Source organism: Mobula birostris, chromosome 1 (assembly GCF_030028105.1).
Source record: "Mobula birostris isolate sMobBir1 chromosome 1, sMobBir1.hap1, whole genome shotgun sequence".
Taxonomy (NCBI): Eukaryota; Metazoa; Chordata; class Chondrichthyes; order Myliobatiformes; family Myliobatidae; genus Mobula; species Mobula birostris.
The window spans coordinates 147,768,422-147,840,510 of record NC_092370.1 but is presented as its reverse complement, the minus strand read 5'-3'; positions in this window follow the sequence as shown (position 1 = coordinate 147,840,510).

Sequence of the window (72,089 nt, the reverse complement as noted above, 5' to 3'; positions counted from 1 at the left end):
GGTCAAAACGAAGAGAAAAAGCCCGTCTAGTGTGGACGTAGCCTCAGTCTCATCATAATTGCTCCTTTTCCTCTTTGAGCAGTCATGGGTCAGTGATTCACAGGAATCAGTGTGAATGTTATATTTCTTCAAAAAGGATTCTCACAAATCTTTGAGTCTTTTCCTCTGGCAATCTCTTTCCATTAGAGTTTGCAACATTGATGGTTTCAGGAGTCCTTTGTCCATATGAATGACCTGTTATAGATAGTTCAGATCTTTAAAGCAAACAGGAGGGGAAAGATCATTACCAGCCAATAGGCAAGGATTTTTGTGTCAGGGATGAGATTTTCATTTTCAAAATGCCTTCCTTCACTGATGATGAAAGATTGCACTGGTGCATTGAAGGCCTAGAGTGTCTGTGCGGAGCATGATGACACATTAAACCAATTCTCTCCTGCCTGTATGTGTCTCATATCCCTTCATTTTCTGCATATTTATGTGTCAATTTCACAGCCTCTTAAATGCCCCTATCATATTTGCTTCCATCACGTCCTCTGGCAGCACATTCTTTGTGAAAAAACAAAATTTCCCTGCACATCTTTAAACTTTATCGCCCTTGCCTTAAATGCATGTTCTCGAATACTTGACATATCAAGTATTGGGTGAATCTGGGTGAATGATTTGGACTGTCTACTCTATCTATGACTTTCATAACGTAATAAACTTCCATCACGGCACCCCTTAATCTCAGACACTCCAAAGAAAACAATCCAGTCCAACCTATCCTTTCATAGCACACAGCCTCTAATTCAGACAACATCCTGGTAAACCTCTTCTGCATCCTTTCCACAGTCTCCTGTACTGTGGCAAGCAGAAATGCGCACATTACCTCAAGTGCAGTCTAACCAAAATTTCCAAAAGCTGCAACATGACTTCCTGACTCTTATGACCTATGTCCCAACCAATGAATATGTCCTCTGTATCACCTTCTCTACTTGTGTGACACTTTCAGTGAGCTATGGACTTTGACATCAAGATTTCTCTGCATATCAGTGCTGTTAAGGGCCTTGCCATTAACAGTATACTTTCCCCTTACATTGGGAACATTCCCCCCCGCCACAAAGTGTAACACCTCACACTTGCTCAGGCAAAGTTGCATCTGCCATTTCTCCACCCACATCTGTAAGTGATCTATGTTGTGTCTGTCCACAACTCCACAGGTCTTTGTGTCATCTGCAATCTTATTAACCCATCCAACCACAATTTCTTCCAGCAGAGGCCTCCACCACCAATACCTGTGGAACACAACCATCACAGACTTCTAGCCAGAATAACATCTTCCACAGCTACCCTCTATCTCCTCTGGGCAAGCTCATTCAGAATCCAAACTACCAAATCACCATACATCCCATGCATCTTCAGCATGTAGATCAGCTGAACAGGAGGGACCTTGTTGTGTACCTTATCACAGTCCATGTTAACAACATCCTTCATCAATCATCTTCGCCATTTCCTCAAAAAGCACTATCAAGTTTGTGAGCCATGACCTACCCTGCTCACTGGTTTGTTGACGAAGGAGATATAGGAGAACCATATCTCCCTCATTAACAAAAAAGGCTCAGCAGGAGATGTACTTCTTGTAGCAGGAAAAAATTTCATCTTCCCCAGAACATCCTGGTGCAATTCTACACTGCCATCATAGGGAGCGTCCTCACATCGGACATTACTGTCTGGATTGGTGCAGCATCCTCTCACAATACACTAGATATACCAGTGAACTGTCAGGTTAATAGGAAAGGTTATTAGCTGCAGTCTACCATCACTGCAGGACTTGCATGTGTCCAGGACAAAGAAGCAGCAGGAGAAAATTGTTGTAGATGCTACCACACAGAAAACTGCATTTTACAAAAGCACCCTTCTAGAAAGCACTATAGGACTATTAAAATAAAAACTTCACACCATCTTACTAGTTTTGTCCCCCAGCTAGAGGAGGAGAAGGAGTGCAAGCTGGCAGGTGATAGTTGAAATCAGGTGAGGGGAGTGAGGGGACCATGGTAGAAAGTGAATGTGGTGACTCCAGAGGGAGGTGATGGGCAGCCGAGGAGAATAGACAACAGGTGCAGGAGTAGGCCATTCAGCCCTTCGAGCCGAATAAAGTCAGTAAGAGGGGAATTGAGGAAGAGAGAAAGAGGAAGGGGAAAAAAATTACCAAAAGTTAGAGGAATCAATATTCATGCCATCAGGTTGGAAGCTACCCAGATGAAATTTGAAGTGTTTCCCCTCCAACCTGAGAATGGCCTCATCATTACTATAATGGAGGCCATGGACCAATGTCAGAATAGGAATGGGAAGTGGAATTAAATTGAGTGGCCACCAGGAAATTCTGCCTTTTGTGGTGAAAGTCTAACGAGGTCGGTTCTAGAGCTATCAAACACTCCTCATACTTTAACTCATTCATCCCCAGAATCATTCTTGTAAGCCTCCTTTGGACCCTTTTCAATGCCAGCACGTTCTTCCTTAGATATGAGATCCAAAGCTGCTCACAATACTCCAAATGTGGTCTTACCAACACCTTATAAAATCTCAGCATTATATCCTTGTTTTTATATTCTAGTTCTCTTGAGCTGAATGCTAACATTGCATTTGCCTTCCTTACCACCAACTTAACCTGCAAGTTAACCTTTAGAGAATTCTGCACTAGGACTACCAAGTTACTTTGCACTTTTGATTTTTGAATTCTCTCCCTATTTAGTCTATATTTTTCTTCTTTATACCAAAATGTATGGCCATACACTTCTTTGCCCATTCTCCTAACCTGTGAAGTCCCTGTACAGACTCTCTACTGCCTCAACACTACCTGCCCCTCCATCTATCTTTGTACCATCCTCAGACTTTGCCTCAAAGCCAGCAATTCCATCATGACATGAAAAGTAGTAGACCCAACACCGACCCCTGTGGAACACCATCAGTCATTGGCAGCCAACCAGAAAAGACCTCCTTTATTCCCACTCTTTGCCTTCTGTCAGTTATCCAATCTCTTATCTATGCCCATGCCTTTCCTTTAATACCATGGGCTCTTATCTTCTTTAACAGCTTCATGAACAGCACCTTGTCAAAGGCTTTCTGAAGACCCAAGTGAGTACCATCCACTCAATCTCCCTTGACTATCCTATTTATTAGTTCCTCAAAGAATTACAAATTTGTCAGGCAAGATTTTCCCTTAAGGAAATCATGCTGACTTTTGCCTATTTTATCATGTGCTACCAAGTACCCCAACACCTCATCCTTAATAATAGACTCTAAACTATTACCAGCTACTGAAGTCAGGTTAAACAGATTATAATTTCCCGCCTTTGCCCCCCTCCCTTCTAAAAGATTGAAGTGACTTTCCAGTCTTCTGGAACCATTCCTCACTCTAGTGATTCTTGAAAAATCATTGCTCATGCCTCCATAATCTCTTCTGCTACCTCTTTCAGAACCCTGAGGTATAGCCCATCTAGTCCAGGTAATGTATCCACCTTCAATCCTTTCAGTTTCCCAAGCACTTTCTCCTTAATAATAACAGCTACACTCACTTCTGCCCTCTGACTCTCTCGAATTTCTGGCGTACTGCTGGTGTATTCCACAGTGAAGAGACTGACTCAACTTACTTATTCTGTTCATTCACCATTTCTTTGTCACTATTACTACCTTCAGTATCTTTTTCCAGTAGGCCAGTGTCCACTCTTGCCTCTCTTTTACTCATTATATATCTGAAAATACTTCTGATATCCTTTCCATATCTTATGTGACGGCTTATCTTGCCTTCACATTTCATCTGTTCTTGCATTATAGTTTTTTCAGTTTTGACTTCTGTTAATTTTAAAAGCTTCCCAATCCTCTAGCTTCTCGCTAGTTTTTGCAATATTGTATTTTATCTCTTTTGCTTTTCTGCTGTCTAAATGTTCTTGTCAGCCTCAGTTACCTCATTCATAGTCATAGTCATAGTCATACTTTATTGATCCCAAGGGAAATTGGTTTTTGTTACAGTTACACCATAAATAATTAAATAGTAATAAAACCATAAATAATTAAATAGTAATATGTAAATTATGCCAGGAAATAAGTCCAGGACCAGCCTATTGGCTCAGGGTGTCTGACCCTCCAAGGGAGGAGTTGTAAAGTTTGATGGCCACAGGCAGGAATGACTTCCTATGACGATCAGTATTGCATCTCGGTGGAATGAGTCTCTGACTGAATATACTCCTGTGCCCAACCAGTCCATTATGTAGTGGATGGGAGACATTGTCTAAGATGGCATACAACTTGGACAGCATCCTCTTTTCAGATGCCACCGTCAGAGAGTCCAGTTCTATCCCCACAACATCACTGGCCTTACGAATGAAGTTGTTGATTCTGTTGGTGTCTGCTACCCTCAGCCTGCTGCCCCAGCACACAACAGCAAACATTATCGCACTGGCCACCACAGACTTGTAGGACATCCACGGCATCGTCCGACAGATGTTAAAGGACCTCAGTATCCTCAGGAAATAGAGACGGCTCTGACCCTTCTTGTAGACAGCCTCAGTGTTCTTTGACCAGTCCAGTTTATTGTCAATTCGTATCCCCAGGTATTTGTAATCCTCCACCATGTCCACACTGACCCCCTGGATGGAAACAGGGGTCACTGGTGCCTTAGCCCTCCTCAGGTCCACCACCAGCTCCTTAGTCTTTTTCACATTAAGCTGGAGATAATTCTGCTCAAACCACGTAACGAAGTTTCCTACCGTAGCCCTGTACTCAGCCTCATCTCCCTTGCTGATGCATCCAACCATGGCAGAGTCATCAGAAAACTTCTCAAGATGACAAGACTCTGTGCAGTAGTTGAAGTCCGAGGTGTAAATGGTGAAGAGAAAGGGAGACAAGACAGTCCCCTGTGGAGCCCCAGTGCTGCTGATCACTCTGTCAGACACACAGTGTTGCAAGCACATGTACTGTGGTCTGCCAGTCAGGTAATCAAGAATCCATGATTCCAGGAAAGCATCCACCTGCATCGCTGTCAGCTTCTCCCCCAGCAGAGCAGGGCGGGTGGTGTTGAATGCACTGGAGAAATCAAAAAACATGACCCTCACAGTGCTCGCTGGCTTGTCCAGGTGGGTGTAGACACTGTTCAGCAGGTAGACGATGGCATCCTCAACTCCTAGTCGGGGCTGGTAGGCGAACTGGAGGGGATCTAAGTGTGGCCTAACCATAGGCCGGAGCAGCTCCAGAACAAGTCTCTCCAGGGTCTTCATGATGTGGGAGGTCAATGCCACCGGTCTGTAGTCATTGAGGCCGCTGGGGCGCGGCATCTTCGGCACAGGGACGAGGCAGGACATCTTCCACAGCACAGGAACCCTCCGGAGCCTCAGGTTCAGGTTGAAGACATGGCGAAGTACTCCACATAGCTGAGAGGCACAGGCTTTGAGCACCCTGGTACTGACACCGTCCGGGCCTGCAGCCTTGCTTGGGTTGAGGCATTTCAGCTATCTTCTCACCTGTTCAGCCGTGAAGCCCACCGTGGTGGTTTTGTGTGGGGAAGGGGTATAGTCATGACAGCAGGCTGGGGGACTGTGAGGAGGGGTAGGAGGGGAGAGTGGAATATGAGTTGGTTGGGGGCTGACAACAGATGACTCATGTGGGGGATGGGCAGGGGCCACAATGTCAAATCTGTTAAAGAACAGGTTAAGTTCGTTGGCCCTGTCCACACTGCCTTGAGCTCCTCTGTTGCTAGTTTGCCGGAACCCAGTGATGGTCCTCATCCCACTCCAGACCTCTCTCATGTTGTTCTGCTGGAGTTTCCACTCAAGTTTCCTCCTATACCTGTCTTTAGCCTCCCTGATCCTGGCTTTCAGGTCCCTCTGTATTGCCCTCAGCTCCTCGCTATTTCCATCTCTAAATGCCCTCTTTTTAGCGTTCAGGATGTCCTTAATGTCCTTTGTTACCCATGGATTGTTATTTGAGTAACAAAGGACAGTTCTTGTCGGAACATTGCAGTCCACACAGAAGTTGATGTAATCAGTGATGCATTCTGTGAGCCCATCAATATCCTCTCCACAGCTCACAGAGTGCCTGCCAGTCTGTCACCTCAAAACAACCCTGCAGCGCCTCATAAGCCTCCTCCAACCATTTCCTTACTGTCCTCGAGGTTGCAGGTTTACTCTTCACCAGAGGCACCAGAAGAATCATTCTTCTTTTAGAATGATTCACCTCCTTTGAGATGAAATGATTTTGCATCTTCCGAATCATTTCCATAAACTTCTGCCATTGCTAATCTAGGTCATCCCTGCTAAGGTCTCTTCCAATTAAATTTGGCCAACTCTCTCTCATGCCTCCTATGATCACAGACTCCTGAGGGTTCCTTTTCCTTAAGCACCCTAATCAAATCTGGTTCATTACACAACACCTATCCAGAATTGCCTTTTACCTACTGGGCCACAATCTGCTCTAAAAGCCATCTTATATATATTCTATATATTCTTTCTCTTGGGATCCAATGCCAACCTGATACTCCCACCCTATCTGCATATTGATGTACTCCATGACTACTGTAACATTGCCTTTCTTACATGCTTTTTCTATATTCTATTATAATTTGTATGCGCCCCCCCCCCCGCAACCTGTTTACTACATATATCTCCCTTCATGGGCTTTTTACCCCTGCATTTTCTAAACTCTACCCACAAGGATATTCTATCTTCTGATCCTAAGTTGTTTCTTGCTATGTATTTGATTTAATTTTCTACCATCAGAGCCACCACACTCTCTCTGAACACTTGCTTGTCTTTTCGATACAATGTGCACCTTTAGATGTTTAGCTCCCAGCTGTGATCTTCTTTCAGCCATGACTCTGTAATGCAGACACCTTCCCAATAATATGGAAAATTGTTCAGATATGTTCTGTTCTGAAAAACGAGGCAATGAAAGGTGCTATTGGCAGTGCCAGTGGTCCTAATGACCTGCTCTCCAGCTTTGGGTTTCAGCAGGACCACTTGCCTTTGAACTTCAATTCATTACTAGACCAAATATGGATCAAAAAGCTGAATTGTCATGTGTTTTCATGATATCATTCTGGAAAAATATTTTTATCATTTCTTTTATCACTTCTTAATGCATGCATTACTAAATGACAATAAAAGGGGACTGCGTGTCCTCATAATCATAATTTCCGAGGTGAAGTAATAGAAACTGACCTAGCCATCAGGGCAGCAGTTGATAGAGTGCATCCTCAAAGAGCTCTAATAAAACTAAAGTCAAGGGCAACATGGGGGAAATGCTCCCGTGGCCGGAGTGATACATTGTTCAAAGGAAGAAAGCTGTGATTGTTAATTGTCAATCATCAACATTTCAGAACATCAAGACAGGAGTTCCTCTGGGCAATATCCTAGGCTTAATCAACTTTAGCTGCTGCCTCATCAGTGGGCTCCTTCGTTATGAAGTCCGAAGAGTGGATGTTTGCTGATGATTGTCTCATGTTCAGTCTTTTTCATAACCCCTCAGAAAATGAGGTAGTCCATACCTTCATACAGCAAGATCCTATATGGTAATGAATTAAGGCTGACAATTGGAAAATAGATTGGCATCATTCAGGTGCCCAATTATGAGCAGTACCAACAAAGGAGAGTTGAACCAGCTATCCCTGACTCTTACTGAGTCCCTGCCATCATTATCCACACACACACAATCACATACAAGCACAGTGGAAACAACCATACAAGCACTATATTAACAAGATCAGATCAGAAGCTACACATCCTTCGGGATGCCCAATCATATTAAGTGTTGTTTTGCTCTTATGGCATGCTTAACTATAGTTTTCCAGCATTTTGTCAACAACTGACAACAGGCCAACTGATTAATAGTTCTCTCCTTTTGTCACTTCCTCCATTTTTAAATAGTAGTACTCCATTTGCTACCTTTCAGTCCATTGGTCTTCTCCAGAACTTCAGGACAGTTGGAAGACCATCGACAATTCACCTTCAACTTCTGAAATCAGCACTTGCAAAGCATTTCCAATTGGATTTTATTAACCTCCAGTACTGGTAATTTCTCTAGTGTTTTCTGTTTACCAACATTAATTACATTGCCCGAGGCTTCCTTCCAAAAGAGTTGGTAGTTCTGCACTGAACTGGTGGTATTTACCTCCATTAACAATAAAGTAAGTTTGGAGATCCTATGCAAACATTGAAAGTCCAAGTATTTTAAAATCTGAAGTTCGTAATGCAATAAATAAGTTGAACAAAGGAAAGGCAGCAGGTCCTGATGAATTAGTAATAGAACAAATTATCGCCCTTGAAGATTATGGAAATGAAAAACTTACTGATTTAATCAATGACATTTATGAGACTGGAATAATACTGGAAGAGATGAAAAATCAGTATTTATCACTCTTTCTAAGAAACCTGGAGCAATAGAGTGTGAATTACATAGGACCATAAGTTTAATGAGTCATATCATCAAGATACTTCAAAGAATTTTGATGACAAGAGCTAAAAGTAAGATACCAGCTGAAATAGGTAAAGAACAATGTGGTTTTGTGAAAGATAAAGGTACAAGAAATGCAGTATTGATGTTAAGTATACCATCAGAATGGGCTATTCAAGTGCAAGAAGATTTGTTTGTTTGTTTTATCAACTACACAAAAGCATTTGATAAAGTGAAGCACAGTAAGATATTTGAAATATTACAGGAAACTCTAGATCTAGATTCAAAAGACCTCCGCCTGATCAGAAATCTGTACTGGGAACAAACTGCTGCTGTAAGAATAGATGGAAAAGTGAGTCAGTTTACGTAAATCAAGAGAGGCATTAGACAAGGGTGTGTTTTCTCCCCTGATTTATTTAATGTGTACAGTGAAACAATATTACAAAAATAAGAGACATCTTAGGAATCAAAGTTGGCAGTGAAAACATCAATAATTTGAGATATGCGGATGACACTGTGTTAATTGCAAGTACGGAGGAAGAACTACGAAACTTAATTGATATAGTTGTTGAAACAAGTGCAAAAATGGGTCTATCTGTCAATTGCAAAAAAGACAGAATGTATGGTCATATCCAAAAAGAAGGAGAATCCTATCTGCAGGCTGAAACTAAATGGGGAAGACATAAAACAAGTACAGAACTTTTGCTACTTAGGAAGCTGGGTGACATCAGAAGGCAGATGCGACATGGACATCAAAAGAAGAATAGGGATGGCAAAAGACACCTTTACGAGAATGAAGAGTATACTGACCAACACTAAACTAGGCATGACAATCTGCCTCAGAGTACTGAAATGTTACATTTATCCGGTTATGTTATATGGCTCAAAATGTTGGACAATATCCAGTAACATAAGGAAAAGAATTGAAGCAACAGAGATGTGGTTTTTGAGGAGGATGCAAAGAATATCATGGACGAAATGAATATCTAATGAGGATGTCATGAACAGAGCAAACACAAAAAGAGAAATAATGTATGAGATCATGAAAAGGCAATGTAACTTCATTGGACATGTGATTAGGAAAGAGGAGTTAGAATGCACGGTAATTATGGAAAAGATTGAAGGGAAGAAAGCAAGAGGAAGACAAAGACAAATGATGATGGAGACAGCAACCAGAGAACTGGAAATGAATACCAATGAACTGATCCACTCGACTCGAAACAGGAGTGTGTGGGCCATGGCAGTCAAAGCTCAGTCTGGGCGTGGCACCTGATGATAATGATGATGCAAACATGTGCACACAAGGAAGTTGCAACTTGCTGACAGCCTCCTCTAGCAATGCGGTGCTGGAGCATAAACCTCCTGCAGCTTTCCATCAGCTGTAGTGGGATAGGTACTCACTGAACCCATATCAGGTTGGATTTTCAGCAAAGAGTCAGAGACTCTATTTATGTCATTGCATGGGAATGACTTTCAGGGTGAGAGTTCAGCTTCAGGGAATATTTAGCTTTTGATTAAAATATTTGAAAATAACTTGAAAATATTTAAATGCCTTTTTTCTGTATTTTAAGTAATTTGATTTCATTTCCCTTCAATTTTGTTTGAAAAATACATTTTTATTATTTTGAATGGATTTTCAAAGTTTCTCATTTGAAGAAATGATTGTGGTAATGGATGGAAAGGGCATCTCGTAAACTGGAACAGATTCTGGGACGAGAGGGAGATGGAATTTAAGCTAGGTATTATGAATTAGATTTGAGAAAGCCATTGTCTTCAACAAACTCTGGAGCAACTCTGCATATTATCAGTACAGCACACAAACTATCCACATCCCACACCAGTTCTAGACAATATTCTCTTCTCCAGGCTATTCAGCCTGTGCATAATATGGTATGCTTAATTTATTTTTTCCTGTTAACAATGTTTGTAGGCCATCTTGTCCTGCCAAAGAAGGGTAGTACGTTGGTATGTGTATTGCATTGTGTCCATATGATAGGTCTAGTGCCTTTAATAACATCATTCCAAATAAACTGATTCCTAAGCTCCGGAATCTGGGCCTTAGCACTCAGATCTGCAGCTGGATATTCAACTTCCTCACAGACAGGACCCAGGCTGTGAAAATAGGGGACAAGCTCTCCTCTACAATCACTCTGAGCACTGGTGCCCCACAAGGCTGTGTACTCAGCCCCCTGCTGTACTCACTGTACACCCATGATTGTGTAGCCAAGTTTCCATCAAACTCAATATACAAGTTTGCTGATGACACAACAATTGTAGGCCGTATCTCGGTAATGATGAGTTTGAGTATAGAGAGGAAATTAAGAACCTGGAGGCATGGTGCGAAGACAATAACCTATCCCTCAACATCAGCAAGACAAAGGAATTGGTTGTTGGCTTCAGAAGGAGTAGCGGACCGCACGACCCAATTTACATCGGTGGTGCACAAGTGGAACAGGTCAAAAGCTTTAAGTTCCTCAGGGTCAATATCACAAATGACCTGACTTGGTCCAACCAAGCAGAGTTCACTGCCAAGAAGGCCCACCAGCGCCTTTACTTCCTGAGAAAACTAAAGAAATTTGGCCTGTCCCCTAAAACCCTCACTAATTTTTGTAGATGCACTGTAGAAAGCATTCTTCTAGGGTGCATCACAACCTGGTATGGAAGTTGTCCTGTCCAAGACTGAAAGAAGCTGCAGAAGATCGTGAACATGGCGCAGCACATCACACAAACCAATCTTCCGTCCGTGGACTCACTTTACACCGCACTCTGTCGGAGAAGTGCTGCCAGGATAATCAAGGACACGACCCACCCAGCCAACAGACTTTTCGTCCCTCTTCCATCCAGGAGAAGGTTCAGGAGCTTGAAGACTCATACGGCCAGATTTGGGAACAACTTCTTTCCAACTGTGATAAGACTGCTGAACAGATCCTGACCCGGATCTGGGCCGTACCCTCCAAATATCTGGACCTGCATCTCGGTTTTTTTGCACTACCTTACTTCCCATTTTCCTATTTTCTATTTATGATTTATAATTTATTTTAATATTTACTAATTTTAACTATTTTTAATATTTATAATATTTAATATTTGTAATCCAGTGAGTGTGAAGCGCAGAATCAAATATCGCTGTGATGATTGTACGTTCTAGTACCAATTGTTTGGCAACAATAAAGTATAAAGTATAGTGCGCTTGAAAAGCTGGCTGTTTGTGGATTCTTTGAGATGAGCACATGTTGGGATGTGTGTGTGTGTGTCTGTGTATATATGTGTATATCTGTGTGTATGGGTGTATATGTGTACGTATGGGGTGTCGGGGAGGGGTAGCACCTCTGGTGGGGGAACATGTCGCGTCCTTTTCAAGGCGGTTAGTCCACCTTTGGTCCCCACCTAGCACTCAGCTCTCACCTGTGTCTCCCCATAGCTGTTTGCATGCGACAGCGGCCACACCCCGGGCAACAGCTTCGACAAGCTGGCTAAACCAGGTAAGGGTAGTCGACGGGTCTCAAACCCTTGGTGAGGTAGGGAGTTGTCTATCCCAGCATGTGAAGATAGATTCCGGCAGATTGAGTGGACGAGACCAGTGGAAGGTCCAACAGTCAAGAAGGTGGTCTCTGAAAGCGTCGTGGAACGTGTAGAGCAGGACAAGACACAGAAGGCATCCTGGTCATCCACTGCGCCTAGTCCCATCTCCAGCCATCTAGACTCTGTCTTGCCACTGGATCCAGATGGGAATTGGGAAGAGAGAGTGAGGCTGACGCTGTGCAACTCTCCCTCACTTAAATCCAAATCACGCACTAGTCTCGACACCATCATAATGATGTTAAGGTCTTCATCGACGTCGACAATAGATGAACACATATGTGTATGTATATGCATATGTGTGTGTATATCTGTGTGCATATAGAAACATAGAAACATAGAAAATAGGTGCAGGAGTAGGCCATTCGGCCCATCGAGCCTGCACCGCCATTTATTATGATCATGACTGATCATCCAACTCAGAACACCGCCCCAGCCTTCCCTCCATACCCCCTGACCCCCGTAGCCACAAGGGCCATATCTAACTCCCTCTTAAATATAGCCAATGAACTGGCCTCAACTGTTTCCTGTGGCAGAGAATTCCACAGATTCACCACTCTCTGTGTGAAGAAGTTTTTCCTAATCTCGGCCCTAAAAGGCTTCCCCTCTATCCTCAAACTGTGACCCCTCGTTCTGGACTTCCCCAACATCGGGAACAATCTTCCTGCATCTAGCCTGTCCAATCCCTTTAGGATCTTATACGTTTCAATCAGATCCCCCCTCAATCTTCTAAATTCCAACGAGTACAAGCCCAGTTCATCCATTCTTTCTTCATATGAAAGTCCTTCCATCCCAGGAATCAATCTGGTGAACCTTCTCTGTACTCCCTCTATGGCAAGGATGTCTTTCCTCAGATTAGGGGACCAAAACTGCACACAATACTCCAGGTGTGGTCTCACCAAGGCCTTGTACAACTGCAGTAGTACCTCCCTGCTCCTGTACTCAAATCCTCTCGCTATAAATGCCAGCATACCATTCGCCTTTTTCACCGCCTGCTGTACCTGCATGCCCACTTTCAATGACTGGTGTATAATGACACCCAGGTCTCGTTGCACCTCCCCTTTTCCTAATCGGCCACCATTCAGATAATAATCTGTTTTCCTATTTTTGCCACCAAAGTGGATAACTTCACATTTATCCACATTAAATTGCACCTGCCATGAATTTGCCCACTCACCCAACCTATCCAAGTCAACCTGCATCCTCTTAGCATTCTCCTCACAGCTAACACTGCCACCCAGCTTCATGTCATCCGCAAACTTGGAGATGCTGCATTTAATTCCCTCATCTAAGTCATTAATATATATTGTAAACAACTGGGGTCCCAGCACTGAGCCTTGCGGTACCCCACTAGTCACCGCCTGCCATTCTGAAAAGGTCCCGTTTATTCCCACTCTTTGCTTCCTGTCTGCTAACCAATTCTCTATCTACATCAATACCTTACCCCCAATACCGTGTGCTTTAAGTTTGCACACTAATCTCCTGTGTGGGACCTTGTCAAAAGCCTTCTGAAAATCCAAATATACCACATCCACTGGTTCTCCCCTATCCACTCTACTAGTTACATCCTCAAAAAATTCTATGAGATTCGTCAGACATGATTTTCCTTTCACAAATCCATGCTGACTTTGTCCGATCATTTCACCGCTTTCCAAATGTGCTGTTATCACATCCTTGATAACTGACTCCAGCAGTTTCCCCACCACCAACGTTAGGCTAACCGGTCTATAATTCCCCGGTTTCTCTCTCCCTCCTTTTTTAAAAAGTGGAGTTACATTAGCCACCCTCCAATCCTCAGGAACCAGTCCAGAATCTAACGAGTTTTGAAAAATTATCACTAATGCATCCACTATTTCTTGGGCTACTTCCTTAAGCACCCTGGGATGCAGACCATCTGGCCCTCGGGATTTATCTGCCTTTAATCCCTTCAATTTACCTAACACCACTTCCCTACTAACATGTATTTCTCTCAGTTCCTCCATCTCACTGGACCCTCTGTCCCCTACTATTTCTGGAAGATTATTTATGTCCTCCTTAGTGAAGACAGAACCAAAGTAATTATTCAATTGGTCTGCCATGTCCTTGCTCCCCATAATCAATTCACCTGTTTCTGTCTGCAGGGGACCTACATTTGTCTTTACCAGTCTTTTGCTTTTTACATATCTATAAAAGCTTTTACAGTCCGTTTTTATGTTTCCTGCCAGTTTTCTCTCATAATCTTTTTTCCCCTTCCTAATTAAGCCCTTTGTCCTCCTCTGCTGAACTCTGAATTTCTCCCAGTCCTCAGGTGAGCCACTTTCTCTGGCTAATTTGTATGCTTCTTCTTTGGAGTTGATACTATCCCTAATTTCTCTTGTCAGCCACGGGTGCACTACCTTCCTTGATTTATTCTTTTGCCAAACTGGGATGAACCTTTGTTGCAGTTCATCCATGCGATCTTTAAATGCTTGCCATTGCATATCCACCGTCAATCCTTTAAGTGTCATTTGCCAGTCTATCTTAGCTAATTCACGTCTCATACCTTCAAAGTTACCCCTCTTTAAGTTCAGAACCTTTGTTTCTGAATTAACTATGTCATTCTCCACCTTAATGAAGAATTCCACCATATTATGGTCACTCTTACCCAAGGGGCCTCTCACGACAAGATTGCTAATTAACCCTTCCTCATTGCTCAAAACCCAGTCCAGAATAGCCTGCTCTCTAGTTGGTTCCTCGACATGTTGGTTCAAAAAACCATCCCGCATACATTCCAAGAAATCCTCTTCCTCAGCACCTTTACCAATTTGGTTCACCCAATCTACATGTAGATTGAAGTCACCCATTATAACTGCTGTTCCTTTATTGCACACATTTCTAATTTCCTGTTTAATACCATCTCCGACCTCACTACTACTGTTAGGTGGCCTGTACACAACTCCCACCAGCGTCTTCTGCCCCTTAGTGTTACGCAGCTCTACCCATATTGATTCCACATCTTCTCGGCTTATGTCCTTCCTTTCTATTGCGTTAATCTCTTCTTTAACCAGCAACGCCACCCCACCTCCCCTTCCTTCATGTCTATCCCTCCTGAATATTGAATATCCCTGAACGTATGTGTGTATTTTATATGTGCATATGTATGTATTTATATGTGTGCATATGCATGTGTATATGTTTGTGTGTTTGCTGAAATAGTTGTAACTGTGAATGGAAGTTATGAGACATTTGTCAGGTTGTTATCATAAGTGATAAGTTATAATTGATATTTTTCACTCTTGTTACTGATTACTAAGATAAAGTTGGTTAGTTGATTAGCCTGCACAGAATATTGTGTGTAGTTCTAGTCACTATGCTACAGCAAGCCAGAGCAAGATTAGTAATCATCATAGTCAGGGACACGGTAAAGGCAGGAAAAGAAATACTCATTTAAACTGCAGCTATATCAATGCTCAAGGCTTAACAGGTAGAACACACAAACTCAGAGCATGGAATGACTCAGGACTAGGGTGTTACATGGCTGAGATAAGGGCAGGACTGACAGCTCAACATTCCAGGATAAAGATGCTACTTTCATGACAGAGGTACAGGTAAGCAAAGAAAGGTGTTAACTCTTTGACAAAGGAGTACATAATAGCTGTACATTGAGATTTCGTTCTTGGAGGATTGTCCAATGAAACACTATGGGTAGAACTTAGAGATAAGAAATGGAGGGGCACTCTACTAGAGCTGTTTTATGAACACCCCATAGTCACCAAAAAATTGAGGAGCCGGTTCATAAAGGCATTTCTCATAGTTGTAAGAATATCAGGGTTATATTTGCAAAAGATTTTAATTTCCCTTATGTTTACTGGGCCATCTAGAATTTTATGGGGCAGGACAGAGGGGTATCCATGAAATGTGCCCAGCAAAGGTCCTGAGTCAATATATAGAGGCCCTTACTCAGGAAGATTCAACACTCAACCTTCTTTTAGGGAACAATGCAAGCCAAGTATCTGAAGTACCAGTCAGGGAGCACTTTGACACTGGTGAACATAATTCCATCAGTTTGAAGATAGTGATTGAAAAGGATAGGACTGGTTAGAGTCCTAAACTGGAGTAGGGCCAATAGGAGAATTAGTCAGGTTCTAGCAGAAGTTGATTGGGTAAACCAGTTTGAAGAGAAAGGCAAGTGGGAGGACGTTAAGAGTGTGATAGCAAGTGTCCAGGAACAACATGTTCTTGTAAGGGTGAAGGGTAAACCTGTTAAGTTTGAAGAACCCTTGCTGACAAAAGACATTGAAGCACTGGTCAAGAATGAAAAAGAAAGTTTATGTGTTTAGGGATGAGTAAATCCTTTGATGACTATTAAAAGATTAAGAATGCTCTTAAGAGGGTAAACAGAGGTTATGAGATGGAACTGACAAGTAAGGTTAAGGAAAATCCCAAGAGATTCTATGGTTATATTAAGAATAATGTGGTGGCTAGGGATAGAGTAGATCTCCTAGATATCAGCAGCTCTGTCTATGTTTCAAATCCCAGGAAATGGGTGGGATTTTTAATAAACATTTCTCCTCAGTGAGAAGGAAATCATGGTTGCTCAAGAGATAAGGGAAATATGTGAAAATGTTTTGGAGGACATTCATATTACTAGGGAGGAGCTATTAGCAGCTTTAAAGCACATTAAAGTGGATAAATTCCCAAGGGTCTGACTGAGGGCATTCATGGACTTACTGGGAAGCTAGAGAGAAAGTTGCAGATACTCTTGCAGAGTTATTTGTTTCATCAGGTGAAGTTCCCAAAGACTGAAAGGTGACTAATGTTTTCTAATCTAGGACAAGCCAAGAAACTATAGATTGGTCAGCCAGGCATTAGTAACAGGGAATTTACTGGTGGCAATTCTGAGGGACAGAATCTACCAGCATATAGATAGACCGAGTCTAATTAGAATAACTCAGCATGACTTTGTGCGTGGTAAGTCATTCTTGATGAACCTTTTAAAGATTTTCTTAGAAGAAATAACCAAAAAGGTAGATGAGGGTAAGGTGGTGGATGTTATCTATTTTCACATTAACAAAAGCCTCACAATGTCTCACATGGCAGGCTAATCTGAAAGGTTAGGTCCCATAGAATCCAGGGAAAGCAAGTTAGCTGGATTCAAAATTGATTTGGAGGTAGGAAGCAGGTGTTGGTGGTTGATGGTTGATTCTTGAATGGAGGACGGTGAATAGTGGCGTGCTACAGGGATCTGTTTCCATTATTATCCATTACTTATAGAAATGATTTGGATATGGATGAAGAAGGCTTGATCAGTAAATTTGCAGATGACACACATTTAGCAGGTGTTTTTGACAGTAAATGAGAGTCTTGATCAATAATGGAAGTGGGCTGAGGAATGTTAAATAGATTTCAATACAGATACATGTGAGGCAATGCATTTTGGAAAGTCAAACCAGCGAAGGCCCAATGTATTCTATGAGTGATAAGGCACTAGGAACTGTAACTGAACAGATGGTGTTAGGGAATATGTGCATAGTGCATTGAAAGCAGCATCACAGGGAGAGAGGCATTTAGCATGCTGGCCTTAATCAGTCAGGTCATTGAGTACAGGAATTGGAACATTATGTTGCAGTTGTACTGCAGAGGTCATGGGTGAGGCCGTGCTTTTATTTTTTTAATTTAGTGATGCATTGCGGAGTAGGCTGTTCCAGCCCTTCAAGCCACGCCTCTCCAGCAGTCCACAATAAACCCAGTTAACCCTAACCTAATCACAGGACAATTTACAGTGACCAATTAACCCACTAACCATCACATCTTTGGACTGTGGAAGGAAACTGGAGCGCTCAGGGAAAACTCATGCATTCCATGGGGAGAACATACAAGCTCCTTACAGAACAGCGCTGGAATTGGACTCTGAACTCCAGAACACCCCAAACTAACCTCTATGCTACCATGACCTACCGCACCCTACCTGGAGTGCTTAGTACAGGTTTTGTCACCTTGTTATAGGAATAATGTTGGTAAAATGGAAAGAGTGCAGAAAAGATTCAGGAAGATGTTGCCAAGACTAAAGAGTTTGGGTTATAGGGAGAGGTTGACCATGCTAGATCTTCATTCCTCGGAACGTAGAAGAATTATTGGCAACATTATTGTGGCCTAAGTGCTACAGCTGCCCTACACCTCCTCTCTCACCTCCATTCATGGCCCCAAACAGTCCTTCCAGCTGAGGCAACACTTCACCTGCGAATCTGCTGGGGTCCTCTATTATGTTCAGTGCTCTCGATGCGGCCTCTTCTATGTTGATGAGACCTGTCATCAAGCACCTCCGCTCCATCTACTATAATTGGGACTACACAGTGGCCAAACATTTTAATTCCCATTCCCATTCCAATGTGTCGATCCATGGCCTCCTCTTGTGCCAAGACGAGGCCACTCTCAGGGTGGAGGAGCAACACCTTATGTTCCATCTGGGTAGCCTCCAACCTAATGGCATAAACATTGATCTCTCCTTCCAGTGAACAAATTTCACCTTCCTCTATTGCCCACTTTACCTTTTACTTCTTCTCACCTGCCTATTACTTCCTCCTGAGTCCCCTCCTCCTTTTCTTTCTCCTGTGGCCCACTCTCCTCCCCATCAGATTCCTTCTTCTCCAGTCCTTGACCTTTCCCACACACTTGGCTTCACTTATCACCTCAATCCTGAAGAAAGATTGTGGTCTGAAACGTCAGTTGTTTACTCTTTTCTATAGATGCTACCTGACCTGCTGAGTTCCTCCTGAATTTTGTGTGTATTACTTATGTTACGTACCCCGTAACTGGGTTGCCAAATCAGCAGAAATGGACCACTTAGTTGGAGTCTGGATTACTGGAACTAAGAAAGTTTTATTAAAGAAATAAGTAAGACAGTACTCTAATCGTAAGGCTATAAATGCAACAGGTTAGCAATGATAAAACACACATGTACACAGAACTAGGATAATAGGAATCAATCAAGCTCTATCGCAGTCTAGGGGTAAAATGATCAGTCTCAAGTGACGCAGAGTTCAGTTCAGCTGAGTACAGTTCGCAGTAATTGCTGTCCTGTTGTTGGAGAGAGAGAGAGAGAGCGAATATGCAAATTCTGATTCAAATAGACCTTTGATGTTCCCCGCAGTTAGCTTTCGGTCTTCTGAGGTCATCGACTGTGACCCCTCCGTTCCAGATACGATCATTCTTCTGAAGTGAACCCGGCACCCAGGCAAGGGCGGACACACACACCAGGTTCTCGCCGATCGTACCTTTTCACCCAGTGCGTCTATGGTCAGTCCCGCGACCAGACCTCCAAACTCTCACCAACTTGTGGGGGCACACCGTGCTTCCAGGGTCTCGTTATCTTGTGATCTCGTGGTGTCTGTCGTGCCTTAGCGAACCTGTTCCTTTTATCCGCCTGCTGGGGTATCGCCTGTCCATCAAACTTCAAACAGTTCATGTTCAAAGCAACCGGTCTGTCAATACTCGGAACTGTGTCTCTTTTCATTAGTCTCTCTTCTCTCTCATTAACATTTTGAACACTTCTCTCTTTGTCTCTCTTATCTCTCTCATCAGCATCAATCTTCTGATAACTTGGCTTTTCGTCACACTTTGAACATTATAGAAGTGTTTAACTTAAGAGAGGCAGCAAAAAGATGGATGGTAACAATCTTTACTCCAGGGTAGAGGAGTCCAAATCTAGGAGGGGTTAAGTGTAGGATGAGAGGGGATAGATTTAAAAGGGACCTGAGGAGCAACTATTTCATGTAGAATATGGTGAGTATATGCAACAAGATGCAAGAGAAGTGGTTGAGGCAGGAACAATAATGCCATTTATGAAGTAATTGGACAAGTATGGGGAGGGAAGACGATAAGGCGGAACACAGGAAATTGGGACTAGCTGGGTGGGCACCCTGGTCAGCATGGCTCGTTGGGCTGAAAGGCTTGGATCCATTCTGTATTGTCCATGGCTCTATCGGAAGTATGTGATTAAACCAGAGAGTCTGAAGTAAAGATTCACAAGAGTGTTGCCTAAACTGGAGGTCTTGAGATATAAGAAGAGGTTGGCAATAATAGGACTAACAATATGTCTCTACCAAAGGAGGTGTAAGGCGCTCCTTCCCTCTGCTAGCCTGTAAGTCACCCTCGGGCAAGTGTGCATATGGAATGTGGTAGAGACAAGTGAAACTAGAACATTTAAAATACATTTACATAGAGGGGAAAGGTTGAAACATAATGCTAAATACAGGCAAATTAGATTTGCTTACGTAGGCATCTTGGTTAGTATGGATGAGTTGGGTTGTCTCAGTGCTGTGTAACCTTGTGAGTCCATGAATGCTGGAAGTGTATGTTTTATATAATGGTAACCATACCTTTCCAGCAGGTTTCCTCCGCATATCAACGGGAGTGAAATAAAAAACACAATACTGTATGTTGGAATTACTCTGCAGGTCAGTAGGCATCTACAGTGAGTGTCAATGTTGCAGATAAATGGAAGCTTATGATGTATAAGTGAAGAAATAACTTCCCTCATCCTGACTATAGGACTGCATCAAGGCTCCTGGTGAACTATTTTCTGTTATTTATTCACCTGCTTTTCTATACTGATTTGGATGTCGTTTTAGACTGATCGATCTGGCATTTCTCAAATCTACTGGTTTAGCTAAGGAATATGAGAACAAGAATCAGGGCATCAGTTCCTGTCTTTAGTTTTCTATGCATCAGTAAAACTTAAAATCTTATCAAACAAAAAGAAGGCACTACAGTGACTATATTTCATTAGGAGTTTGAGGAGATTTTATGTGTCACCAAAGACACTCACAAATTTTCACCCATTTCTATGGGAGCGGCGCTACTGCACAGGATCTAAAGAAGCGGCAGAAAGTTGTGAACTCAGTCAGCTCCACTAGCCTCCATAGCAACCAGGACTTCTTCAATGAGTGCATCTCACTGGTGGCATCCATCATTAAGGATGCCCATCGCCCAGAACATGTGTGGAAAGCGGTCAGTGAATGAGTGGGCCATTGAGGGAGTGGAGCTTTGAGGCTTTGACTCGAGAGGCGGAGGACGAGCTTGTTCCCAGTTAGGCTTTACAATGCCTCCTGAGACGGTGATGTGCCTCTCATGTAAGATGTTGCAGTCTTGGGGGAACTCCCCTCTCCCGCAGAGTCACATCTGCCAGAAGTGCATACGGCTGGGCGACCTGAAAGACCGTGTAAGGAATCTGGAGCAGAAGCTGGATGACCTTCGACTCATAAGGGAGAATGAGGCAGTCATAGATGAGAGCTACAGAGAGGTAGTCACACCTATGCTGCCAAAAGCAGGTCGTTGGGTGACAGTCAGAGGGGGGAAAGCGAAGGTGAGTAGACAGGTAGAGCAGAGCACCCCTGTAGCCATTCCCTGAATAATAAGCTTACGGTCTTGGAATCTGTTGGCGGGGATGACCGGACAGGTGTGAGCCACAGTGGCAGGGCCTCTGACACTGAGTCTGACCCTGTGGTGCAGAAGGGTGGGACGGAGAAGAGGAGAGCTGTCGTCATTGAAGACTCTATAGTCAGGGGAGCAGACAGGAGATTTTGTGGACGTGAGAAGGACACCCGCATGGTTTGTTGCCTCCCGGGTGCCAGGGTCCGGGATGTCTCTGACCGGGTGCACGACATCCTAGTACGAGAGGAAAAGCAACCAGAAGTCGTGATACATGTTGGTATCAACGACATAGGCAAGAAGAGGGATGAGGTCCTGAAGTGTGAGTTTTGGGAACTAGGCAGAAGGCAGAAGAACAGGACCTCAAGGGTGGTGTTCTCAGGATTGCTGTCAGTGCTATGTGACAGTGATGGTAAGAATTGGAGGAGATGGCAATTGAATCCGTGGCTGAAGAGTTGGTACAGGGGGCAGAGTTTTAGATTTTTGGATCATTTGGATCTCCTCTGGGGAAGGTGGGACCCGTACAGATTGGATGGATTGCACCTGAACTCGAGAGAGAGCAATATCCTTGCAGGTAAGTTTGCTAGCATGGTTCAGGAGGGTTTAAACTAATTTGCAAGGGGGATGGGACCCAGAGCGATAGAGCAGTGAAAGAAGTGCATGGAGTAAAGCCAGATCTAACATATAGAGAGGCTTTGAGGAAAGAGAAGCAGAATAAAGAGTGTAAAGGTAGTAAGGTAGAAGGGCTAAAGTGCGTGTACTTCAATGCAAGAAGCATCAGGGACAAGGGTGATGAACTGAAAGCTTGGATACATACATGGAATTATGATGTAGTGGCCATTACAGAGACTTGGCTGGCACCAGGGCAGGAATGGATTCTCAATATTCCTGGATTTCAGTGCTTTAAAAGGGATAGCGAGGCCGGGAAAGGGGAGGAGGGGTGGCATTACTGGTCACGGATACTACTACAGCTACAGAAAGGGTGGGTAATATAGCAGGATCCTCCTTTGAGTCAGTATGGGTGGAAGTCAGGAACAGGAAGGGAGCAGTTACTCTATTGGGAGTATTCTATATGCCCCCGGTAGCAGCAGAGATACCGAGGAGCAGATTGGGAGGCTGATTTTGGAAAGGTGCAAAAATAACAGGGTTGTTATCATGGGTGACTTTAACTTCCCTAATATTGATTGGCACCTGATTAGTTCCAAGGGTCTGGATGGGACTGAGTTTGTTAAGTGTGTCCAGGACGGATTCTTGTCACAGTATGTTGACAGGCCGACTAGGGGGAATGCCATACTAGATCTAGTACTAGGTAACGAACTGGGTCAGGTCACAGATCTCTCGGTGGGTGAGCATCTGGGGGACAGTGACCACTGCTCCCTGGCCTTCAGCATTATCATGGAAAAGGATAGAATCAGAGAGGACAAGAAAATTTTTAATTGGGGAAGGGCAAATTATGAGGCTATAAGGCTAGAACTTGCAGGTGTGAATTGGGATGGTGTTTTTGCACGGAAATGTACAATGGACATGTGGTCGATATTTAGGGATCTCTTGCAAGATGTTAGGGATAAATTTGTTCCAGTGAGGAAAATAAAGAATGGTAGGATGAAGGAACTATGGGTGACAAGTGAGGTGGAAAATCTAGTCAGGTGGAAGAAGGCAGCATACATGAGGTTTAGGAAGGAAGGATCAGATGGGTCTATTGAGGAATATAGGGTAGCAAGAAAGGAGCTTAAGAAGGGGCTGAGAAGAGCAAGAAGGGGGCATGAGAAGTCCTTGGCGAGTAGGGTAAAGGAAAACCCCAAGACATTCTTCAATTATGTGAAGAACAAAAGGATGACAGGAGTGATTAGAGATAAAGGTGGGAAGGTGTGATTGGAGGCTGCGGAAGTGAGCGAGGTCTTCAATGAATACTTCTCTTCGGTATTCACCAATGAGAGGGAACTTGATGACAGTGAGGACAATATGAGTGAGGTTGATGTTCTGGAACATGTTGATATTAAGGGAGAGGAGGTGTTGGAGTTGTTAAAATATATTAGGATGGATAAGTCCCCGGGGCCTGACGGAATATTCCACAGGCTGCTCCACGAGGCGAGGGAAGAGATTGCTGAGCCTCTGGCTAGGATCTTTATGTCCTCGTTGTCCACGGGAATGGTACCGGAGGATTGGAGGGAGGCGAATGTTGTCCCCTTATTCAAAAAAAGTAGTAGGGATAGTCCAGGTAATTACAGACCAGTGAGCCTTACATCTCTGGTGGGAAAGCTGTTGGAAAAGATTCTTAGAGATAGGATCTATGGGCATTTAGAGAATCATGGTCTGATCAGGGACAGTCAGCATGGCTTTGTGAAGGGCAGATCATGTCTAACAAGCCTGATAAAGTTCTTTGAGGAGGTGACCAGGCATATAGATGAGGGTAGTGCAATGTATGTGACCTACATGGATTTTAGTAAGGCATTTGACAAGGTTCCACACGGTAGGCTTATTCAGAAAGTCAGAAGGCATGGGATCCAGGGAAGTTTGGCCAGGTGGATTCAGAATTGGCTTGCCTGCAGAAGGCAAGGTGAAGGGTGGAGGGAGTCATGGTGGAGGGAGTACATTCGGATTGGAGGATTGTGACTAGTGGTGTCCCACAAGGATCTGTTCTGGGACCTCTACTTTTCGTGATTTTTATTAACGACCTGGATGTGGGGGTAGAAGGCTGGGTTGGCAAGTTTGCAGATGACGCAAAGGTTGGTGGTGTTGTAGATAGTGTAGAGGATTGTCAAAGATTGCAGCGAGACATTGATAGGATGCAGAAATGGGCTGAGAAGTGGCAGATGGAGTTCAACCTGGAGAAGTGTGAGGTGGTACACTTTGGAAGGACAAACTCCAAGGCACAGTACAAAGTAAATGGCAGGATACTTGGTAGTGTGGAGGAGCAAAGGGATCTGGGGGTACATGTCCACAGATCCCTGAAAGTTGCCTCACAGGTGGATAGGGTAGTTAAGAAAGCTTATGGGGTGTTAGCTTTCATAAGTCGAGGGATAGAGTTTAAGAGTCGCGACGCAATGATACAGCTCTATAAAACTCTGGTTAGGCCACACTTGGAGTACTGTGTCCAGTTCTGGTCGCCTCACTATATGAAGGATGTGGAAGCATTGGAAAGGGTAGAGAGGAGATTTACCAGGATGCTGTCTGGTTTAGAGAGTATGCATTATGATCAGAGATTAAGGGAGCTAGGGCGTTACTCTTTGGAGAGAAGGAGGATGAGAGGAGACATGATAGAGGTGTACAAGATATTAAGAGGAATAGATAGAGTGGATAGCCAGTGCCTCTTCCCCAGAGCACCACTGCTCAATACAAGAGGACATGGCTGTAAGGTAAGGGGTGGGGAGTTCAAGGGGGATATTAGAGGAAGGTTTTTTACTCAGCGAGTGTTTGGTGCATGGAATTCACTGCCTGAGTCAGTGGTGGAGGCAGATACACTAGTGAAGTTTAAGAAACTGCTAGACAGGTATATGGAGGAATTTAAGGTGAGGGGTTATTGGGAGGCAGGGTTTGAGGGTCAGCACAACATTGTGGGCCAAAGGGCCTGTACTGTGTGTACTATTCTATGTTCTATATTCTATGTCCCCTTCTCATTGCTGCCATCATGAAGGAGCTTCAGGAGCCCGAAGATACACACTCAACAATTCAGGAAAAGCTTCTTCCCCTCTGCCATACGATATCTGATGGACATTGAACCCACGAACACTACCTCACTACTCTGTTACACTGCTTAACTACTTATTATATATGTATTTACTGTAATTCACCGTTTATTATTATGTACATATTGCATTGTACTGCTGCTACAAAAACAACAAATTTCATGACACATGCCAGTGAGATTATACCTGATTCTGAACTTCCAGCAGTGGTTGAAGGTGATGAGTTTCAGCTTTCAAGCTTTACTTCAGTTGGCTCCTGCTAGAGACCCTTGGTAGTAAGAATTCCTTAAGTTATTAAATTAACTTGGTACATTAATGGGCAAAATATTGTGATTGGTAGTGTGTAGATAAACGCTGGGCTAATATGATTCACTCGCTCAATCTTCATTGTAGTATGCATCATTTTAGCAAATTGAACTTCTACACCAAGCGTTTTTGAAGATTCCGAGCTTTCGTGTTGTTACTGGCCGGTTGATTGCCTCCATTAGTCATATCTTCAACTCAACATTTTTGTACAGGACACTGTTGAGAGTCTATGTGCCAGTGTAAGGATTAATGCAAAATCAATTTACTCAGAACCTTCAACATGTTGAAAGATTAATTTGATAATTGGATGCCATTCAGAATTGCTGATTATTTTTAGTTATATGTGTTAGCCCTTCAGCATTAAGAGTTGCAAGACTAACGTCCAAGGAACTCACTTTTGGAAGGCTGGGTGGCTGGGTAAAGAAAGTCTTTTCTATTTGCTGGCGATGAGAGAACCTTTCAGTCGACTTTGAAACTGTACCAATCCAATGAGCCTGTTAGCTTTTTTGTTTCAATCAAAGATACCTTGGTCAATTGTCCTCTTTGTAGACCAGATGTCAAATGTTTTTAGTTGAAATAGTAACTGATAGTCAAGAAGAGATTACTGAGTTTTTAAAAAATCCTTGCTTCAAAAACTGGAGCCAAACTTTCTTTCCCTAACATACAGTATAAACTATTATCTATTATCACTGCTAACTTTAATCTATTGGAAGAAAATCATTTATACATTGGGAATTGAAGATACTAACCTGGAGAAAGGATACTGAAGGAAAAAAACAAGCCTGCAGGCTAATTAAACAGATGGCTGCTGTACAAAAAAGCTATCAGGGAGGGCATAGGGTTGCGATGGCTGAAGTCCAACAAAATCACAGTCAGGACCACACAGATGGAAAAGATAAAAAGACTCTGTTACTCCTGACAATGCACAGTCCTTTTCTCTGTATCTGGGAATTTCAGTAACAAGCCACCTGCATCCGTGTGACATCATGGAGAGAAAGGTCAGGACTGATTAGTCTATGCACCGCATTTTATCATATATCACCTGCAGTTTCATTCATGTCTCACTCAGCAAGATAGGTTTCATCCGTCATCTACCAAAAATCTATTGAAGCTCCCAGATTCAGAGAATTTGATTGCCATATCTCCTCCAGTTACAGTGGGAGGAACAGAGCAGCATGAAGCCATAGTTAATACAAAGCCATTAGCTACACAGAATGTTTCAAATATAATGTAATCTTGAACCAATTAGTATAAAAACAATGGAAAGGAAAGTGACTATTATAAATACTATAATGAATAGTTGGTAAATTTATGATCATTTTCAAGTGATGTGCAAATGTAATCATGATGCTAAAGGAGCAAAACTGTAACTTGCAAATTCAGCATAGAATCTGAATTCATAAAAATCAGTTTTATGGTGTTTATGCTATGGTGTCAAATCAGTTTCAATTTATGAGACAGTTCTATGGCATCTCTGATACTTGTGAGGTTGTTGGAAAAATACAGAACAGCTAGACAATGTCAATTAAGATATGATGCTGATTTTAAGGACAACATGACCATTTTGGAACCCAATGTTCTAGCTAACAGTTTTAATTTTAATTCTAATTCATGTTCAGTCATAGGAAGGATTCCTGTCTGTAATATTTTAAGAAAAATATCAACTAATTTCTGATTTCTTTTAGGTACTACAATGATTTTAACATTGTGTGCTCTTTAAAGTTGCTAATTGCACAAGTAGCTGTACATCAGGACAGTACCAACATTAAGGCCTCTCTATCCATTTGCTTCCAAGCATGTATTATTTGGGGAATTGGCAAGGGCACTTCAAGGACAGTTTAGTCAGAGAAGTGAAAGGGTTCTCAAAAATTCTATCTAGAAGAATAAAGAACATCTTATTTGAATCATAGTGAGAAAGAGGGTGTAAGATAGGAAATAGGAAGTTAGTGCCAATAAGTGTATGGCTGATGGGGAAAATGGAGGGCTGTAGAGACATGATTACCTAGGGTTACCCATAGCCCTCTATTTTTCTGAGCTCCACGTACCTGTCCAGGAGTCTCGTAAAAGACCCTATCATAGCTGCCTCCACCACATTGCCGGCAGCTTCATTCCACGCACTCACCACTCTCTGCATAAAAAATTTACCCCTGATATCTCCTTTGTACCTACTTCCAAGCACCTTAAAACTGTGAACTGTGCCCTCTCATGCTAGCCATTTCAGCCCTGGGAAAAAGCCTCTGACTATCCACATGATCAATGCCTCTCATCATCTTATACACCTCTATCAGGTCACCTCTCATCCTCTGTCGCTCCAAGGAGAAAAGGCCAAGTTCACTCAACCTATTCTCATAAGACATGCTCCCCAATCCAGGCACCATCCTTGTAAATCTCCTCTACACCCTTTCTATGGTTTCCACGTCCTTCCTAAAGTGACGTGACCAGAACTGAGCACAGTACTCCAAGTGGAGTCTGACCAGGGTCCTATATAGCTGCAACAATACCTGTCGGCTCCTAAACTCACTTGCACGATTGATGAAGGCCAATGCACCGTATGCTTTCTTAACCACAGAGTCAACCTGCTTAACAGCTTTGAGTGTCTTATGGACTCGGACCCCAAGATCCCTCTGATCCTCCACACTACCAAGAGTCTTACCATTAATACTATATTCTGCCATCATATTTGACCTACCAAAATGAACCACCTCACACTTATCCAGGTTGAACTCCATCTACCACTTCTCAGCCCTACAAATGTCCTGCTGTAACCTCTGACAGCCCTCCACACTATCCACAACACGCCTAACCTTGGTGTCATTACCCCCAAACTTTGTATCTACAATACCCTCAAACTTTGTTTGAATAATTTCACTCACCTCAAAACTGAACTATTCCAAAAGCTATGGACTCATTTTCAAGGACTGTGCAACTCATGTTTTTCCCTGTATTTGCAGAGTTTGTCTTCCTTTGCACGTTGGTTGTTTGTCCATCTTTGTGTGCAGTTTTTCATTGATTCTATTGTGTTTCTTTGTATCTACTGTGAGTGCCTGCAAGAAAATGTACCTCAGGGTAGTACATGGAGGCATACATTATATGTACTTTTATAATAAATTTACTTTGAAATGTGACTATTGATACAGAAGTTAACTGAAGAATAGCAAAGGCAAGTTCTGCTTTCGGTAGACTGCACTCCACTGTATGGGAACGTCGAGGAATCAGTCCAGCAACAAAACTGAAGGTCTACAGAGTTGTGGTACTCACTACCCTCCTATATGCCTGTGAAACGTGGACTGTGTATCGAAGGCATGCAAGACAGCTCAACCATTTCCACATGACTTGTCTTCGCAGAATATTAGGCATCAGATGGCAAGTTAAAGTACCAGACACTGAAGTTCTCTCTAGAACAAGTCTGCCATCAGTCCACACACTGCTGATGAGAGCACAGACCCGGTGGGCAGGTCATGTCAGCCGCATGTGGGACGAGCGCACACCCAAGCAGCTCCTTTTGGGGAACTCTCTGCTAGAAGAAGCACGCATGGGGGGGGGGGGGGGGGCGGGGATGAAGAAACGTTAGAAAGACACACTAAAGGCCTCCCTGAAGTCATTTGGCATAGACACGACCTCTTGGGAAATGCTGGCACAAAACCGCCCTACCTGGCGCGGCCTCACCCACAAGGGCTGTCAGGCTTACCAAGCAAGGCGCATTGCTGAAGCACAACATAAGCGCGAGCTGCACAAGTCCCGAGCCACCAGTGCAACAACTGCAGTGCCTACACATGTCTGCCAAACATGTGCCAGGACATTCCGTGCCCGAATTGGCCTGACCAGTCATCTTCGGACACACTGCATCTAGTCTCAAAGTGACTAATGGTGTCGAGGTCTTCATCGACGACGATGGACGAACCACTACTTTGAAATTTGAATTTACTTTGAGAGCCAGTCAGGATGCCCTCCAAGTGCATCTAAAGAAGTTTGTCAAAGTTTTAGATGGCATGACAAATCTGTGCAAACTTCTACAAAAATAGAGGCGCTGCCATACCTTCTCTGTAATGGTACTCACATGCTGGTTCCAGGACAGATCCCCTGAAATGATAATACCAAGGAATTTAAGGTTACTGATCCTCTTTGCTTCCGATCCTCTGATGAGGTCTGGCTCATAGACCTCCAGTTTCTTCCTCCTATAGTCAATCAGCTCTTTGATTTTGATAGCATTGAGTGAGAGTTTGTTGTTGTGGCACAATTCAGCCAGATTTTCAATCTCCCTCTGATATGCCGATTCATCACCACCTTTGATTCGGCCAGCGACAGTGAATTAGGGTTTGTTCTGAGATAAATGCGAGAGATAGGATCTACACAAATGAAATGGGTTACTCCTCAACATAACCAAAGCCAAATATTTTTATGGGAGGTATGCTAATGACATTGCACAGTAGTTAAACTAATTTGGCAAGGTGAAGGCAACCTCACAGCGGTTTCATAGTTGAAAAAGGTAGAAGCGGATTGAGAAGGTAGAGGGTTTATAAAGGAGCTCACGTCATTCTACAGATGCACAGTAGAGAGCATCCTAACGTGCTGTATCACAGCATGGTACAGAAACTGTACTGCGGCAGACAGGAAAGCTCTACAATAGGTAGAGAAAACTGCTCAACACATCATCGGCACCAAGGACAGATATACAGAAAGGCTCCAGAAAAGACCCAACAACATCATGACAGATCCCACCTACCCTGCTCATGTCTCACTCCCATCGGAGAGGAGGCTATGTAAATTCCATGCTAGGATGACTAGACTCATAAACAGTTTCTTTCCCCAAGCAGTAAGGCTGATCAACACCTCCACCCACGAACCCAACTCTCCACAAACCCCCCCCCAACCATCACTACTTTATCGTTTCCTGTCACTCACCTTATGTACAGCCACTCCTGTGTCTAGTGTCACTTTATGGACATAAAATCAATCTACACGTACAAGCTATTTTATGTACTTATATTTATTGTGTTTTTTGATTATTGTGTTCTTTATCTTATTCCGGTTTTTTTGTGCTGCAACAGATCCAGAGTAGCAATTATTTTGTTCTCCCTTGTGCTTGTGTACTGGAAATGACATTAAGCAATCTAGAATCTTGAATCATAAAAACAGTCTTAAAAGCAGAAGGGTAAGCTTGGAAGGCAGAGAAACAACTGTGTATTTGGAGGCTGTTTATAAACCAGTGATGCTGGGCGATAATCTCCAGGAGCGATTAGGTATACTTCATTTATTGTGGGCTGAGATCTCCCACTTGGATCTACATCACATACAGTATGTGATATCCTGATTCAACTTGCTGCTGGCTCTTCGGTACAGATCCTCCCCACATTACGAATACCCAGCTTAAGGATACCCCGTACACATGAATGAGCATTTGGAAGACCGGCAGGAGGTTTGGCGATGGATTTGCTAGCTTCTGCAGGGGGAACACAGCATTTCTGTGTACCTGCTCTACCCTGATTTTTGTGTTGAGAAAGGCATATTTTAGTATCTTATTAATGTTCTGCTTCAGTGTGTCATACTTGCATACTGAACACAGCAGTCTTATTTGACCATCTGTCTTAACTGCTTCTCGTTGCATCATTTCAGTGAGTTCTTACAATGTAAATTAAACTGTTGTTTGTGTTTCAGCTATGTCTTTCCATTGTCTACTCCAAACTGGGCTGTAATGAACTTCAATGGTGCACATGCTACAGTCAACAGAACAGCAGCTTTCTTGGAGTTAATTCTGAGGTAAAATATAGTGTTGTACAACTCTTGAAATTGGTTAACCGGGGGTTTATAGTTAAACTTACCTCTTCAAGACTTCTAAGAGGACATGTAGGCTCTAAAGGGTATGGTGCTATTCATGAAGAAAAAGTATTTCAGGATATATATTGTATACAGTACATTTCTCTGACATTAAATTGGACCTTTGACCTTTGAATGCTTCTACTGTTGCATCTCATGTCGTCAAACTATATGATGTGAATTTAGGTCTGTAATTTGACACCATGCTTTCAGGTACATGAGAAAGTCTGCAGATGCTGGAAATACAAAGCAACACATACAACATGCTGGAGGAACTCAGCCAGTCAGGCAGCATCTATGGAGATGAATAAACAGTCGATGTCTTGTACTGAGACCCTTCTTCAGGACTAAAAAGGAAGGGGAAAGATGCCAGAATAAAAAAATGGGGGAAGAGGAAGGAGGCTAGGTAGATAGAAGTGATAGGTGAAGCCTGGGTGGGAAAGGTAAAGCGCTAGAGAGGAAGGAAACATAGAAACATAGAGAACCTACAGCACAATACAGGCCCTTCGATCCACAAAGCTGTGCCGAACATGTCCTTACCTTAGAACTACCTAGGCTTTACCCATAGCCCCCTGTTTTTCTAAGCTCCATGTATCCATCCAGGAGTCTCTTAAAAGACCCTATCGTTTCTGCCTCCACCACCGCCGCCGGCAGCCCATTCCACGCACTCACCACTCCCTGCGTAAAAAACTTACCCCTGACATCTCCTCTGTACCTACTTCCAAGCATCATAAAACTATGTCCTCTCGTGCTAGCCATTTCAGCCCTGGGGAAAAGCCTCTGACTAGCTACACGATCAATTCCTCTCATTACCTTGTACACCTCTATCAGGTCACCTCTCATCCTCCATCGCCCCGAGGAGAAAAGGCCGAGTTCACTCAACCTATTGGATCTGATAGGAGAGGAGAGTGGGTCATAGAAGAAAGGGGAAGGGAAAGGGACCCAGGGGGAAGCGATAGGCAGGTGAGAAGAGGTAAGAGGCCAGAGTGGGGAATAGAAGAAGAGGGAAGGGGGAGGAAAATATGCTTACTGGAAGGAGAAATCAATATTTATGCTATCAGGTTTAAGATGTTCCATGGGCTGCAAAACTAAGACTCAGCTCCCAATTTTTACATTCTGCTGTGATACATGACTCTTCATATCTAACTTCAATCCAATTAGAATGAAATTTGATAAGGACTATAAAATTTGTTGCTTCTATTTTGATGAAAATTAAAATCGACCCTCTGAAATAATCTTGTCACCCACCTCCAATCCATCTTGGAGAGCATTTTGATGGTTTTGTTCTAGACTTTTAGCAGATTGTACGTATTGACAGCTAATCTTTCAAGACTTTTGTCAATGTCTGCCCAATACAGAGAGTCGTCAAGTTAACATATGACCTATAGAAAACATCTGTTTCTCAGGTATCATTGTTCTACATGCACTTCAGTGAATAATCACCCTATCACTGCTCATAATTAAACTAATGAAATATATACCACATCCAGTCATTAATGTACACCAGAAACACTTTATTACTATTATCAGCTTGAAAAACTGTTTTTAAAGATGTATGAGAGAATTTGCATGTCAGATTGTTTGTAACTTGAGAACCACCGTATTTGTACCTTTTGGCAATTAGTTTCTTATTTATAATGTCTCTATGTTCTGAGTGTAATTCAAGGCATTCGAGCTGCCAGTTCTGTGGCTGCACTTCAGCTGACCTTGATCCATAGACATTCGGAAAATCCTGTTGTAAAGTGATTGCGTATTCCCGTTTGGGCATCAGCTTAGTATCTTTCATTCATTCACTAAGATACTGGATGCTAGCTGTTATTTCCATCAAAGATATTTTGTTTTTTTAAAAAAAGAACTTATAATATTCAAAGCAATGTTTCTATGAGAGACACATCGGCTTTCCGAAAGCCTCCACAAGGAGAAAGATTGTGTCATGAACAGAGAACTGCTGATCAAGTTACAATTCTTAAGGTGGTACCAACCAATTCTCTATCACTCCTTCAAGAGTGTAAATAAAATGACAAGCAGAACAATTGTTCAGTCTATCAGACATCCCACCCTGCAAAAACTCAATTCAGGGAGGTAGCACCACCACCCCACCCCCCGCAACCCCATATTCCCCCCCCCCCCAGTCGACCTCCAAGGGTGTACATATACAGGACATTTGATTATGAAAGAACACAACAATTAATAGCTTTTCTATTTCTTTTGCAAACTTTCCTTGTACTGTGATGTGGCTTGCTTGGCAGATTTGAGCATTTTGCCAGAAGTCTCAACCTCATAGCAGTCTGTGTCAATGAATTTGTTAATTTTGCAAGACATCAGATTCACAAGATTCACAATTATATTATATTATATTGTCATGGAGTCATTTTTTTTATTCTATTACAACTTTAAGCAAGTCTACAGGGAGTTTGGCCTCATCACGTAGGACATCAATAAAGCCAGCTAGTTTAATAACGTTAGCTATGTGAATGACACCTGTTAAACTCACCTCAACATGTCTTTTACAGTCATTTAACCCACCATGGGCAATAGAAAAGTCACTGTTGCAAACAGTGCAGTGAGCAACACTGTCATTATTTTTGACACCTAATAGGCAGGGGTACACCTTAGGGTAGTCTGGGGTGACGTATGTTCTATGTATCACGCTCCCCCGATATAAGAAGAATGGTAGCCAGCAAGAAAGAATGACTCCATCAAACATCAGATGAGAGGCACCCTCTACATGGTCATACACCTACACCCAGCCTCCTAAAGTCAAGGAAGAGCTTCATGTACAGTGTTGTTCCATTACAATCAACCCCATCTGAAGCCCGCATCGCCTTGTGGAAAGCCCGGCTCTCCAGTCTCAAACAACCCCCAACGATGGAAATTTCACCCGATGAAAGCCTTCCCCCAGGGAGCTAATTGCAACTGGGCGACCTGGAAGTGCCTTAACAGACTTAGGACTGGTGTAGGTCATTCAAAGGTATCACTAAGCAAATGGGGATATACAACCAGCCCGACAACTTGTGAATGTGGAACTGAGCCACAAACTATGCAATATCTCCTGCAATGCCCATCACTAGAAGAACCCTGTCCTTGCTGAATTCAACAGCAAGGCACAAAAACATGTCCAGTTCTGGCTGGGCCATGTATAGACTTTCCATGGACATGATAAGAAGAAGCTGCTATTATTAATAATTATCTCCGATTCATGAAACCGGTTATGACAACCAGCTGATTAATTCTTAACCTATTCCAAAAGGCAGTCAACAATTGATAGGAACTCTAAAAGATGCTGGGAGTTAAAATTAAAATGAGTAAGATATTAAAATGTAGAAATAGAACTAAAATTTAGAACACATCATTCCCTCCACTGATCACAACTTTTGAATTCTGTGGAAATTACACTCTGTGTGTCTACCCTCTTCATTGTTCCATTCAAAAGTGGAGAACCCTGATCATCATCCAGCTCTAATCCAAGGGACATCATAATTATGCCAGCAAGGATAAGCTTGCTGATATTTGTCAGAATATTGATTGATATCAATTTCTTCCATACTCATCCTAAATACTCTGGGAAATTGTCATGCTATGAACTAGTGAATACACACCTACTGATCATCTTATTGTAATACTTACTGCAGACAGTGCAAGATGTCTCATTAAGACACAGCTCAGATTTTATTGTTTTTTGAATTTTTTTTAATTTGTATTTTAGGTTCATAAGGGTGGTTTGGGAACAGAGAAGGAGTTAGGGGTCAGGTTAGAGTTTAAGGGATAGGGATATGGGGGAAATTAGCGGTCAATCTAAGTCTTTATTCCACATTCAAAGACCAGCAATGCGGGTGTGATGTGGTCAGTGTTGTGTATTTAATATTTCAATAAAATCTGAGAAATCTTGTATATTTATTGTTTGATTTGCAAACTTGTTTATTTAAATAATTAATTATAGGTTATATGTAAAATATGTTAATTGCACATGTCATCACACTACCATGTGATATGTGCACACTTTACTTAAAATAAAAACTTGAAATACATCCGTATTTTCGGATCCCCGTGTTTTCTTTGAAATAATTTAATGTTTTGAAGTTACAACTATGATATTTTTAAGTGAACCTGAGATGGCTACCAACCTGTTAAATGCAGCCAGACATTTGAAATAAAATAAAACGCAGCAGGAGCATCAACCAGTAAAAAAGACACCCAACAGCCAAGCATGTATAGCAGCGGTCAATTTTAAAACAAAAGCAGTCAACACCTATTCTTCAGAAGGGAAGGTGCGATTAATTTTTTTATGGCACTAAAGGGAAGAATTCAGTGTTCATAAACTGTGAGTACCGAGTGATACTAATTATTTAAAAATTAGAAATGACTGGTTACATCGGCAAGATTGACAGGTTTGATTACACAACGGATTATTGGCTCATGTATACTGAGCTATTGGAACAGTATGTTGAAGCAAATGAAATAATAATCATAAGGAACTGAGAGCCAATTTTGCAGAGCATATTAGGGTTAAAGGCATATAGTTTGCATTGAAGCTTGACTGCTCCAACTAAACCTACAAAAATAAGCTCTCCTGATTGTTACATACCTCCTGGATATCATCTTATGAGGATGATGTAATGGTCTTTTGGAGGTCACCTCATGTAACTTTCCCGCCGATGACCTGTTCTCACCAGGTATGTAAGTGTAGACCCCTGGTGACACAGTTAGTTTTCCAGTTAGAGTACTGAGTACTGAGTGGCGGTTTGTTAAATGGCCGCATAGCAGTTTTCTTCTGGTTAAGACTTTCATTTGTTTATTTTTTTATATTGAGCAGAGTTTAATAAATGTTTGATTGTTTTATAAAACCTGACTCAATTCAATTCTACATTCATTGTTGCCGGTCACGTGACATAAAATTGGGGGCTCATCTGGGATCATTCCATTTTCTGAGCTTATTTGCTTGTTTAAGTATCAACCTGATTTGGAAAAGGATATACCCTAATGAAGGGTCTCAGCATCGACAGTACCTCTTCCTAGAGATGCTGCCTGGCCTGCTGCATTCACCAGCAACTTTTATGTGTGTTGCTTGAAATTCCAGCATCTGCAGATTTCCTCGTGTGTACCTGATTCTTCTGATGGATTGGTGTGTGAGTGGTATTCGGCAGCAGTGAATATCGACGACTTTATGGATTCGCCTGACCCGGAGTTTTTAGCAAATGCGAGAAAACCTGAGGTGTTGGAGATTGCTAGTAGGTTGGATATTAAAGGAATTATGAAGGGTACAACAAAGCCCATAATTCAGAGAAAAACTGCTGAGCATTATATAAGTTTGGGAAAGTTTGATGATGAGGTGTTAGGGAGGTTTCCAATGAGTAGTCTGGAAATGCAGTTAGAGAACAGATAGAGTTTGAGAAATTTAAAGCAGAAATGGCTGAAAGAGAGGCAAATAAAATAAGGGAATTTGAAGAAAGAGAAGCTGAAAACCTGAGGAAATTTGAGCTAGAGATGGAGAAATTAAGGATGGGAAATCAGTCTTCTGGTTCTAGGAAACAGTTTGTAGCTAGTCGTGAGGTTATTTTGGCTCCTCCATTTAGTGAGACAGAAGTGGATAAATATTTCCAGCATTTCAAAATTGTTGCTCTGAGTTTAGAGTGGCCGAAAGAGCAATGGCCAGTGATGTTACAAAGTGTAATTAAAGGCAAGGCACAACAAGTTTATACAGCTTTAAATGCTGAGCAAGCACTTGATTATGATACTGTGAAGCAGCATATATTGAAAGCGTATGAGTTAGTCCCGGAGGCGTATAGAGAAAGATTCAGAAATTTGAAGAAGTCTGTGGAAAAAACTTATGTGGAATTTGCCTGCCAGAAATCAGTATGCTTTGAGAGATGGGTTTCCTCTGAAAATGTGAACGGGGAATATAATAAATTAAAAGAGTTGATTTTACTGGAGGAATTTAAAAGAAGCAATCCTGTTGAAGTGAGGACATACTTAAATGAAAGGGACACTGCTACATTGCAGGAGTTTGCTAAATTAGCTGAGGAGTATGCTTTAATTCATAAAAATAAATTTTCTCCAGGTAGGACTTTTAAAAGGAAAAATAGCACAGAGAGTCAAGGTAAACCAGAAATTAAATCTGAAGTTAGTGAGAAAGGTAAGGATGAAGGGAGACATGCGAAGGAAAGACATTTTGGTCCTATTTGTAATTATTGTAAGAAACTTGGACATGTAATAGCTAACTGTTTCCGATTGAAAAAGAAAGAGAAGGAAGTAGTCCCAGATGCTTGTGTACAGCATATTGAAAAGCCTGTAAATCCACAGAGTTCGATAAATACTAATGAAGCTTTGTCAGAGTCTGACCAAGTTAAGAGGGAATATGAACATTTTATAACAGAGGGATTTGTATCCTTGAAAGAGGAATCCAATCCTATACCAATAAGAATACTTAGAGATACTGGAGCTTCCCAATCACCAATGTTAGACAGTGTTCTACAGTTTAGTGATGAGTCTGACATTAGTGAGGTAAACTATATAAGAGGAGTTGGGAGTGCCCTTATGCCAGTACATTTACATAGAGTAAATTTAAGGTCAGGGTTAGTTGCAGGGCTTGTTAAAGTAGGACTACAATCCATTTTACCTGTAAATGATGTTGCTCTATTGTTAGGGAATGACTTAGCAGGTGGACAAGTTTTTCCTGAAGTACATTTGACAATAAAGCCTATTTCTGAGGAACCACAGAGGGATTCTAACATGGATTCTTCCTGTGTTGTAACCCGAGCTATGGCTAAGAAGACTGAGGTACAGGATGAGGTTGTTTCCCATGGCTGTTCACTCGGGTTGCAAATTTTGAGGATGTGTCAGAATCTTTCTTATCTTCATTATTTGATCAGGATTTTGGTAGTTTGTCTGACCATGAAGATTTATCTTTATCTCGGAAGGAGATGATAGCAGAGCAGGGTAGAGATCCTGAGATAGTTAAATTAAAGGAACAAGTTCTTCCAGATAGTGAAATTGAGAAAGTGGCAGTAGGATATTATTTTGAAAAGGGGGTATTAATGAGAAAGTGGAGATCACCTACAATTCCTGCAAGTGAGGAATGGGAAGTTAATCATCAGGTAGTTGTTCCTAAAGTTTATTGAATTGAGATTTTAACTATGGCTCATAGTATTCCTTTGGGTGGCCATCTAGGTGTGAAGAAAACTATGAACTAGTCTTTTAAACATTTTACTGGCCTAGTTTAAGAAAAGATGTGGCGATATTTTGCAGAATGTGTCATACGTGTCAAATCATGGGTAAACCTAATCAAGTTACTCCAGTGGCCCCACTGCAACCAATTCCAGCATTTGGTGAGCCATTTCCCAAAGTTATTATAGACTGTGTAGGCCCATTGAATAAAACTAAATCTGGACATCAATATTTGTTGACCATTATGTGCACAGCGTCTAGGTTTTCAGAGGCAATACCTCTTCGGAATATAACAGCCAAAACTGTGACAAAGGCTCTAATAAAATTCTTTACTTAATTTGGGTTGCCTGATCAAGGTAGTAATTTTATGTCTAGATTTTTTTCAGCAGATAGTTTCTAAACTGGGAGCAAAACAGATTACCTCAACTGCATATTATCCAGAGTCGCAAGGAGCCTTGGAGAGATTCCATTCCACCCTTAAAAATATGATTAGGACGTATTGTTTGGAAAATGAAAAGGACTGGGATGAAGGCGTACATTTATTACTTTTTGCAGTATGGAAGCAGTATAGGAATCATTAGGTTTTAGTCCTTTTGAACTTGTGTTTGGACATAGAGTTCCGGGACCTTTGGCCTTGTTGAAAGAACAGTAGACTAATAAAGAGGTACACACTAATTTGTTGGATTATGTTTCAAAATTTAAAGAAATATTACATAAAGCTGTAGCTTGCCCAAGGAAAATTTAAAATTGGCTCAAGGGAAGATGAAAACTTGGTATGATAAAGACGCTAGAATGAAGTCATTTAAGCCTGGAGATAGGGTGTTGGCTCTTTTTCCGTTGCAAAGAAACCCGTTACAAACTAAATTTCATGGTCCTTATGAGATTAAATCTAAAGTAAATGATGTGGATTATATGATTAAAACCCCAGATCGAAGAAAGCCAACACAGCTATGTCATATAAATATGATAAAACCATATTATGAGAGAGAAGCTGCTACTATGACTGTTGTGGTGAATAATGAGTCTGATCTTTCTAAAAACTTAATGGACGATTCATCTGAAACTCATTTTAAACCCAACATTATTTCTGCCAGGTTACCAAACTCAAAAATTCTGGAAAATATTGATGAGAAATTAGCTCATTTACAGCCAGAGCAGAGAGAGCAGATGAAACAGTTAATTTTTAAATATAGGGATTTATTTCCAGATGTTCCTAGAAGAACCACCGCAGCTTCGCATTATGTAGATGTTGGAGATGCAAAACCCATAAAACAACATCCGTATCGGATGAATAGGGAAAAATGTGAACTTGCTGAACAAGAAAGAAGGTTCACCAGATTGATTCCTGGGATGGCAGGACTTTCATATGAAGAAAGACTGGATGAACTGGGCTTGTACTCGTTGGAATTTAGAAGATTGAGGGGGGATCTGATTGAAGCCTATAAGATCCTAAAGGGATTGGACAGGCTAGATGCAGGAAGATTGTTCCTGATGTTGGGGAAGTCCAGAACGAGGGGTCACAGTTTGAGGATAGAGGGGAAGCCTTTTAGGACCGAGATTAGGAAAAACTTCCTCACACAGAGAGTGGTGAATCTGTGGAATTCTCTGCCACGGAAAACAGTTGAGGCCAGTTCATTGGCTATATTTAAGAGGGAGTTAGATATGGCCCTTGTGGCTACGGAGGGAAGGCAGGGGCGGTGTTCTGAGTTGGATGATCAGCCATGATCATAATAAATGGCAGTGCAGGCTCAAAGAGCTGAATGGCCTACTCCTGCACCTATTTTCTATGTTTCTATGTTTCTATATGTTAGAAAATGATATTATTAGACATTCTAATTTGAATTGGAGTTCACCGTGTGTTATGGTGCCTAAGCCAGACAATAGTATTAGGTTTTGTACAGATTACAGGAAGGTGAATGCTGTGACAAAAACTGATGCATATCCAATCCCTAGGGCAGACAATTGTGTGGATAAAGTTGGACAAGTCAAATTCCTTACAAAGATTGATTTGTTAAAAGGTTATTGGTGCGTTCTATCGACAGATAGAGGTAGAGAGATTTCTGCATTTGTAACCCAATCTGGGTTATATGAATATAATGTTCTTCCATTTGGAATGAAGAATGCACCGGGTACTTTCCAAAGGATGATTAATAGTGTGATTCATGGATTAAAAGCAGATGCCTATATTGATGATTTAGTTACAGGAAATAATACTTGGAAAGCACATATTATTGCAGTGGAGAAACTATTTGAAAGACTTTCAAAAGCTAACTTAACTATTAACTTAGCTAAAAGTGAATTTAGCCATACCACAGTGACCTACCTTGGTTATGTTGTGGGTCAAGGAAAATTAGCTCCTGTTCAGGCAAAAGTTCAGGCAATTTTAGAAGTACCCACTTCAACTGGTAGGAAAACTCTTAGAAGATTCTTGGGTATGGTAGGATATTACTGAAAATTTTGTAAGGATTTTGCAAATATTTCTCTTCCATTAACTAACCTCTTGAAGAAAAATGAAAAGTTTGTTCGGACAGAACCTCGTCAAGAGGGCTTTGATAAATTGAAAACTATAGTATGTAGTCAACCCCTGACTTTGAAAAACCATTCTTATTAGCTGTAGGTGCTAATGATGAAGCTGCAGGAGCAGTGTTACTTCAAAGGGATGAGGGTGATGAAGTTGATCGTCCGGTAGCTTACTTTTCTAAGAAATTTAATTTGCATCAAAGAAATTATTCAACAATAGAAAAGGAATTATTATCTCTTGTTTTGGCTTTACAACATTTTGAAGTGTATGTTGGTACTACTCAGAAACCACTCATGGTTTACACCGATCATAATCCATTAGTGTTTTTGAGTAAGATGAAAAACAAAAACAGAAGATTATTAAATGGAAGTTTGATGTTACAGGAGTATAACAATTTGCTCACTCCTATTAAAGGTGAAGATAATCTGATCACTGATTGTCTATCTAGATGATAAATGTATAATGTAAATTTTTTTATGGAGTGATATTTTAACCTTTGTAACACTCCTACTGTATATTAGTTTGTACGGTGCTGTATGATACTGTGTATACTGTGTATGTTGTAAATTTTATACATTTGTATTTTTTTTGTAAATATTAAATGTTAAAAGTTTGCTCTTAAAATACCAATTTTTTTTGGAGGGAGGTGTTACATACCTCCTGCATATCTTGTGACTGTCTTATGAGGATGATGCAATGGTCTTTTGGAGGTCACCTGATGTAATTTTCCCGCTGATGTGAGGTCACGTGATGACCTGTTCTCACCAGGTATATAAGTGTAGACCCCTGGTGACACAGCTAGCTTTCCAGTTAGAACGTTAGCCAGAGACTCTGCTGCGTATTTGCCTTATGATGCAGTTTTGATTTAAAATGGAGTTTTACGTTCTATTGTAAGGTACAAAAGTGCTGGACCGGCAGTTTAACCAATTTCTGCCAGATTTGTTGGTACCTTTTCAGTAATATTGGAGAGTGAAGACAGGAACCTGAAGGAGTCGTTTGATGGTTGAAAGGATCGACCATTATTGAATTTGTTCAAGAAAGAGTGATCTGCATGAGATAGCCTCTGCTAAAAGAGGCAGAAAAGGCTGTGCAGGTACTAGTATCTAGAGGAAAAAGGTCAGTGCCTTTAAACCGTTTTTACTTCCATCGTTGTGAATCTTGCGGACAAGGCAGGATCCAACTGGGACTGGTGTGATGTTGTGTCTTCGAGGAATTCTTTACTTCAGGAAAGTCTCTCCAAACTGACTGTATAAATCTCTTGGACTTTCAGATTTACCATTCGAAGAACTGTGTTTGAATTTACTGCTTTAAGAACTGTTTTCGCATTTACCGCTTTAAGAACTAGTACTGAGTGGCGGTTTGTTAAATGGTCGCATAGCAGTTTACTTCCAGTTAAGATTTTCATTTGTTTATTTTTTTTATATTGAGCAGAGTTTAATAAAAGTTTGATTGTTTTATAAAACCTGACTCAATTCAATTCTATATTCATTGTTGCCGGTCACGTGACATGATATTGTAAAAGAGATGCCGGAACATTTAGAACCACAGCCATTATTGACTGCAGAAAGCTTTAGGTTTCAAAGGCAGATCAAAAAGAAGGGAAGCCCATTTCAGCGTATCGAAGAGATTGTCTGAGCATTGTCAGTTCAGTAATGGGCTTAATGATACCCTAAGAGATCGTTTAGATCGTGGAATCTTAAAAGAAAACAGCTCCTAACTAAAGCACAATTTACATTGAAAAGAGCAATCAAAATTGCTGTTTCAGTGAAATTTGCAGACAGAGAAATAATTGAGTTGCAATCAGGAATGAAAGTGAGCCTGAACAAAATTACAGCAAATCAACATAAACATAGCTGGCCGAACAAATTGTGTTACCATTGTGGCAGGGGTTCACATACACCAAACAAATATAGATTTAAAGATGAAACTTGTAGAAAACGCAACCAAGTAGGGCACAGAGAGCATGTCAAGCAGACAAAAATAAAAAGACTGCTCAGGGAAGAGAAAAACCTCAAAAGTCAAATTACAGTTTCATAAAGAGCACTAATGTGAATCGCAAACACGAGAAAATCTGCAGATGCTGGAGATCCAAAGCAACACACACAAAATGCTGGAGGAACTCAGCAGACCAGGCCGCATCTATGGAAAAGAGTAAACCATCAACATTTCAGGCCTTCTTCATGAACACTAATCTGCATGCTGTTGATGAAAAATCTGATGATGAGAATGACACAGAATTATGTAGCCTTGATTTACAGTGTGAACAGTAACAATAGACAAGCAATATGGCTTACACCAGAAGTGAACATAAAATTAATTAAAATGGAATTGGACACTGGTTCAGTTGTTTCAATCATTTCACAAAATGAGTTTGAACAGCAGTTCAAAGATAACAAGCTGAAGCCTGCAGATATCCAACTAAGAACTTTTACTGGAGAAAGGATAACTCCGTGGGAATTACATCTGTTACTGTGAAATACAACAACCAACAAATCAAATTGAGCTTGTGTGTGGTAAAAATAGAAGGACCAGCATTGTGGGGACGTGATTGGCTGAGACAACTGCAACTTGATTGGAGATCCATCCATCATTTGCATGCCTCATCCCCTGTAATAGAGCCAGTTGCAAGCAAATTAAGAAAGGTACTGGATGGTGTCACAACTGTCTCCATGCCAAACACCATGAACCCTCACTCATCAGAGGATAAATGGTGTTGGTGTCAACCTGTCTGCCTCTGGTTGGACCAAGGAAGGACCATGCTGCTCAGATCTGACTACAGCAGTTTTAGTTGGCAACATATCTGAGAAAGCTTCTGATACATTAATCAGGCAGTTACTTGCAACGTGTGGCTGGGTTTTAAGCTGGAAGAGAGTTAAAAGAGCTTTAGAAAAGTTGTAAACACTTGGCCTTTGTGAGTATAAAGAACCAGAATCTACTCTGCATGCATTAAGGCTATTACATGAATTTGAAGTGGGAGACAGAAAGCTGTTTATAAAAGTGGATGCAAAGACCAAAGCCCAGTTGGGTGAATGGAAGGCCAAAAATTAAGAAGTTGATGAAGATACAAAACAGAGGATTTGTCAAATGATGTTCTGGATGGGGAAACCAAAAAGGAGAGATCAGATCATAAAGAGAGCAATAGAAGGATTAAGAGAATACTCCAGTAAACTAAATGCACCTTCCCAGGATCAAGATGTACAAACTAGAAGAAAAAGGAGGGAGGAGCTGGAGAGAAAGAATGTGAATGGGAAAGAGAATGATGTGAAACAGAGAAGGAATGTGAGAAAGAAAAAGGGATTGAAGTTGATCCAGAGAGAGGAAAGGAGAAGAAAGGTGTCCAGATGTGTCAGAGCCACCTCCTGCAGAATCAGCTTCTACAACCACCATGGAGGAAGATCCAGAACCTGAGATTGTTTTCACAACCACATGCCTCACCTGCAAGCAGAATGACCCTCCTTGTCAGGAATGACGTTATCCTAGAAAAGTAAGAAAGCCTCCACAGAGATTAAATCTTTAGGTATTAATAGTGGAACTATATATATATATATAAATATATATATATATGGTTTGATTGAGCATTCTTGTTTAAATAATTACTTATGGGTTATATGTAAAATATGTTAATTTCATACATGCACACCCGCTTAAAGTAAAAACCCGTATTTCAGACTCCTGTGTTTTCTTTGAATGAATTGAATGTTCTGAAGTTACAAGACATAACAGTCAGATATCAGACTGGCAGAGAGTGGATAAGGCCCCTCTCCCCAGGTCACAGAGTTGTCTGCAGGTTCCAGAGTCGGTGTACCAGGCAGGCAGGAGGAACCATGGATTCACAGATTGCTGGGAATGTCCTGTCACCAGTGAGTCCAGAGTTCGAGGCCTCGTTCAAAGTTCAAAGTAGAATTTATTATCAGGGTGCATACATTTCACCACATACAACCATGAGATTCTTTTTTCTGCAGGCCATACTTAGCAAATCTATAGAACAGTAACTGTAAACTGTAAACAAACTGCAAATGCAGGCATAAATAAATAGCAATAAATAACGAGCATGAAGTAACAATATAACAGAGTCCTTAAATGAGTTTAGCTGTCCCTTTTTGTTGAAGAGCCTGATGGTTGAGGGGTAGTAACTGTTCTTGATCCTGGTAGGGTGAGTCCTGAGGCTCTTGTACCTTCTACCTGATGGCAGCAGTGAGAGAAGAGCATGGCCTGGGTGGTGAGGGTCTCTGACGCAGACATCCCACCTCTCGCGGAAGTTCCAGGAGTCTCCCGCATATGAATAGTGACTCCCTGATGCCCACAAATTATATACAATATTACGGAAATCAATTTTTTTGAGAGCAAGCGAGCGAGAGAAAGCAAGCGAGAGCGCGAGAGAGAGAGAAAGCGAGAACGCGAGAGAGAAAGCAAGCGAGAGCACGAGAGAGCGAGCGACGGAGAAAGCACGCGAGAGAGCGAGAGAGAGAGAAAGCGAGAACGCGAGAGAGAAAGCAAGCGAGAAGGCGAGAGAGCGAGTGAGAGAGAAAGCAAGCGAGAGCGCGAGGGAGAGAGAGCAAGAGAGAGCGTGAGAGAGCGAGTGAGAGAGAAAGCAAGCGAGAGCGCGAGAGAGAGCAAGAGAGAGTGTGAGAGAGCGAGCGAGAGAGAAAGCAAGCGAGAGCGCGAGAGAGAAAGCGAGCGAGAGAGCGGGAGAGAGTGCAAGCGACCACGAGAGAGAGCGAGAGCACGCCGTGGCAGTGTGTTCCAAAAAAAAATAAAACGTACGTCACCCCAGACTACACTAAGGTGTACCCCTGCCTAATAGGGGTCAAAAATAATGACAGTGTTGCTCGCTGCACTGTTTGCAACAGTGACTTTTCTATTGCCCATGGTGGGTTAAGACTGTAAAAGACATGTTGAGGTGAGTTTAACAGGTGTCATTCATTCATTAGCATAGCTAACGTTATTTAAACTAGCTGGCCAGCTGCTAAGGAGCTACTCTATTGCAGACATCCCACCTCTCCTGGAAGTCTCCTGGAAATTGATGGTGCTACCTCCCTGAAATGAGTTTTTGTAGGGTGGGATGTCTGATGATGATGGATGCAGCGTTTCAACGGCAGTGTTTCATGTAGATCTGCCCAGTGGTTGGAGGGTTCTACTTATGATGTACTGGGCAGAATCCATTATCTTTTGTAGGATTTCCCACTCAAAGGTATTGATATTCCCATACCAGGTTGTAATGCAGCCAGTCAGCACACTTTCCACCACACACTTATAGAAGTTTGCTAAGGTTTTTGATGATACAGAGACTCCTGAGCATGTAAGCATAGAAACATAGAAAACCTACAGTACAATACAGGACCTTCAGCCCACAAAGTTGTGCCGAACATGTCCCTACCTTAGGAATTACTAGACTTCCCCATAGCCCTCTATTTTTCTAAGCTCCATGTACCTATCCAAAAGTCTCTTAAAAGACCCTATCGTATCCGCCTCCACCACTGTTGCCGGCAGCCCATTCCATGCACTCACCACTGTCTGAGTAAAAAACTTAACCCTGACATCTTCTCTGTACCTGCTCCCCAGCACCTGAAACTTATGTCTTCTTGTGGCAACCATTTCAGCCCTGGGGAAAAACCTCCTGATCTAGGGGTGCTGTCGGGCTTTCTTCACAATAATATTTATGTGATGCGTCCAGGACAGGTCCTCTAAGATAGTGACACCATGAATTTAAAGTTACCGACCCTCTCCACCTCTGATCCTCAGATGATTAAAGGCTGATGGACCTCTGATCCCCCTCTCCTGAAGTCCACAGTCAGTTCCTTGGTCTTATTGACATTGAGTGAGAAGTTGTTGCTATTAAACCACTCAGCCAAGTTTTCAATCTCCCTCCTGAATGCTGATTCATTGTCCCCTTTGATACAGCCCACAACAGTGGTGTCATCAGCAAACTATGTTTTGACGTTATGTGACAAATAAACTTGAATCTTGAATCTTGAGTTGTTCACAAAAAATCATGAACCAAGTTTACTTCCTTAAACTAGGTGAAGTGTACCACTTTCTGTGGCTCAAATTGGCATGGCAGATGTATACTGATATCAGCCAAGGTCTTCAAGATATTCTGTTCCCTGATGGTTAAGTCTGATGTATGATGTACCATCAGGACCCAAAGGAAAATACAAAAATCAGGACAACAGATCCCAATGGGTTTGATGCACCTGCAGGAGTTATTCTTGTGATTGCATACCAGATTCACAATGAGGAAAATAAGATGCTTTAATACTGATAAGAAGTCTTGGATTTCCAGAAACATAAATAAGAATACCCATCCATTCAGACTACTACTGTCACAGAAGAAGTTCATATCAATCAATACTGTGGCAAAACCATAACGACGACTTGCCATATAGACCTTTTTGCAATTGACTGAAGTAACCTTAAGATGTCTCTGTTGGCACACTGGAAGGAGCTAGAGGCAAAGTAATATAGGAAGGCTTAGCTTTGACAGTGACTAGTAATGTGGAGCCACCATTTTAAACAGCAAATCACATTCATTGAAAACAGCTGTGGATGTCATTGACCATCTGCCATCTCTAAAACAAAAACAGAAGTTGTTGGAATACAACACTTCTTTTATGCTAGATCAAAGTTCCAAGTAAATTTATTATCAATGTACATACTTATATGTCACCGTAAACTATCCCGAGATTTGTTTTCTTTCGGGCATACTCAGTAAGTTCAAGAAATACAATAGAGTAATGAAAGACTGCACTCAATAGGATGGACAAACAACCAATGTGCAAAAGACAACAAATTGTGCAAATGCAAAAGAAAAAAAAGAAATCATAATAATAAATAAATAAACAATAAATATTGAGAACATGAGATTAAAAGTCCTTGAAAATGAGTTCATAGGTTGTGGGAACTGTTCAGTGATAGGGTAAACAGTTCTAGCATCTGAAGCTTTTATTTGATTTTCACCATCTGCCATATCAATTTTATCAACAGAAATACTGTTCTTTGCATAATTTGAGGTAACCAGGTCAGTGTCCTCCCAATGTCTACATAAGCAAATCTTGATGCCATCTTGTAGCTGTAAAACAGATAAATGGACATTCAAATTAAGACTTTATTTATAGTTGAAAAGTCAAATTGTGTACAATCACTTGGATAATTTAGTAATTTGTTGCTTCGTTGGAGGTAGCCATCTTCAAGGGAATCCGATGATGAAGTTTCAACTTAATAGTCTTCCACCATTTACACTGGCTTTTTTGTGATCGCATTTCCTTCCCAGCCTGACTCCTGAGGCAAATGAGGGCTAACAGAAAGAATACTTCAAATTCAATTGACTTAAACTGGAGCTTTAAATGATAGAATGAGCTGTCAGATAAAGTAGTTAAGGGAGGTACAGTAACGTTTAAGAGACATTTGCATAAGTACATGGATAGGAAGATTTAGGTGAATATAGGTCAAATGCAGGGAAATGGGACTAGCTTAAGCGGCCATCTTGGTTGGCATGGATGAGTTGAGCTTAACAACCTGATCGTGTTAGTCTATGACTCAATGGCTCCTTAGCAAACGTCCTAAGCTGCTTTGGAATGACAATAGTAGTGCAAGAGTAGCCTTTCAGTCCAACCGTTATTAAACATTACACTTGAACTTTCCCCCAAGATGGAAGTTCTTGGATATGCTTTCTCGAGGCTGAAGATATCATCAACTCAAATGGATGGTTTCATCATTTGTACAGACTTTCAGCAAAACATCTGATATCTGGAGAACCGATTAAATGCTTGTGAATTTGGGATGAATATGTAGTTCTTATTCTATTGGCATATTTAAAACATGGAAGAGAAGAATATATAATAGAGTCATAGAGTAAAACAGCATGGAGACAGACCCCTTGTTTGGTTCAATGAGTCGAAGCCAATCACATTGTCCCCTATTTCCTGCACTCGGCCCCTCTCCTCACTGTACCTATCAAAGGACTTCTTCAATGATGCTGTTGTACTCGCTTCAACCACTTTGCCTGACAGCTATTTCCATGTACTCACTACCCACTGTCTGAAAAAGTTGCCTCTCAGGTCCCTTTTAAATCTTATCCCTTTGAAACCTATGCCATCTAATTTTGGACTCCCCTATCGTGAGGTAAAGATTGTTCTATTGTCCACATTTATCTTTGCCTCTCATAATTTTGAACACTTATAAGGTCAAAGTACAGTTATTATCAAAGTATGCATACATATACAACCTTGAGATTCTTACTCGCCCCTTATTTTCTGACATTTCAAGGAACATAGATCTGGTCTGCCCACCCACTTCCCTTACTCAGGCCTCCTAGTCCCGGCAGAAGCTATATAAATCTTTTCTGTGCTCTTTCCAGTTTATACTTTTTAAATTACAGGGTGACCAAAACTGCACACAGTACTCCAAGGGGGGCCTCACCAGCAACAACAGTAAACTGCCACATAATATCCTAACTTTTATACTCAGTGCCCTGACTGATAAAGACTTCCATATGTTATTTGCTATATATATATAAATGTAAACAGTATTGCGAAGAGAGAGCAAAAATACTGCATTAGTGTTCATGGGTTAGTTCATTATGCATTCAGAAATCTAATGGTAGAGGGAAGAGAAGATGCATATTGAATGTGTGTCTTCAGGCTCCCAGACCTCCTCTTTGATGGTAGTAATATGTTCTAGGTGATGGGGATCCATCTGTAGAAATTTGTTGGAGTCTTCAGTGACATTCCAAATCTCCTCAAACTCCTAATGAAATATAACTGCTGGTGTGCCTTCATTAATTGCATCAATGTGTTGGGCCCAAGATAGATATTCAGAGATGTTAATACCCAGAAACTTGAAACTGCTCACTCTTTCCTCTGCTGACTCTTTGATTAGGACATGTACGTGTGTTCCCTCGACTTCCACTTTCTGAAATCTACAATCAGTTCCTTGGTCTTACTGATGTTAAGTACAAGGACAAACAGCAAGAGGACATAGCATGAGCCGATACGAATGACATGGGTAGAACAAGGAGTCAGGTTCTGCAGAATGAGTGTAGGGAGTCTAGTAAGATATAGCCATATAACCATATAACAATTACAGCACGGAAACAGGCCATCTCGGCCCTTCTAGTCCGTGCCGAACTCTTACTCTCACCTAGTCCCACCGACCTGCACTCAGCCTATAACCCTCCATTCCTTTCCTGTCCATATATTTATCCAATTTAACTTTAAATGACAACATTGAACCTGCCTCAACCACTTCTGCTGGAAGCTCGTTCCACACAGCTACCACTCTCTGAGTAAAGAAGTTCCCCCTCATGTTAATAAACCTTTGCCCTTTAACTCTCAACTCACGTCCTCTTCTTTGAATCTCCCCCACTCTCAATGGAAAAAGCCTATCCACGTCAACTCTATCAATCCCCCTCATAATTTTAAATACCTCTATCAGGTCCCCCCTCAACCTTCTACGCTCCAAAGAATAAAGACCTAACTTGCTCAACCTTTCTCTGTAACTTACGAGATGAAACCCAGGCAATATTTTAGTAAATCTCCTCTGTACTCTCTCAATTTTATTGACATCTTTCCTATAATTCGGTGACCAGAACTGTACACAATACTCCAAATTTGGCCTCACCAATGCCTTATACAATTTCAACATTACATCCCAACTCCTATACTCAATGCTCTGATTTATAAAGGCCAGTATACCAAAAGCTTTCTTCACCACCCTATCCACATGAGATTCCACCCTCAGGGAACTATGCACCATTATTCTTAGATCCCTCTGTTCTACTGCATTCTTCAACGCCCTACCATTTACCATGTATGTCCTATTTTGATTAGTCCTACCAAAATGTAACATCTCACATTTTTCAGCATTAAACTTCATCTGCCATCTTTCAGCCCACTCTTCTAACTGGTCTAAATCTCTCTGCAAGCTTTGAAAACCTATTTCATTATCCACAACGCCACCTATCTTAGTATCATGTGCATACTTATTAATCCAATTTACCACCCCATCATCCAGATCATTAATATATATGACAAACAACATTAAGAAGCAGGACCTGGAGGGTAGTGACCTGCAGATAACACCTGGTGCTATGTGCTAGTGGGATCAGAAACAGAAAGTGGTTGAGGAGCCATGGAATCAGGTTCTTGGACCATTGGCATCTTTTCTGGGGTAGAAGCAACCTGCACAAGAGGGATGGATTGGACTTGAACCAGAAAGGAACCAATATTCTTGCAAGTAAATCTGCTAATGCTAGCAATTACAAAGAAGGCATATCAGCAATTATAATCTGTTAGCACGTGAGGAGATTTGCTGTGCCACCACATTTTTACAGATGTACTGTGGAGAGCATTCTAACTGGTTGCATTACAATCTGGTATGGAGGGACCACTGCACAGGAACAGAAAAAGCTGCAGAGGGTTGTAAACTCAACCAGTTCCATCATGGGCTCTAGCCTCCCCACCATCGAGGACATTGTCAAAAGGTGATGCCACACAAAGGACTCCCATCACCTAGCACATACTCTTTTATTATTATCTCCATCAGAGAGGAGGTACAGGGAGCCTGAAGACTGAATGTTTTAAGAGCAATGTTTTCTCCTCCTCCATCAGATTTCTGAATGGGCAATGAACCAACCCATGAACACTGCTTTATTATTTTTGCTCTCTTTTTGCACTACTTATTTAATCTAATACACAGTTTATGTTTCTTATTGTAATTTATATTACTTTTTATGTTTTGCACTGTACTGCTGCTGAAAAACAACAAATTTCACAACATATGTCAGTCATATTAAACCTGATTCTGATTCTGATTCTCTGCAATTTTCTGCAGCCTTTCATGGACATCGTTGACCCTGCCACCCAGGAAGTAACACATCACCCTGGCATCAATTACGTGGGTATCTGATCTCGTGCTTATCTGCCTTACTATTGAGTCTCCAATCAGTATCACTTTCACTGACTGCACTCTGAACCTCAGAGATGGTCGCAGTGCCAGAGACTTGACTGCTATTTAGGTATGAATCTTCCCCTCACTATGACTCTGCCACAACAGTATCCAAAGGGCCTGTTGGTTAGAGGAATGGTCACAGGGCTTGCTCTTCCTGGTGGTTATCTATCTATCTGAAGCCTGTATCTTGGACATGACTGCCTGAGCAAAAGTCGCATCCAACTCCAGCTCCAGCACTTTGACTCGTGTGTCAGGAGCAGCGGCTGGGTGCACTTCTCACAGAGGTAGTCATCAGAGGAATTGTGAGGTCCTCTGGCTTCCCACATCTTTCAGGAGGAGAGTTCCACTGATTTGATTGTCATCTTCATCCTGCCGACACAGAATCAAGTGCTAATGATGAGTGACATTAAAAACACTGAACTGTTTCTCATCTGTGGCTCCTCGCTGAAACCTCTCTTGCCTAAGCCTCAAGTTCCCACTCTTGCAGTGGTCCCCTCTCACAAGGGCTACTCCACTTAACTTCTCCATCCTTTTATTGATTAGAATGCCTTCCTATTAGCCAATCAATGAGATCATTAATACAAGAGACCCTGCAGATGTTGGAAATTTGAACAACACACATGGTACTGGAGAAACTCAGCCAGTCAAAGTTCAAAGTAAATTTTATTATCAGAGTACATATATGTCACTACATACAAGTCCTGAGATTAATTTTCTTGTGGGCATTCTCAGCATATCTATAGAATAGTAACTATAACAGGATCAATGAAAAATCAACCAGAGTGTAGAAGATAACAAACTGCAAATGCGAATATAAATAAGTAGCAACAAATAATGAGAAAATTAGACAATGATAATAAAGAGTCCTTGAAAGTGAGATCATAGTTGTGGGAACATTTCAATGGTGGGACAGGTAAGTTTGAGTGTAGTTATCCTCTTTTATTCAAGTCAGGCAGCATCAATGGAGGGGAATAAGTTGTTGACATTTTGGGATGAGATCCTCCATCAGGACTGGAAAGAAAGGTAGAAGAAGCCAGAATAAGAAGGTATGGGTAGGGGAAGGAGTACAAGACGACAAGTGATAGGTGAAACTCGGTGAGTGGGAAGATGGGTCGGTAGGGGAGGGAGAATGAAGCAAGAATATAGGAGGTGATAGGTGGAAGAAGTAAGTGGCTGGAGAAGAAGGAATCTGATAGGAGAAGTTAGGAGAAAGCAAAGGAGGAGGTACACCAGAGGAAGATGGTGAACAGGTGAGGAGCAGAGAAGGGGTAAGAGGGGAGCAAGAATGGGGGATGGAAAAAAGAGAGAAGGGGGAAGGGGGAGCAATTACCTGGTTGAAGAAAAGAAATGTTGATGTTGTTAGGTTGGAGGCTGCCCAGATGGAATATGAGGCTTATTGAGAAAGTAAGGAGGCATGGGATCCAAGGGGACATTGTTTTGTGGATCCAGAACTGGCTTGCCCACAGAAGGCAATGAGTGGTTGTAGACGGGTAATATTCTGCATGGAGGTCAGTGGCCAGTGGTGTGCCTCAGGGATCTTATGGTGTACTGGCCTTCATCAATCGTGGGATTGAGTCTTGGAGCCGAGAGGTAATGTTGCAGCTATATAGGACCCTGGTCAGGCCCCACTTGGAGTACTGTGCTCAGTCCTGCTCGCCTCACTACAAGAAGGATGTGGAAACTATAGAAAGGGTGCAGTGGAGATTTACAAGGACGTTGCCTGGATTGGGGAGCATGCCTTATGAGAATAGGTTGAGTGAACTCAGCCTTTTCTCCTTGGAGCGACGGAGGATGAGAGGTGACCTGATAGAGGTGTATAAGATGATGAGAGGCATTGATCGTGTGGATAGTCAGAGGCTTTTTCCCAGGGCTGAAATGGCTAGCACAAGAGGGCACGGTTTTAAAGTGCTTGGGAGTAGGTACAGGGGAGGTGTCAGGGCTAAGTTTTTTTACGCAGAGAGTGGCGAGTGAGTGGAATGGGCTGCTGGCGATGATGGTGGAGGCAGAAACTCCTGGACAGGTACACGGAACTCAGAAAAATAGAGGGCTATAGGTAACCCTAGGTAATTTCTAAGGTAACGACATGTTTGGCACAGCTTTGTGGGCTGAAGGGCCTGTACTGTGCTGTGGGTTTTCTATGTTTCTGTGAGGCATTGCTCCTCCAACTAGAGGATTATGATTCCTCCAGTTGGAGGAACAACACCTCATTTTCCATCTGGGCAGCCTCTGCTCCTGACTCCTGTTAATGTGAAATTAACAAAACATAAGATGAATTATTCATACGTTTCTGAAAAACTAGGTCAAATATTTGCAGAAAATAATTATTTACATTCATTGCCTTGGAGTGCAATTCATTTTCTATATGAATCATGAAATTTACAGGAATATAGGTTAATTTGGGCATGCATGTGAATTTAATTTAGATTTTGACTCATAAAAATAATTATAAATCACTGGGAACTTTGTTGCTGATTGTATATTCAGTTCTCTCTTAAGAGCCTATAATATTGACTTTCATAAAGGTACCAAAATCAGAATCAGATCTAATATCACCGTCATATGTTGTAAAATTTGTTAACTTTATGGCAGCTGTACAATGAAATACATGATAAATATAGAGATAAAAAACTGAATTACATCAAGTATATATATATGAAACCCCTTCTTACTGGGCGTCTCTAAGGTGTGGCTTGCTAACAGCCACCGGAATCAACAGTGAGAAAAGCATCTTACTCAGACGATCCATACATCTAGGGTCAACATGACTTGGGTCCCACCAAACCCAGGAGGTTGGGATGTCTCACCAACCCGAACCCTGATTTGTGTGAATACTGTGTAGCTTACTGGTCCAATGCAATCACACAGCGGCAAGGAATAACAGGCCGTACACTGAATACTATATAAAGAAAGTATATTTATGAATGATACCTTAACCAAACAGTTATTAAAGAGAAGAAAGAAAAGAGCGAAAGGGCCCATCATAATTAAACAGTCAAATGTGTCACAGGTTGGAATTCAAATCTTCCAAAAGCCATTGTGTCTGATGTATTCACGGCACCAACTCCTATTTACCGATTCTCAGTAGCATTCCCCCTCTTGGGCTCCATCGAATTGCACATTCCCACTGGATTGAATCCTATGGCTGGTTCTCTCAAGCTTCTTATCTCTCCATCTCCTGCCGAAAAGACCTCAACCCACCTCAGTGTCCATCACAAAAACTCTCTACCAGCATTCTCTAGAACTTTCTCCTAGTTCCACCATCCTGATTGGATGACACAACATTCCTAACAATCTCTTATCTTTAATGGTAACCCAAACACTGCCAGCAGAACACACTGCTTCTACAGAAAACTATTACATGAAATACCCTACAATGTTAGCAGTCAAGTCTTTACCAGGGCGTTACATATATGTCTATTAAAAAAGTTAAAGTAAGTAGTGGAGAATAACAGAAATAAGAAAGCAAAAGTTCCATTCAGTTCAATGTCCATTTAGAAGTTGGATGGCAGATGTACCTGTTCCTGGATCGCTGAGTGTGTGCCTTCAAGCTTCTATACCACCTTCCCAACAGTAACAGTATGAAGTTGGCATATCCTGGGTGGTGGGGATCATTAATTATGGACACCACATTTCTAAGGCACCGCTCCTTGAAGATGTCTTAGATACTACATAGGCTGGTACCCACAACAGAGCTGACTAATTTTACAAGTTTCTGCAATCTATTTTGATCTTGTGCAGTAGCCCCCCCCCCCTTATGCCACACAGTGATGCAGCCAGTCAGAATCCTCTCCTCGGTACATTTGTAGAAGTTTTTGAGTGTTTTAGTTGACAAACCAAATCTCCTTAAACTCCTAATGAAATATAGCTGCTGCCTTGTCTTCTTTATAACTACATCGATATGTTGCGTCCATGTTAGGTCTTCAGAGATATTGACACACAAGAACTTGAAATTGCTCACTCTCTCCACTTCTGAACATTCATACCATGAATACCTGTCACTTTCCACCTCCGATGTTTACTCCACCCGGAGCAGGCAGCTGGTCCAGATGGAATACCTGGCCGTGTGCTCAGAGACTGTGCAGGACAGTTGGCCAGGGTCTTCATGGACATTTTTAATCTGTCCCTGGCCCAGGCAGTTGTCCCCACAAGCTTCAAGATCACCACCATCGTGCCAGTGCCGAAGCATTCCACTGCCACGGGGCTGAATGACTTCCCCCATCACCCCCATCATTGCAAAGTGCTTTGAGAAACTGGTTCTATCACATCTGAAATCCCGCCTGCCCCCTGAAATCCCTCGACCCCTATCAATTTGCCTATCACACCAACAGGTCAACAGAGGATGCCATCTCCACGACACTTCGCTCTGCCCTGACCCACCTGGACAGCCCCAACTCTTACGTCAGAAAGCTGTGCATTGACTTTAGTTCGGCATTCAATACTGTGATCTCCTCCAAGCTGATCACCAAACTTCGCCAGCTTGGTATCAGCTCATCCCTCCGAAATTGGACCTTGAACTTTCTGACTAACAGACCCCAATCAGTTAAGTTAGACAATCTCTCCTCCTCCACTCACCCTGAACACTGGCATGCCTCAAGGCTGTGTGCTGAGCCCTCTTCTGTACTCCCTTTTCACCTATGACTACGTTCCTGTACATGGTTCTAACTCCATAATCAAGTTCGCAGATGACACCACGGTGGTTGACCTGATCAGAGGGGATGACGAGACGGCCTACAGGGATGAGGTCCAGCACCTGGCTGCGTGGTGTGCCGATAACAATCTGGCCCTTAACACCCAGAAGACCAAGTAGATTATTGTGGACTTCAGGCATGCTGGGAGCCACACTCACATCCCCATCTACATCAACGGAACTGTAGTGAAGCGTGTATCAAGCTTCAAATTCCTTGGTGTCCACATTTCCAAGGATCACACCTGGTCCCTGAACTCCTCCATCCTGATCAAAAAGGCGCAGCAGTGCCTTTATTTCCTGAAGAGCATGAAGAAAGCTCACCTCTGTCCCAGGATACCGACGGACTTTTACCGCTGTACCATTGAGAGCATACTCACCAACTGCATCTCAGTGAGGTATGGCAATTGTCCCATATCGGACTGCAAAGCATTCCAGCGTGCAATGAAAACTGCCCAGCGGATTATCGGCACCCAGTTGTCCATCCAGTAGGCGCTACAGGAGCCTCTGCTCCCTCACCAGCAGGCACAGGAAGAGCTTCTTCCCTGAGGCTGTGACACTGCTGAACCTCTCATCACAGCGCTAAGCAGTATTGCATCCATATTGTACTGTCTCAGTACTTTTATATTTGTGTGCTGTAGCACTTGTTTTATTCGCAGTTATTTTGTAAATAACACTATTCTTTGCATTTCTGGTCAGATGCTAAATGCATTTCATTGGCTTTGTATCTGTACTCAGCACAATGACAATAAAGTTGAATCTAATCTGATCTGATCTAACCTAATGGAGAAGAAATGCCAAATGGATTTCAGGATGAATCTTTTTTTCATTTTGTCAGGCCCTGTTATGGATACTGAATGTGCATGAATATTAAAAGATTGCAACAAAAAAAATCTATAAACTTCTCCAAATCCAAAAGAATTTTAAAATTACACAACAAATCACTCAGTGCCTGAAAGAGAAATGTGGGATATTTCAGATATAACTCCTTGTCCTTTGTTGCTAAAAATTGGCTGCTTTTTTTTTTGCAAGGTGTTGGAGTTAAGAGGGAAGAATAGAATTTGGAACATTCTCAATATAAATGTTATAAAACAGACAACTCAATTCTTCCTCAATATCACACAATTTTGGGAGAGATAATTCTAACCTGATCATATTTCTCCTGGCAGTATTCATTTAAGCAAATTCAGTAGGCTTAATTCAAAGCAATAAATTGGAACTAGTGATCTGTCTGTAAAACCAATGGCTCTATGTGTGAACTTGACTGTAAATTCTGTTGATTTGTTCAGTCACACATCTAATGGAATCCCAAATGAAAGTTTCATTCCCTCTCAGACACTTACTGTTGGTGTCTCTCACCATTGTCTATTGCTGCTTTACGTTTTCCCAACACAAAGGATTTTTTGCTGCAAGGAAATTATTTTTGTTAACACCTTATTTTTAACCTTTGATTTTCTCAATACAAAATATACATGGGTAGCACTTCATAAAATGTGGCATTTGGCTAGATTATTTTTACCCAGTGCTGGTCAGTAGAAGCAATCCATTTTTTGTTTAAAGTCGTAAATTGAAGATTCACAGGCCGATGATGCACCAGCAAAGCGGTGCGTCAAAGGCACGAAAGGTACTCACAAGGAAGATAGTGCAGACAGCAGATTTGTGAAAGAGCAGTACATGGAACCCATAAGCTGATGACTGAAAATCCCTTTTTTCTAATTAATCGAGGTACACAGGCTAGGGATGAAAAGGATCAGGGAAATGAAATCAGGAAAAAGATAACATCAGTCATTTCTGTGGCCCATTGTCATACTTTAGAAACAGCTGTAATGAATCACTCAGGCATTCCGGAGATACATTCAAATGGTGAAGAAAATTCATTGTCCAGTGGAGAGCATTTGATAAAAATCTTCCCTTTTCTCATTGTCAGAAGTCCATGATCAGAAAGAAAATCAAGGCAGCACCACAGGTGTACTATGGAGCCTACTGGAATCTGCAAATGAGCTCAGATGGAACCTGTTCTTTTTAGTTTCACACAGTGGAGCAAATCCCTGCCGTTTCATAGCCAGCTGTAATATATACTCAGAAGGCTTAAGATCTTATAAATAAGTGCTGAATTGACCCTCAGGTTACTATAAAGCACAGTAGTAGCAACAGCAAGATAAAATAAAACTGAAGAGAGCAGTCTTAAGTTGACTGTAATGCAGGGGTATTGTATCAGCTGAATTTAATCTGTGCAGCCAAATTCTTGGAACAGGAACTTTTTCTATTTCTTTAGGGAGTTATTTTGGTGAGGAATTCTACATACTGTAATACAAAGGTCTCTCTGATGTAGAATTTTTTAAAAGATTGAAGAGAAGTTTGTCTGGGTTGCAAGTGTTAAACTCATGCGATGGTATTGGCTGCCTAATTCAAGGCACCTCCTGTTATTTGGAACTGGGTGGGGAGAGGTGAGTACAAATGGTGGCACATCTTCTTCACATTTAGTCCTTGCAATCGAGGATCAATTCATCCCTCTATCTTGCAAACCTTACCACAGCTGTGAATCTCACTGATTGTGACATTCATGTCATGTAATCTTACTAATTTAATAGTACAGAGCATACACTTAAAGCCAACAATTTCATTTGGGCACTGTTGACATTCATTCAAGTAACTAGACAGAGGTTTCAGACCCCAAAGTAGAAGGGCAGGCTCCAGGCTCCAGATCACAGGAAAACTGCATTTTTCTGTTGGACTGCTCAGGTCTAGTAAGACAGCACAAACTTCTGCCAATTTCCTACAACTTACGCTGGGAAATCTACCCCTAAACTGGCACCAGGTTAACCTGACACAAGTCTGGTAGGCCCAATGATTTCAATGGAAAGAAATAGGTGTGCAAGGAAGCCATATGTACATTTCTAAATTTAATTGATTTTAGGCATTTAACATCTTTTAATTGTTTCTTAAATTCTCTTAATCTTTAAACTCATTTTAACTAATTTTTAAGTTTTAGTAGAATTTGCTACATCAAAGTTTTAAAATATTTTGGAATGCACAATTCAGACATCATTGCTCTCTGGAACAGCTTTGATAGTTGGTAAGCAGCTTGCAAAGCAATTTTGGAAGCCCAACTTTCTATTTTTAATTGGAAGAGTCCTGCACTGCATTAAGCCTTGTCAATCAGTTAGCAGCCAACCTGCTGGAGTGTAATTTTGGACAAGCACTTACCCTTGAAAAGATGGGGCACTGAGGGCATGTGTCCATCTCGTTCTGGTGGCTTGCTGATCAGCAGAAGCTCCAGGTTAGTGAGAGTTAGGATGAATTATAGCTTCCTGAAGTGGGCATTGTCATTAATTATTCTCCACAATGATGTATGATTGTACACTAGCCAGCAAGAACTACTTAAAAGGAATAGAAAATGAGAAGTAAACCTATGAGTACAGGGAAAATATAGAGTGAGCAAGAGCCCAAAGGCTTCATAAATGTAAAGTAAAATTGAAACTTCCTGGTACTCATACATACGAACTTGCTCTCAAGAACATTTATTATCTATTTATATAACTTGTAGGAGGCAGCATATTAAGTGAACTGCTATCGGAATCAACTTGGTTATATCGCAGCTTTGTAATTCATTACTTGGAATTCATTATTTTCAATATAGCCTCCTCATCCAAGCTTGAAGCGGGCAGTTTGCTTTCTAAAATTTATAATATGTTATCATAGATAAATTGCACAGTATGTACAGTGGATTATGCATTTCAGTCTATTGCTCTGAGACACCTCAGCATGTATGGTACCAAGGCTGAGTTGGAAATAGGAATGTTTTAAAATATCATGTGAACAAAGGGGAAAGGAAAATAAAAGGGATAAATATTTCATCAATGGTGCTGAAAAAGATAAATTATGAAACCGAACTAGATCAAGCTGTCTTACTGGATGTGGTCAACCAAAGAAAATGAACAATTGATTGGTGAATAGCACAGTTAAAAAGGGTACAGTGTACATTTAGCAGAACTTGTGATTAAACCATAGAATATTCTAGTCCAATTGTACATTGAACATTTGATTGCAGAGAAGGACCATAAGATCATAAGACTTATGAGCTGAATTAGGCCATTTGGCCCATTGAGTCTTCTCCACAGTCCCATTATGGCCGATTTAATATCCTTCTCAACCTCATTCTCCTGCCTGCTCCCTGTAACCTTTGACACCCTTACTAATCAAGAATCTATCAACATATTCTTTAAATATAGACAATGACCTGTCCTTTACAGCTTTCTGTGGCAATGGATTCCACAGATTCACCACCCTCTGGCTAAAGGAATTCTTCCTCATCTCTGTTCTAAAGGGACATCCTTCAATTCTGAGGCTGTGCCCGCTGGTCCTAAATTCCCCCACCACAGGAAGAATCCTCTCCACACCCACTTTATATAGACTTTTCAATATTTGATAGGTTTCAGAGAGAAAGAAGATCAAGATTGAAGTGCTGACATAGTGGCCACAAAATTGAGTTGCCTTCATGTATACTTTCCACCTCATTGCCTCCAGTATGTTTCACGATTTGTTAGTAATTTGTAAGCATACATTTTCAGTTCAATTTCCTCTTTTTAGTAAATTGAAAGTGCTTTGCAATGAACTTATGTGGGTCATAGGCAGAACAGGCAGTTTTTCAAAGTTCAAAGTACATGTATGTCACCATATACAACCCCGGGATTCATTTTCTTCTGGGCACACTTAATAAATCTATAATAGAATAATAACCATAATAGAATCAATGAAAGATTGCACCAACTTCGACATTCAACCAGTGTGCAAAAGACAACTAACTGAGCAAATATAAAAAGAATGAAATAATAACAATAAATAAGCAATAAATATTGAGGAGAGGAGATGAAGAATCCTTGAAAGTGAGTGTATAGATTGTGGGAACATTTCAATTATCCTAGACTCCCCCACTGATGGGACAAATGAAGTTGAGTGAAGTTATCCCCTTTGGTTCAAAAGCCCAGTGGTTGAGAGGTAATAACTGTTCCTGAACCTGAGGCTCCTGTACCTTCTTCCTGATGGCAGCAGTGAGAAGAGGGCAAGACATGGGTGGTGGGAGGCCCTGAAAATGGAATTTGCTTTCCTGCGACAACATTTCATGTTGATGGGCTCAGTGATAAGGAGGGCTTTACCTGTGATGGACTGAGCCACATCCACTACTTTTTATAGGATTTTCCATTTAAGGACAATGTGATACAGCCAATCAATATACTCTCCACCACACATCTATTGAAGTTTCTCAAAGTTTTAGATGTCATGCCAAATCTTCACAAACTCCTAAGGAAATAGAGGCACTGCCATGCTTTCTTCACAATTACACTCATGTGCTGGGCCCAGGACAGGTTCTCTGATGTGGTAACACTGAGAAATTTAAAGTTGCAGACCCTTTCCAACTCTGATCCTTCAGTGAGGACGGGTTCATAGTCCTCTGGTTTCCTCCTCCTGAAGTCAATAGTCATCTCCTTGGTCTAGCTGACATTGAGTAAGAGGTTGTTATTGTGCAATTACTCAGCCAGATTTTCAATCCCCCTCCTACCTGCTAATTCATCACTACCTTTGATTCATCCTATGACTGTGGTGTCGTCGACAAACTTAAATATGGTATTGGAGCTGTGCTTAGCCACACAGTCATAAGTGTAAAATGGGTAGAGCAGGGGGTTAAGCACACAGCCTTGTGCATCTGTGCTGACAGAGATTGTGAAGGAAATGTGATTTTTGCATCAGTAGTCATACAACTTTGGTTTCATGTCAGAGCTACAAATCAAGGACTATATTCTGTGCATTTAACCAGAGGAAGAACCTTGCTCCCCAACTGTGCTTCTTGAAGAAATCCTTAATAAGTTGTTGGTTAGCTGATGATTCAACAGGAAGCAGGGTCATTCGAGACAAGTACAGTACATTGTCAGTTAATTGAGGAGCTGTATTTTGCTGGTATATGTACCGAGTGATGCAGTTAGGGTTCAACTGGAATAGAAACATAAAAACATTGAAAACCTACAGCACAATACAGGCCCTTCAACCCACAAAGCTGGGCCGAACGTGTCCTCACCTTAGAACTACCTAGGCTTACCCATAGCCCTCTATTTTTCTAAGCTCCATGTATCCACCCAGGAGTCTCTTAAAAGACTCTATCGTTTCCACCTCCAACACCGCTGCAGGCAGCACATTGCATGCACGCACCACCCTCTGCATAAAAAACTTACCCCTGACATCTCCTCTGTACCTACTCCCCAGCACCTTAAAACTATGCCCTCTCGTGCTAGATATTCCAGCCCTGGGAAAAAGCCTCTGAGTATCCACACGATCAATACCTCTCATTATCTTGTACACCTCTATCAGGTCACCTCTCATCCTCTATCACTCCAAGGAGAAAAGGCCGAGTTCACTCAACCTATTCTCATAAGTCATGCTCCCCAATCCAGGAGACATCCTTGTAAATCTCCTCTGCACCCTTTCTATGGTTTCCACGAACCGCCACATATTCTTTTTATTGGCACAAATTTGTGCTCTTTGTTATCATTCTGTTGGACCTTTGGGATTTCAGGTTGGAAGAAGAAAATGCCCAGATAAACAGGCCAAGCTTCATGGATAGGCTGGAGGTGGGACCGAGGCCTCGTGACAGTAGGGTCCATTCTGCAAGAAATTTTTTTTAGGTTCTCAGGAATGGTTTTGAGACCAGAGAGGGGAGTCGAGGTTCAGATTAGTGTTTAGGAACAGGGATATGAGGGAATTAGAGGACAGGTCAGAGCCTAACCCCTCGCTCTGCATTGCAAGGTCAGTAACATGGACTAATCATATGTCAGGCCACAGACCAGCGAAGACAAGGGCTGACGTTCCAATTTTGGTGTTCTGTGCAGGGAGGAGGAATGAGAGCTGGTGACTCCTTAGATACACGAGTCAGCAACACCAGAGTTCGAAGGCTAGTGTTCAGGTGCCATCATCAGAGAGTCTGGAGCTTGAGGCCTGGATTTCAGCTCCTCATCCTAGATCCTCGTTTGTTGTTCTAGGTGAGTCTTGGCTTAATACCAAAGATCGAAGCACACGTGTCAACCAGAAGTCAAGGCCCGATAGCTGCAGCCCCAGTGTGTGAATCTCTGCGAGCCCACTGGGGAAGTGAAGGCCCAATGTCTGTAAATCCAAGCCCGCTGTAGGCTGGTGGCTGGAATAGATGGCTGTTCTTGGTTTAGAGGATCGTGTATGTGGATAACATGGATGGGAGTGAGGAAAGGGACTGGTTTTTCTCTTGTTGCCTTGTTGCTTAGCGTATGTTCTGTGTTAATCTGCCAAGCATTGGGAGCATACCGTGTTGGTGTTGGAATGTGTGGTGGCGCTTGCAGGCTGCCTCCAGCACAACTTTTTTGACACAAACAATGCATTTCGCTGTATGGTTTGATGTACTTGTGATAAATAAATTTGAATCTGAATCTTAAGTGAACACATACTGCATGTTTACTTCACTGAGGAGCAAGGCACTTGGAAGCTTATTTTCTCCAAGGAGAGGGGACAGAGGTGAATAACATGGTGCACTGCCAGTGACAGTGGAGTTAAAGGTCACTCTAACATTTTGTGTAGCTGGTCTATTCAAGATATTGTGGCAAATGTTAGCAGTATGCTGCCTGTAACTGCATTGGAGAGGTCCCAGAGGGCCTCTACTAAGGGCAAGTATGCAGAGACAGTAGGCTTCCCTTTGGTGCAAAGAGCAAATGACTGCAACAACAGGAGATTAAGGGCATCAATGTAAAGAGCAAAGTAACTATCAGACCAGCAAAGGGACTAACTAAACTGCAAGCTACCTGTAAATATAAAGAAAGGTTTCTAACAATGAATGCCATAATTTGCACAGTAGTTTCACCCTTTCACAACCAGCTGTGGGGTAAGCATTGTAGTCACAAAGTAAGACAGCTCTTACACTGCAGGAAGGGAAGGAGCAAAGGAGCAGGTAAAGGTCAATGTCTACTGTATGCGGCTATGGTATGTCACCATAAGACATAGGGGTAGAATTGGGTATTCAGTCCATCAAGTCTACTCCGCCATTCTATTATGGCTGATTTATCCCTCCCCAACCCCATTCCCCTGCCTTCTCTCCATAACTTCTGTTGCCATTAATAATCAAGGACATATTCACCTTTGCTTTAAATATACCCAGTGACCTGACCTCCACCCTCAGACTAAAGAAATTCCTTCTTGTCTCCATTCTAAATGGACATCCTTCAATTCTGAGGCTGTGCCCTTTGTTCCTCGACTTCCTCACTATGGGAAACATCCTCTCCACATCCAGGCCTTTAATATTCAATGTGTTTCAATGAAATCTCACCTCATTCTTCTAAACTTCAGCAAGCACCAGCCCAGAGCCATCAAATGCTCCTAATACATTAACACCTTCATTCTTGGGATCATTCCTGTGAACTTCCTCTGGATTTTTTCCAATGCCAGCACAGCCTTTCTTAGATAAGCGGCCCAAAATTGCTCGCAATATCCCAAGTGCAGTCTGACCAGTGCCTTATAAAGCCTTGGCATTACGTTCTTGCTTTTATCCACTTTGAACGTCCAGTGAAGAGCACAAATCAATTCAAAGAAGTTGAGAAAATAATGCAACCAGAAGCAACATTTGGCACATATTTAAGCTTATGTTGAAGTTGTTTGTAAGCTTCACAACATGTGAACACCAAGCATTCACCAGCCCAACAATGAAGTGTCTACAATTCCTTAATGCAAGTCATACAGATAAAAAGCACCAAAGCTTTCTGAGTCCCCATGTCCATCAACCATCAGCTTCAGCACCGCACAACTCTACACCAATTACCTCGTAAGTTACAATTGACCAGAAACTTTAAGTTTAATTACTATGGACACAAGAGCATGGGAGTGACAATTGGCAGTGGTGGAATATGACTGCTGGAATTTTGACATTGGATCATTGAACCAATGCCTGTCTTTCTGAAATTCATGCTGCCACCTCATTATATTCCTAGAGCAACTAAAAGATATAGCACAGAAACTGGTCAATGCCAACTGTCAACCATCTATTTTACACTAATCCTACATTAATCCCATTTTGATTCTCCCCACTCCCCCCTTTCCCAGCATCTACTATTCACCTACGAAGAACATAGGGCATTATACAACACACAGCATAAGAACAGTTCCTTTGGGTCATAATGTCTGCACTGAACACATGATGAATAAAACAAAATCTCATCTGCCTGTGCATGATCCGTATCAAGTCAAGTTTATTGTCATTTAACTATATACATGTATGTAACGTATATATCCAAATAATGAATACAGAGATGAGACGTTTCTCCAAACTCGCATGTGCAAAGCACAGTAGTAGATATAACACATGATAATTTATGAAGGTAAGGATAAAATCACCAAGTAACGATCTAAAGTGCATTACTACTAAATATTGTAAGGTACAGAACAGATTAACCACTGACACTCAGAATGCGATACAGCAAGGAGTTCAGAGAGGATGCTGGATGGGTGGGTGGGAACCTTGATAATACTGAGGGCCCTGTGTATGCAGCGCTGCTGATAAATGTCCCTGATGGACGGTAGGAAGACCCCTATGATCCTCTCAGTGTTCTAGAAACATAGAAACATAGAAAACCTACAGCAAAATACAGACCCTTCAGCCCACAAAGTTGTGCCGAACATGTCCCTACCTTAAAAATTACTAGGGTTACCCATAGCCCTCTATTTTTCTAAGCTCCATGTACCTATCCAAAAGTCTCTTAAAAGACCCTATCGTTTCTGCCTCCACCACCGTTGCCGGCAGCCCATTCCACGCACTCACCACTCTCGGTGTAAAAGACTTACCCCTGACATCTCCTCTGTACCTACTCCCCAGCACCTTAAACATGTGTCTTCTTGTGACAACCACTTCAGCCCTGGGGAAAAGCCTCTGACGATCCACACGATCAATGCCTCTCATCATCTTATACACCTCTATCAGGTCACCTCTCATCCTCCGTCACTCCAAGGAGAAAAGGCCGGTTCACTCAACCTATTCTCATAAGGCATGCTCCCCAATCCAGGCAACATCCTTGTAAATCTCCTCTGCACCCTTTCTATGGCTTCCACATCCTTCCTGTAGTGAGACGACCAGAACTGAGCACAGTACTCCAAGTGGGGTCTGACCAGGGTCCTACATAGCTGCAACATTACCTCTCGGCTCCTAAATTCAATTCCATGATTGATGAAGGCCTATACACCGTATGCCTTCTTAACCACAGAGTCAACCTGCGCAGCTGCTTTGAGCATCCTATGGACTCGGACCCCAAGATTCCTCTAATCCTTCACACTGCCAAGAGTCTTACCATTAATAATATATTCTGCCGTCATATTTGACCTACCAAAATGAACCACTTCACACTTATCTGGGTTGAACTCCATCTGCCACTTCTCAGCCCAGTTTTACATCCTATCAAAGTTCCACTGTAACCTCTGACAGCCCTCCACACTATCCACAACACCTCCAACCTTTATGGCATCAGCAAACTTACTAACCCATCCCTCCACTTCCTCATCTAGGTCATTTATAAAAATCACGAAGAGTAAGGGTCCCGGAACAGATCCCTGAGGCACTCCACTGGTGACCAACCTCCATGCAGAATATGACCTGTCTACAACCACTCTTTGCCTTCTGTGGGCAAACCAGTTCTGGATCCACAAAGCAATGTCCCCTTGGATCCCATGCCTCCTTACTTTCTCAATAAGTCTTGCATGGGGTACCTTATCAAATGCCTTGCTGAAATCCATATACACTACATCTACTGCTCTTCCTTCATCAATGTGTTTAGTCACATCCTCGAAAAATTCAATCAGGCTTGTAAGGCACGACTTGCTCTTGACAAAGCCATGCTGACTATTCCTAATCATATTATACCTCTCCAAATGTTCATAAATCCTGCCTCTCAGGATCTTCTCCATCAACTTACCAACCACTGAGGTAAGACTTACTAGTCTATAATTTCCTGGGCTATCTCTACTCCCTTTCTTGAATAAAGGAACAAAATCCACAACCCTCCAATCCTCCGGAACCTCTCCCGTCCCCATCAATGTTGCAAAGATCATCGCCAGAGGCTCAGCAATCTCCTCTCTCGCCTCCCACAGTAGTCTGGGGTACATCTCATCCAGTCCCGGCAACTTATCTAACTTGATGCTTTCCATAAGCTCCAGCACATCCTCTTTCTTAATATCTACATGCTCAAGCTTTTCAGTCTGCTGCAAGTCATCCCTACAATCACCAAGATCCTTTTCCAAGATGAATACTGAAGTAAAGTATTCATTAAGTACCTCTGTTATTTCCTCCGGTTCCATACATACTTCCCCCGTCACACTTGGTAGGTCCTATTCTTTCATGTCTTATCCTCTTGCTCTTCACATACTTGTAGAATGCCTTGGGGTTTTCTTTAATCCTGCCGCCAAGGCCTTCTCATGGCCCCTTTGGACTCTCCTAATTTCATTCTTAAACTCCTTCCTATTAGCCTTATAATCTTCTAGATCTCTAACATTACCTAGCTCTCTGAACCTTTTGTAATCTTTTCTTTTCTTTTTGACAAGATTTATTACAGCCTTTGTACACCACGGTTCCTGTACCCTACCATAACTTCCCTGTCTCATTGGAATGTACCTGTGCAGAACTCCACACAAATATCCCTGAATATTTGTCACATTTCTTCTGTACTTTTCCCTGAGAACAGATGTTTCCAATTTAAGCTTCCAATTTCCTGCCTGATAGCCTCATAATTCTCCTTAATCCAATTAGACGCTTTTCTAACTTGTCTGTTCCTATCTCTCTCCAATGGTATTGTAAAGGAGATAGAATTATGATCACTATCTCCAAAATGCTCTCCTTCTGAGAGATCTGACATCTGACCAGGTTCATTTCCCAATACAAAATCAAGTACAGCCTCGCCTCTTGTCGGCTTATCTACATATTGTGTAAAGAAACCTTCCTGAACACACCTAACAAACTCCACCCCATCTAAACCCCTCACTCTAGGGAGATGCCAATCGATATTTGGGAAATTAAGATCTCCCATCACGACAACTCTGTTATTATTACACCTTTCCAGGACCTTTGTCCCTATCTGCTCCACGATATCCCTGTTACTATTGGGCGGCCTATAAAAAAAACCCAGGAAAGTTATTGATCCCTTCCTGTTCCTAACCTCTACCCACAGAGACTCCATAGGCAATCCCTCCATGGCGTCCACCTTTTCTGTAGCCGTGACACTATCTCTGATCAACAGTACCATGCCTCCACCTCTTTTGCATCCCTCCCCGTCCTTTCTGAAACATCTAAAACCCGGCATTGACGTAACCGTTCCTGGTCCCTGAGCTATCCAAGTTTCTGTAATGGCCACCACATCATATCTCCAAGTGCTGATCCACGCCCTAAGCTCATCCACTTTGTTCACAATACTCCTTGCGTTAAAATAGACGCATCTCAAACCTTCGGTCTGAGCACATCTCTTCTCTATCACCTGCCTATCCTCCCTCTCGCACTGTCGACAAGCTTTCTCTATTTGTGAGCCAACCTCCTCTTCCTCAGTCTCTTCAGTTCAGTTCCCAACCCCCAACAATTCTAGTTTAAACTCTCCCCAGGAGCCTTAGAAAACTTCCCCACCAGGATATTGGTCCCCCGGGATTCATGGGCAACCCATCCTTTTTGTACAGGTCACTCCTGCCCCAAAAGAGCGGACAGTTTCCCCTCTAGTTTTTGGGGTATGATAGTGTTGAACGCCGAACTGAAGTCTATAGACAACAGTCTGGCATACGAGACCCCATTTTCCAGGTGGGACAGAACGGAGGGGAGGGCAGAGATAATTGCATCATGAGTGGATTAATTTGAGTGATAAGCAAAATGGAAAGGGTCCAACGTAGCCAGGAGAAAGTATTTAATGTGTTCCATGACCAACTACTCAAAGCATTTCATAATGGTTGATGTTAATGCCACCAGGCCATAGTCATTTAGGCAGGTTACTTTTACTTTCTTTGACACTAGAATGATGTTTGCCACCATGAAAACTGAGGGGACAATGGATTGTTTCAGAGAGATGTTCAATATATTCATCAGCACCTCTGTCAGTTGGGCTCCACAGTCTTTCAGCCTTCACAGCCTTCCTTGTCAGCATTTTGTTCTGCGCATCAAACCATGCATAGAAGACATTCAGCCTCTCAGGGTGTGAAGCATTCTGGTCCCTAGAGCACAGGGTAGTCTGTAATTTTCTGAATTCCCTGCCACATGCACCTCAAGTCTCTGGTATCGCAGCAGTGGCTGCAAATTCTGTGAGCATACTTCCTTCATTCTGCATTCTTTGCATATTCACATATTCAATAGCCTCCTAGGAGCCAATATTTTATCTGTTTCCACCACACTGCTCCATGCAGCTTTTTCCAGGCATCCTCCATGAGGACCACAACCTCGTCGTGGGTTTGGAGGCTTGCTTGCCTCAATGACCTGGAGAGCTATGTTGACTGGAGTCAGGGCTTTATGCTTTGGCTCTTGGTAGGGTCACTCATGCCAAACAGGTCAAAGAGTAGAGCACAGACTAAGAGTGGTCCATTGATGTCCCAGGTGCAAGGGTTCTGCTCAGGGTTAACAATCCTGACTGGTAAAACAAAACTGTTATGGAAACAGTAATGAAGAATCCTTTTACATCTGTGTGACCAGACAGGCAGAGATGGGGGACCATCAGTGCTGCCCAAGATGCCACCAAACTTTGTGTCGTCTGCAAACTTGCCAACCCACCTTTCTACCCCCACATCCAGGTCGTTAATAAAAATCACGAAAAGTAGAGGTCCCAGAACCAATCTTTGTGGGACACCACTAGTCACAATCCTCCAATCTGAATGTACTCCCTCCACCACCACCCTCTGCCTTCTGCAGGCAAGCCAATTCTGAATCCACCTGGCCACACTTCAATGGATCCCATACCTTCTAACTTTCTGAATAAGCCTCCCGTGTGGAACCTTGTCAAATGCCTTACTAAAATCCATATAGATCACATCCACTGCACTACCCTCATCTATATGCCTGGTCACCTCCTCAAATAACTCTATCAGGCTTGTTAGACATGATCTGCCCTTCACAAAGCCATGCTGACTGTCCCTGATCAGACCATGATTCTCTAAATGCCTATAGATCCTTTCTCTAAGAATCTTTTCCAACAGCTTTCCCACCTCAGACGTAAGGCTCACTGGTCTATAATTACCCGGACTATCCCTACTACCTTTTTTGAACAAGGGGTCAACATTTGCCTCCCTCCAATCCTCCGGTACCATTCCCGTGGACAACGAGGACATAAAGATCCTAGCCAGAGGCTCAGCAATCTCTTCTCTCACCTCGTGGAGCAGCCTGGGGAATATTCCCTCAGGTCCCGGGGACTTATCTGTCCTAATGTATTTTAACAACTCCAACACCTCCTCTCCCTTATTATCAACATGCTCCAGAACATCAACCTCACTCATATTGTCCTCACCATCAAGTTCCCTCTCATTGGTGAATACCAAAGATAAGTATTCATTGAGGACCTCGCTCACTTCCACAGCCTCCAGGCACATCTTCCCACCTTTATCTCTAATCGGTCCTATCTTCACTCCTGTCATCCTGTTTTTCTTCACATATTTGAAGAATGTGTTGGGGTTTTCCTTTACCCTACTCGTCAAGGCCTTCTCATGCCCCCTTCTTGCTCTTCTCAGTCCCTTCTTAAGCTCCTTTCTTGCTTCCCTATATTCCTCAATAGACGCATCTGATCCTTGCTTCCTAAACCTCATGTATGCTGCCTTCTTCCACCTGACTAGATTTTTCACCTCACTTGTCACCCATGGTTCCTTCACCCTACCATTCTTTATCTTCCTCACCGGGACAAATTTATCCCTAACATCCTGCAACAGATCTCTAAACATCGAGCACATGTCCATGGTACACTTCCCTGCAAAAACATCATCCCAATTCACACCCGCAAGTTCTAGCCTCATAATTTGCCTTTCCCTAATTAAAATTTTTCCTGTCCTCTCTGATTCTATCCTTTTCCATGATAATGCTAAAGGCCAGGGAGCGGTGGTCACTGTCCCCAAGATGCTCACCCACTGAGAGATCTGTGACCTGACCCGGTTTATTACCTAGTACTAGATCTAGTATGGCATTCCCCCTCATCGGCCTGTCAACATACTGTGACAGGAATCCCTCCTGGACACACTTAACAAACTCTGCCCCATCGAAACCCTTGGAACTAATCAGGTGCCAATCAATTTTAGGGAAGTTAAAGTCACCCATGATAACAACCCTGTTATTTTTGCACCTTTCCAAAATCTGCCTCCCAATCTGCTCCTCTGTATCTCTGCTGCTACCAGGGGACCTATAGAATACCCCCAATAGAGTAACTGCTCCCTTCCTGGTAAGGCATTGAAGAATGCAGTAGAACAGAGGGATCTAGGAATAATGGTGCATAGTTCCCTGAAGGTGGAATCTCATGTGGTTAGGGTGGTGAAGAAAGCTTTTGGTATGCTGGCCTTTATAAATCAGAGCACTGAGTATAGGAGT